Here is a 72,089-nt window from a genome sequence, read left to right as displayed (position 1 = left end):
GCACAGCGTAATACCTGTCCGCCGTAGTTGGCGGAGTGAGATGTCCGTCCGCCTGAAGTGGGCAGAGCGTAATACCTGTCCGCCGTAGGTGGCAGAGTGAGATGTTGGTCCGCCTGAACTGGGGCAGAGCATAATACATGTCCGCCGTAGTTGGCAGAGTGAGATGTCGGTCCGCCTGAAGTGGGCAGAGCGTAATACCTGTCCGCCGTAGGTGGCGGAGTGAGATGTCGGTCTGCCTGAAGTGGGCAGAGCGTGACAGTTGTCCGCCGGGCGGAGCATGATAGCTGTACGCCAGAGATAGCGAATTGAGATTGTAGTTCGTCGGTACCAGTATATCTTGCGCAAAGGCATGTTGAAGCACGTTGCAAACAAAGAACAAAGCTTATCCGTCGAGCGCGGGTTGAAGCTTTTCCGCCTGGAAGTGGTGCGGGTTGCATCGGATTGTCCCTACGCCCTGGCAGGGATGCAAGGGATCTGTGGCCTTTTCCCCAACCTGCAAAAGTCTCAATTTCTCTTCGTTTTTGTTTTTTACCTTTACTAAAAGCAAAGGAGTTAAGAGAGCTCTCTATATATGGTATTCTATGCTTTACAACATGCATCTAAAGTTAGTTCATAAATGCTATTTCAAATATACTGGAGGAAAAAATCCATCTATTATGCTGATCTTTAAATTATATCATCGACCTTAAAACTGAGGTGATAATAATTTGTTGCTTGCCATTAAATTTTATCATCAATTAAAATAATTTAGCAAAGAAAATTGTGTACCAGGCGAGCACAAATAAACCCCCTTCCAGCCTAGTTGGTTCCCAAGTGGTTGTATTGGCCGGTTCCTCCTTGGAGGTCACCGGTTCGACTCCCGGTTGCGGCGTATTGGGGGGGGGGGTCGTCCCAATGATGGATCGTTTCCTACCGAGGCATGGTTCGATCCGGAGAGCAACCCGGTTTTACCCAGCTGTTACCCCGGCGAGTCTCTCGTGTGGACGCAGTATGGTTTCCGGGTGAAGGTCAGTCAGAGCGGCAGCCGGGGCCCGATAGAACATCGCGTCTGAGAATGCTGGGCTGACGGGTAACCGTCCTTGACGGGCACCCGATGGCCAATGGTCCATGTACATATTGAAAGTCACCCTTCAAAAAAAAGGCGAGCACAAATTGTACAAATTTGAAAAGACCTTTTTCTCCCATATTGTTTATCAAACCTGGGAAGATATCTGGTTGTTGGAGATAGGAACCACATACAGGTCCCTCAAAGAAAAAGCTTTCGAATTGTAGGAACCACGGGTCCTTTTATCTACAAATCTTCTTTTTTGAGCCCCCTTTAAACAAATCGCTGGAGTGGGATTCTGAAAAAACATGTGTAAAGAACAAGATCTAGAGCCCGAGTAGAGAGAGACGAGGCGTGGTCCGTTGCCGGTCCCACGGATGGCGCCAATGTAAAAGAGTGAACCCGAGTGGGTCGGTACTTCATAGTGTTGAACGGCCATACCACATCTTCTCCACTTCATCCTAGACCTGTGAACAAGAAGAGAGAAACGAGGGCAATGTAGAGATGGTCGGTAGAGGAAGAATCCCCTATTTCCAGCTACAAAAGTGTGTTGCCCTATATCTCATGCCCTCCTGATAAGGAGGTAGAGACCTTCTTATATAGGAGATATGGGAAAACCCTAACCTTAATGGGCCAGACCCAATTAGGGGTTGTCTCTACAAGCCCACAGCCTAGTGTAGTATAAACTACAACGCACTGGGCTTCACAGGTTAGTACGCAATAATAATATGTAATTACTATAAAAGTGATAAATAGCAGGAAAGTCCGACCGCCCGGGTCGGGTCCAGTACCATACCTCGTCAGCTACCAAAAATATCTTCAGGTATTTCATATAAATAGTTCTATTAGAGTAACCAAATAACATTTAACCACACTAACAAACTTTCAAGGTTTGCATTTCTCTTGAGAGATGCAAGTTTAACTCCCACTTGGTGTAGAATGAGGAATTGGTGGGCAATGATAGGAGACCCAGGGAAACCTGGGTTCGATTATTCAGCCAAACAGGTTTTACCGGTAATTTCACAATCGTGCCTACGAGCGGGTGGGTTACCGGGTTTTCCCTGGAATTAGTGGTGGACTCGGGTTACTCTCGGAGTACTCCGTTTGGTTCAGTGGGTGCCCCGAGAGTGCTCGGAATTGATTCTGTTGGCCGTTAAAAAAATAGTAAAGTATGTGTGGCCGTGTGGGTGTGTGTGTTATATATATAGGAACAGGATAAGGAGAGAACCCCTCAAAGTGTGAGAACGGTGAGAACGATTCTCAGCCACAAGATCTTAGTGGTTTGTGGCTGAGATTGATACGGTGGCATTTTTGTAAATAATAGAGGCCTTGGAACTTCAAGGACGGGTAAAATAGGAAGATCCAAACAAAGGTGCATATGCCATTCACATGCCATTTTCCCCATCATATTTAAATGACAATAACTTTTTTATACGTGATTATTTTTCAAAAAAAAACAAAATTACACCATAAAACTCAACGTTTTTTTATCTTTCCAACGAGTATACTATTGATAAACTTTTCGAAAAAAAATTCATTGGGTTTTATGGCGTTTTTCCGAACTAGTTGTTTTATGGCGTTTTAGACTAGGTATTTTCATGGTGTTTTTCTGAACTAGGTGTTTTTATGGCGTTTTAACTAGTTATTTTCATGGCCTTTTTCTGAACTGAGTGTTTTATGGCGTTTTCAACTGAGTTTTTCATGGCGTTTTTCTGAACTAGGTGTTTTATGGCGTTTTTACAGTATCAATTATGATTTTTATGAGCTCAAAAGATATTAATTAGGCGGTTAGACACAAAAAAATGGTTTTTTTGAGCTATATGGCTCAAAAATGGTTTTTTCGTGCTGTTGTAAATTATAGCTCAAAAAATAGTTTTTATTGGCGTGGCGTTTTAACTGGGAGCTTATGGCGTTTTTTGAGCTATATGGCTCAAAAAATGGTTTTTTTGAGCTATATGGCTCAAAAAATGGTTTTTTTGAGCTGTTGTAAATTATAGCTCAAAAAATATGGCGTTTTAATGAGCTAGCTCAAAAAAATGTTTTTTTTTAGCTGTTGTAAATTATAGCTAAAAAATAGCGTTTTTTGGCGTTGCGTTTTAACTGGGAACTTATGGCGTTTTTTTGAGCTATATGGCTCAAGAAAATGGTTTTTTGAGCTGTTGTAAATTATAGCTCGAAAAAATAGCTTTTTTTTGTTATGGCGTTTTAATGGGAGCTATATGGCTAAAAAAAATGGTTTTTTTTGAGCTGTTGTAAATTATAGCTCAAAAAAATACCTTTTTTTTGGCAGCGTTGAGCTATGTGGCTCAAAAAAATGGTTTTTTTGAGCTGTTGTAAATTATAGCTAAAAAAAATAGTTTTTTTGTTATGGTGTTTTATTTGAACACCCAGTTCACGTGAGTGGGTTTTTTTGACAATATTACCCCTTAGTGTAATTTAACATCAATACATGTCACCACCAAAATTGTTCTAACCGTTCTCACACTTTTCACCGTTCTCTCTAAATCCTGACCCTATATATATATATATATATAGGAAGTGTAAGACATAAATCCCCTAATCATACAATACGTACGCGATCATAATAGCCCTACACGTGTCCCTGATTCAGTTTTCCTACATAAGGGTATATGACAATCCATTCAGTCGCAGAGGGCAAATTAGACAATTCCTTCAATAAGCAGATCACGAGTTCGTTATACCACTATCCTGGTAATTATGAATTGTATCAGTTTAATCGATTGTTGTTTTCAATGGATCCACAGAGCAACACCGAACGAAACACAGATGTTGATTTTAAATACGTTGAATTCGTCAGTTCACATTCCAATAGAAATTAATTTCGCATGTTACATGATAATATTTAATTTGCATCTTACATGATAATATTTAATTCGCATGCATTTACTTTTACAAGGAATAATTCACATGATAATGTCACATGATAATAATTTATTCGCATGCTATTTTTTTTTTCAATGATAATATCAGATAATAAATCCTTAGTGGAATTCGCATGTTACAACAGTTACTATTTTGAAATTCGCATGTTATTAATATATTTTTATAAGGAATTTGCATGTGCCAGTTAAATCGCATGCATATTACAAAAGTTATTATGTGGGAATTCGCATGTGATTATTATTTGTTTTTCTATGGATTTTGCATGTGAATAAGTCTCCAGGTTTTTCGCATATGATTATTATGTGGGAATTCGCATGCATGTTAGAATAGATGTTATTAAAGAATTCGCATGCTATTATTACTAAATCGCATGTTATCTATTATTTTTTTTTTCAAGGTAACAAACCGCATGTGTGTTGTAGTTTATTAGTTAGTTGTCACAGTTATAAAATCGCATGTGTATATTACTATTTAAAGTGCAATCGCATGTATTGACAAGAACAATCATATCAAAATTTTTCTTAGTCTAGTAAACATTGCAGTCGATTGGAGATCTAATACCTCCCAAAGCTGCTGTAGTTGTCATAATCGTCGGATGAACAATCGATTGGATGAACAATCGCACCGGCGAACGTCGATTTGCAGAAGAGTCAGTTGAAGAAGAAGAAGGTACCAAACGAAATTACCAGGATTTTGATAGAGGAATTGTCAATTTTATCCTTCGCGGTTGGTTTTATGTATATTAATTTGATTAATTAAATTATATAAATTAATTTCGCAGTGTTCAATATATAGAAGATCGGACGGCTGGGCTTATCGCGTACATAATGTAGGATAAGGGGTATTGTACGTTAACCGACGGCTGGGCTCATGCGAGAACCACCTTATTGCGAGAACCGCGAGAACCAATGTGAACACAACCTAAAATAGCTAAAAAAAACCTAAAAAAATCCTAAAAAAACCTAACCCCCACCCCCCACCCCCCAAAAACCTAAACCCCCCCACCCCCAAAACCTAAACCCCCCACCCCCAAAACCTAACCCCCCAAGCTAAATGCTAAAAACTAAAACCCCCAAAAAACCTAACCCCCCCCCCCCCAAAAAAACCTAAACCCCCCTCCCCCACCCCCCAAAAACCTAAACCCCCCACCCCCCAAGCTAAAATGCTAAAAACTAAACCCCCAAAAAACCTAAAAAATCTAAAAAAATAAAAAAAAAAATCTAAAATTTATTTTTTATTTTTTTACTATTTTTATGTTCAAATCGCTACTTTTAGTAGCCAAAAAAAATTATTTTTTTTTTAAAAAAAAAAACAAATTTTAATTTTTTTTTTTGTTTTGGATACTAAAAGTAGTGATTTTTATATAAAAAATAGTAAAAAAATAAAAAAAAATTTGGGTGTTTTTTAGATTTTTTTAGGTATTACTGTTTGTGTTCACACTGGTTCTCGCGGTTCTCGCAATAAAGGGTGGTTCCTAACGGATCTTTGTCCTATATATATATATATATATAAGGGAGAAGATCATGCGAGAACCACCTCTTAGGTTTTTTGGGAGTTTAGTTTTTAGCATTTTAGCTTGAGGGGGGGGGGTGGGGGGGTTTAGGTTATTTTTTTTTTTTGGGGGGGGGGGGTTAGCTTTTTTTTTAGGTTTTAGGTTTTAGCATTTTAGCTTGGGGGGGGGGTGGGGGGGGGGCGTTTAGATTTTTTTTTTTTGGGGGGGGGGTTAGGTTTTTTTAGCTATTTTAGGTTGTGTTCACATTGGTTCTCGCGGTTCTCACAATAAAGGTGGTTCTCGCATGAGCCCTATATATATATGTGTGTGTGTATGTTGACATAAAAGTATAAACATCATATGAACTCATCATAGACACAAAAGATAAGACATTTTACATGTATTTCTCAATAGCATAATTTCTTTTGTATCAAATAATGAACCATATGTGTAAATTCACAACATTATAATAACAATATGCTTTGAACATAAAATGATAAAAATAGTATCAATCAATTCCATAAAGGTAGACTTAACAAAAATGCAATCCTACGTTAATATGTTTTAAAACATTACCTTTGTCTTAAAATAAATAAGTAGCTATAGCAATACAAATCATTGAAGCCTTTCATCCAACAATTGGTGTGCATCTTCAGACGTGCCCAAACACTTAAAGAAACAAAATCAGTTAAAACACAGAATCAAAGGATCAAAGGGAAAACAAAGCATCAATGTTGTCCATACAACATATAATAAGGAAAAAGAGTTCACGTTGATCTCAAAAACAAGTTGTTAAACTCAGATGTAGTGGTAGACTGGTGGTTCGTTGTAGTAGCACTATGGGTTCTGGGTGAAGGGTCGGAACCATTGTCTGGTGGTGCGATGGTAATTCATGGTTGTTGGTCGGCAGTTTGGATTTCTCATGAAACCTATGTGTCATATATATACATATATAGGGGATGGTTCAAATGAAAACCACTTTTATTGTGAAAACTCGAAAACTAACTAAAAAAAGCCTAAAAAACACACAAAAAAAAATTTCTTTTTCAATTTTTTAATAAAAATCGCTGGTTTTTATATATAAAAAAAACCTTTTTTTTTCAAAAAAAAAAAAAAAAATTTGTGTAGTGCACATGTGTAATAATACACATGTGTAGTATTACACATGTGCACTACACAAAATTTTTTTTTTTTGAAATTTTTTTTATATAAAAAAACCTGCGAAATTTGGTTTGAAAAAAAAAATTGTATGTTTTTTTGGATTTTTTAATTAGTTTTCGAGTTTTCACAATAACTAGTGGTTTTCATTTGAACCTTCACCATAAAACATCACTTTCCACTTATACCCTTCTCCTAAAAAAAAACACGGGATACCTAATGCGTTTAGGGTTTCATTCATAATGCATCCTCATTGTCCGCCCCCATCTTCCTTCCCCCTTCTCTCCAGAAACCCTAAAATCGCAAGGCCGCCTCCCCGGTACAAACACACATTCTTATAAAATCAGAAAGATCTTCGGTGTAGTTGTAGTCGGTGGAAAAAAGATCCAGGCAGTTTTTTTTGCTGAATGTTTTCTTAGATCTTTTAGGGTTTTTTGTTGTTTTGTTGTAGATGATGATGGAGCGGTGGAGATACACGAGCCAGAAGGATGAAGCTTTGCAGATCTGAGTTTTTAGCTACATTCAAGAACGGTACAAAAACATTCTTGCCTCAAATTAGGATGATGAAGCTTCGGTGTAGTTGAAATCAGGTAGTTTTTTTCTATTTTCTACCGAAGGTTTTCTCAGATCTACCGGGCTACCCTTAATTATTGACATTTTTTGGTTGTTTTGTTGTAGATGAAGATGGCAAGCAAAACTTTGCGGATCTAAGACTTTTTCTTTCTTTAATAACTTTGCAGGAAACAAGCAGAGCTAGGGAAGATGACAAGCCCGTATCTGATAGGTTTGCTTCGGTATAGTTCCAATCGGTTGATGAAGATGGAAATCAGGTAGGTTTTTTCTATTTTCTGCTTCAGATCTACCTTGCTACCGATATTTTTTGACGTTTTTGGTTGTTTCGTTGTAGATGAAGATGGAGTGATGGAGATGACAAGCAAAACTTTGCAGATCTGAGTTTTATGGTTGTAAACCCTACATATTTTTTCGAATCTTCTAATTTGTTTTTGAAATTTTTGATTTTTTTCAGTTGTTTAGTGGATGATTGTGGCATTAGGTTCACTTGAGATGTGATTTCTTGTATGTTGAAGGCTATGATGATCCAGCTCTCCGTTTTAGCAGGTCTGTTAACTTCATATGCCCATCTTTATTTGTCATTAGTTTCGTTTTGAATTGATTAATTGTGATTTCAGGGTGCAAGTTAAGAAGCACGTGCAATGCTCTTGATGAAGGATAGAGTTAGGGCCACTATTATCGGAAAGTTTGTTAAACATGGAATGAATCGTTGTCCGATTGGGCTAAGGGTATATCAGAAAGTTTATGCTTATTTTTTCTATTTCGTAATATGAAGTTTGGATTTTTATTATTTGGTTTATGAATTTAGTAATTTTTGTTTTAATTTTTGTATATCGAACCGGACTCAATGGTACACCGTACAGCTTCCGGGTAGCCGTTTGAAGACGTCCTTAAACGCTAGAGATTTAGAGATTGAACTTGGGTTGCTACAAATGCAGCAAATGATTGATAATTTATCCACTAATCTTTACAACAACAGATTTGGGGAAATGAAGCCCACTAATCTGGATGATGTTTACGGTTCGCTCTCGGCAACAAATTCAGCAGAACTCTAACCCGCTTAGATCATGTTTCGGGTTTGATTCATCGGCTACAGTGGCACAAGCGGTGATGAACTCGAGGTCTGGTTTGTTCGCAAAACAACGTAGCCAGAGTTTCATTGACCATGGCGTCGGCAACCCGAGTCTCCGGTCAATGACTCAATCTTCCACTTATTCGGAATGGGGTTCGCCTGATGGGAAACTAGATTGGGTTTCAATAGTGAGGATTCTAACAAGCTTAGAAAGTCCGCATCTTTCGGGTTCAGAAGTGGGAGTTCGGGTTCGCCTATGAAGGCAAATCACAAGCCGGAAAGACGCCTTTGTTTGCAACAAGCAAGAATGTGAATACCTCCCAAATGTGTTGTATAAACTCGAAGCAGAATAGAAAGGCGCGTTTGCGTCAATTTGGGTGGATGATGACGGGTATGTTGCGGAGGGTCCGAATGTGAAGGTGGGTTTCGTGACGCGTGAGGAAGAGCTTATTTTTCCGTTCATTGACAAGATATTAAGCGGGTGTACTGCGAAACGGCTTCTTGAATTAGCTCCAAAGTTGGGTGAAAACAGGAGGTTGAAGAGTGTGACAGTTGGGAATATTACAGTTGAGGAAGCTAAACAAGCTGCTGAGATGATGTATATTGGAAGCACCCTTCCTGTATTACCAATTATTGAATGGGATGAAAAGCCGATTGGCGACGGTAAATAAGTTCATAACTCAACTGCTGTTTTTTAAATTATTTTTCTTTGCGAATATGAAGCGTTTTCTTGTGGTTAACGATGCTGGTTTCGTTTTACAGGGAAAGTTGAGGAATTGACAATGGCGTTATCGGACCTCGTTTGGGAAGATATGGTGGCTGGTACGGAGACACACAGGATCAAGGTCCCTTATGTATAAAAGAAACCCGAATGGCCGAATTTGTGGTCAAAGTTGGTGTTGTATTTTGAAATCAGAATCTGAATAGAAGTTAAGCTTTGTGTTTGCAAGTTCTCAAGTCATGTTGCACAGATCATAATCTATAACTTAAATAAAGTATAAATTGAAGATAAATTAAAAAAAATAAAAAACTTAATAATTGCCCCCAAGCAGGATTGAACTACAGACCTCCAGTTTACAGACCTCCACTTAATAATTGCCCCCATACACAGGCTGCTTCCTATCCAACCTTTGGGTTGCATATGTTTTTGCAACATGTCAAACCTTCCCACAATTTATTTTCTTCATTGACTAAGTGGCTTGATTGGGTTGTTCAAAATCGACCCAAAGACATGATTGCCAATGGATACGTGGCTTCCTATTGCATGGTTTATGTTACAGATCAAACCATCCCACATTTTTTTTATTGATCAAGTCATCTCAGCTAGAAGTTAGACTAAATGTGCTCATTTTTTGCAGATTCAACAACAAGAGTTTGGTTCTTTCAGTAGTTACTGCTAGCTTCATTCTAAACAAGAAGCCAATAAAGAACGGCCTCCAAAGCCAAAGCTCAGAAGCAAGGATTTGATTAAAAGGGGCTTCCATTCTTGTATGATTATTGTTTATGGGGGAATTCATATTTGTTGTTTGGCCATAAAAATTAAAAGCACATGCTTTTGTTCATCAAAACTGATTTTTGGTTTCTGTTTATTTTTGGTTCTTTTAGGTCATGTTGAGCCCAGATGCTTGGTATTGGTTTAACTTCTTAATTAAAATGCCTGGTTAGGCAACGGCTAGAGCCGAATCTTAGCGACCCAGAGCTAAATGCCTTGTTCTTATTCTTTTGATATTGAAATTGTTGGATTCGTGTAGTAAATTAACTGAAACTGAAGCGTTAAGAGTGAGAGTGTCACTGCGTCATTGTTCGTTCTATTCGGACATGTGTGTAAATACAAAAATGAATTTAATAATTTTATTGTAAATAGTTATGTTTTTATTTGTAAAATTACCAAAATACCCTTATGTTTATATGTAAAATTACCGAAATATCCCTATCTGTAATTGATTTTTAAATGAGTTAGAGTCGGGGAGCAAACTAGCAACAAAACCAAAACATTAGGAATAAAATAGCTATTTTTAGAGGATTGAGGCGAAACCATTAAAACAACCAAACCACAGGGATCAAAACGGAAGTTTACTCTTAATTTTACATAGTTTTCTTGAGTTTTATATACTTATGATTTAGCCCATTAAATTAATTTGGTCCATAGTCCACTTAACACTCCAATTCTCCAAGCCCAGTTCAATTAATTAGTTATGACGAACTATTTTTTTTTTTTTTTTGGTTGAAGTTTTTATTTTTTAGACTATTTTCGGGTTTTGTATGTTTTTATTTAAACTCTTGGTTTTAGGTCTTGCTATATGTTAAAAGAATGTATTGATTAAATTTGTAGTTGACTTGTTGTTGGTTGAAACATAAAGAGAAACCAACACTGGTCAAGAAAATATTTGGTTAATATGGTTTTAGCCGTAAATGAAAACAAGCATTTTTACTAAGGGTGGAGGGTATCATTCAATCACTTTAGGGTGTTTGAGTTACCGTCTAGACAATAATATCATGTCATGTCAAGTCCCCATTCCACTTCCGATTTTGCACTCAATCACTAGCAGTGATTCAAACACCTGAAGAGTGGTAAAAAAATAAAAAAAAAATATGATTGGTTGAAAGGGGTTGGGATCCACCATTCACCCTCTCTCTCCCACCTCTCCTCTTCTTCACCGAATCGGTGAATACTAACCAAAAAAGGCAATCACCGAACACCTTTTTGGGGCCTGCACCAATTCACCGAGGGGTGAAAAGAACTCACCGATGGAGTCCCCGATATCACTCCGACCACCCTTAGTTCGGTTTCGTTATTGTTAATGACCAATTAAAAATCATTATCAAATAAACCGAATCGAATAATCCGAATAAATAAAAAACCGAGCTGATGAACCCATAGTCTTACCCTTATAAATTACAAGTTGCTTTAATGATACAACAACATAGTACCTGATAAATCTCAAAACCGAACCGCCCCGTACATAGCCCTAATCTCACAAACCTAAAGGATATGTTTCCCGCCGCATCGCGCGGGTAAACGGCTAGTGTATATATATATATATATATATATATATATATATATATATATATATATATATATAGGGTAATGCTAGACAAAAAACCCTAAAATTCTTAGAAAACTCTGGAAACCCAAATGGGAACCCATTTTTACCCAACCTCCCGACATTTTTTTTTTTTTGAAAAAAATTACACATGTAATATACATGTTTTAGAGTGTTTTGGGCCAAAAAATAAACAAAAAAGTGCCGAAGGGATTTTTTTAAAAAAATAAACAAATTTCATTGCCTAACATGTGTTAGGCAAAAAAAGATATAAATTTGCTGAAATTTGCTGAAACTTTTTTTTTTTTTTTTTTAAATTACCCCTTGGGCGCTTTTTTGATTTTTTTGGCCCAAAAGTCTTAAAAACATGTATATTACATGTGTTATTTTTTTCAAAAAAAAAAATGTCGGGAGCTTGGGTTTTCTAGGGTTTTTTATATATATAGGGTTTTCTATATAACCCAACCCTATATATATATATATATATATATATATATATATATAAAGTGACTCGCACAATCATCGTCAAAACTACGTGCAAAAGAGATAAAGAACTATCGAGTAAATCGACCCGTGAGGATAACAATGAAATTGATTTGGATGGGAAAACAATTTTGATATGGAAGAGGAAAAGGGGGGAAATAGGTTAAGCGGTTTAATTTGGGGAAAATGGATTTTGGGAAGTGATACTTGGGCGGGAAGTAATTTTTGGTCGAAATAATTTTAGAGGTAATTTTGAAAAATATAAAACCACTCATATACTAATATAACTTAATCTATATATACAAATCACGCGGTTCCTTAGGAACAGTAAACAATCCCAGCCGTTCCTTTTTCCTTTTGGATTCAACGGTGAGACCTCTTTTCACGTTCCCTCATCCTTCTCTCGCCTTCTACTCTGCTTTTCTCCTCGGCGACCAGCAAATCAACCACCACCATCACTACTACTCTACACCTTAATCCAGCAATCACTCATATCTGCTTGCTTCACGCTTCAGTTTGTGCCTACTTCAGTTTCCATCCCCACCATCTGCATATCACTGACACTGAAGAATTGCAGAACCCTAAGGTATTGTTCGTTTAACAGAATGAAATGGAATCTTAAGGGAATTGGAATGTTGATTTCACTCCTTATTTTGTTGGTTTCAACAAGAAAATGGATTGGAATTAAACAACAACATAAGGAAGGGAATCTACATCGAAAAATATTAATATACGAAAAAGTTATGTCCATTTAAAAATCATGGGTAGTTAGTTTTTCATAAGGTGTTAAAGTGTAATTAATAATTAACTAATCAAAATTTTGTTAAAATTGAAGAATTAAAGTGTAATAAGTTTAGGGGCTAAAAAATAAACAAATTTTAAAACACCAAATTACCCTCATTTTAGGGGTTAATCTATAAATAAAGGGGAGAAAAGTTCTTATTTTTTTTGGGTATCTTAAAATACCGCTCCCTCATGCATTATAATATAGTATAGATATTGGACAACCAAAGTCGATATATTGTTTTCCATGGTCAAACTTGGTTAAAGAAACTTTATTTTGGTTGAGCAAAGTCACTACTGTCCAATCTAAATTATCATTGGTTAATCAAAGTTAAACTTGACCACTCACGATCAATTATATTCTGTAAGTGCTGCTCTTGCTAAACAAAGTCAAAAGTCAAAGAAGTCAAAGGTCACTTAGGAGTCCGAATTTGTTATGTTATAAAGGAGTCCAAATATGATATAAATTCGGACCTCATGGTTACTTTATGTTATCTGAATTTATTAGGGTTCTTATATACAGTGTCCGAATTTGTTAGGTTACAAATTCGGACTTGGCCTTGTAAATTCGAACTAGGTATCTTTTTCAGGACTTAGTGTTTGAGTTTGTTGCCCTAGCCTCTATATATGTGTGTATAGATTAGGTTACAAGAATGAACTCTAGCAAACTCCTGCAATCCTTCAACAGTGTGTGCACATTCTAGAGAGGGAGAGACTATGTGTTAGTGAGAGAAAGCTAGGTTTAGATCTTAGTGATCTAAACCAGCTTGTAGAAGATGATGTATACTATTTCGGTTTGTAAATCTAGGATGAATGATTCACTAATAAAAGGGTTTCATCTTCTACATCTTTATATCTTTCATGTTTTGATATTTGACGTCTTGAATCGAGAGTAGTGGATATTGTTCGTCATTGATCCAGGGGGTCCTGGGGACTTTGATGTGGTATCAGAGCATGGTTACCGATTCAGAATGGTCTAACTGCCTTCAAAATCACCATTGCTCTTGATTTGATGTTTTTTTCCACCAAACATCATCAAGACGTGAAGATTCTGCAGAAAACTTGAAGAAAATGAAGCTGTTCGTCATTTAAGATGTTTTTTCTTGTTTTCCAAGTTGCTGCAGCTCTGAGGTTAGATCTAAATATGAGATGTCTGAATTTATTTAATTGTTAGAAGTTCAGAATTTGCTCTTTTCTGTCCGAATTTGAAGCTTTCGAATTTATTAATCACCTTGTGTGAAGTCACACTAGAGAAATAGATTTGGAGGTTTGGTTATACGAATTTGGAAACTCTGGAATTGATTCTGAGTTAAGGTGTCCGAATTTGTTTTGGGTCCATGTCCGAATTTGTTTTGGATCCATGTCCGAATTTGTTCAAGGTATTTTTTCCGAATTTGTTGGAGATTCTAGTCTTGGTTTGCTTGTTTTACATCCTATCCGAATTTGTGCTTTTTATCTTATCTGAATTTGTCACCTTGTGGGTCTTTGTGATTTGAATGTCTTTTTTCCGAATTTATAGGTTAAACTCGGACAAATTCGGAATATGTACCATAATTTTGTTAAAATGATCACAAATTCGGAAAAATAACCTTAAATTCGAACTATATTCACTAAATTCGGAATAAAGAAGGTTAAATTCGGACTTAGAAGTAAAAAAAAAAAAAGTCATGGTTTGTTGATATGTCCGAATTTCTTAGGTAAATCCGGAATAATATGTTAAGTTCGGACTTTAAAAAAAAATTGTCTGAATTTGTTGAAAAATTCCGAATTTATGGGTTTGTCGGAAATTTTTAGTTATATTCGGTTTCTAGATTCTCGGTGTACTGATTTGGTCCGTATTAGAGTTTTCGAACAATTTGGGACTTTTAACGGGCATTCGAAGAGATACGAAGGTGAAGGGACTTGTACTTTGAAAGTTTACAAAAAAAGGGGAGTACAAATTTTCTGTAAGTGCAGCCCTTGATGGGTAATTGTGTTTTATCAGTTTTGATAAACAAAGTCAAAAAGAATTCAAAGGTCACTTAGGAGTCCGAATTTGTTATGTTGTAAAGGAGTATGAATATGATATAAATTCGGACCTCCTGGTTACTTTATGTTATCCGAATTTATTAGGGTTCCTTATATGTAGTGTCCGAATTTGTTAGGTTACAAATTCGGACTAGGCCTTGTAAATTCGAACTAGTATCTTTGTCAGTACTGTGTTCGAGTTTGTTGAGTTTGTTGCCCTAGCCTCTATATATGTGTGTATAGATTAGGTTACAAGAATGAACTCTCACAAACTCATGCAATCCTTCAACAGTGTGTTATGATGACTGTGTCGTAATGACTAATGAGTAGCGGTGTAAATGAAAACGAGTCGAGCCAAATCTGAGCTCGTATATGCTAAAGCTTAATTCGTTTAACTTTGAGAGAGTTTAGGCTCGAGCTCAGCTCATTTAAAGTTTTACTTTAAAACTGTGTCCGACCTTAGCTGGCAATGTTCGGGAGAGTAAATCTTGTTCAAATAAAATTAAATTGTGTAAAACATAGTCACTTTTAATTACATCAAAATCAGTGTTCTTTAAATGTAATCGGTTGGTTAAATATTTGATGCTGATAAAATTCCAAATACATACTAAAATTAAAAATCGGTTAAATATTTCATTTCAAAAAACAAGAATATCAGTTGCGTAGAGTGAAATATGTAATGTTGTTAGTTGTTGGCTACCTCAGTTCGAGGTGGCCCGTTGTTTCTTAATAAAGTATACTTTAAAAAAATACTATTTAATTATTTATTTTTTCTCTAAACACATTATTCCATATTTTAGAATCTTTATTCATTTTCCCGAAAATGTTAAAAATTCCTTTCCCGTCTCACAATTCCCATGTGCATTGTGCAAGCTTTCCTAGTTTTTCTACCTGATCCAATTTTTTCCCTCATAAATTTCATTTCGTTTCAAAATTTTCATTTCACACTATATTTCCGGCCTCCAAACCCCTCCATGAATATCATCTACTATATTCAGTTTTAGTTCTCTTTTATTCTGATCCCTTCCACTCTGTACTCTGGTGTCCAGGCCATTTTATGAACCATCGATAACCAAAATTCTGTAGTAGTTTCAACATTGAAATAATTTCATAGCAAAAAACGATCAATTATTATAGAATGGTTGAGGATACTAAAGTAGATAATGTGCTTTCAAATAAGTGTCATTACCCTTTTGCCACAACAATCATTTATCAAGTTAAATCACCAATTCTATAATACGTAAAATATTATTTTAAAAGCTCAAAACTACTTGATTTCAAACGAGTATGAACCGGTTATTAAATGACACGTTTGACCCAAACCAATATTAGCCATTAGCCCTAGCAGCTGCTGTTTCTGATCCCAAGGTGATTCCTGTATACAATATTTTTAACCAGATCAATAGCAACAAGGATATTCTTCTTAGTCTTGATCATGACTACCAACAACTTGTATTTTAGGAAAGTCCATCTCATTCTAGTTCATTTCCTACCTGAATTAAATATCCAGCTCACTCTTCATTTTATTACACAAGTTATAGTTCCAATCCCATATGAACACTTGACAAGTATTAACTTCTTTCAGCCTATTACATCTTCAGAAGCCACTCAAAACTCTATAGACAGAGAAAGATATACCATTGTTACAAGGAACTTTGTGTCTAGATGGCCGATGGTACACGATCGACCCAACAAATCAAGAACACATGAACACGGTTCAAAGGAAAATAAACTTTAAACATAAAACAAAACCCTAAAATACACAACTAGTGTATCTAGCAACAAACAACTAACAATCCAAAATAACATTGTTATCATTAACCAGCAATAGCAGACAAGGCATAACATCATAAGCATATTCTTAGATCGACAGAAAGGCACCAATTCAAAACCCTAATTAAACCAAAGCAATTACAGAGCCAAAAATATGTATACTATTGAAATTGATGTCACACAAGTAACCATGCAACTGATTTAGAAATGTTTTAGATGCAGCACATCGATTCATAGAATCATTCGCATCAAGCAATTTCAAAGGTAACAACTATATTTCCAAATCCATCGACTTTCATGAACGGTTAGATCCCATACTTGGTGAGCACATATACACAGTTGTATAATTTATCACTTTCCACTTCTATCTATAATTCATTATTCCGCGATACGTTAAGAATGAAGGTGCAACAAGCAATCTAAACAATGAAAACACACAATAAAATCAAATGCATAGTTTCTTCTAATTAACCCTTCTATCTTAACTCATCACAACATGCTTGTTTCTTCAGTAGTTCCATAACTATGAGTGCTACACTCGGTAATTATCACAATATCCATCACCAATACACATCAAATAGTTAGATAAAGAAATTGATACGTTTTCTCAAAGGAATTCATGAATGTGATACGTGGCCAAATCAGAAACAAATAATTAGCATCCGAAATTAGCCCACTAAGAGTTCTAAGGTTTCAAATATGAACATGTGATTCATTACGGACAAAAATTGCAATCTCATAAAATTGAAAAAACGCCAAAAAAACACATGAGTGGCTTAGAATACATACAACAAATTCTAATAAAAGGTTTTAAAAACTATTAAATTTCCTCCATTTTTTTAAATTATGACGTTGAATTATGATGTTCATATATTTTTGTAATAATAGGTTTTTTGCATTAATTATATATTCATTTTTCAAATCTGTTCTTTTCGGATTTAGTCTTTAAATATCTTGAACCACATGGTTTTTTCTCCGTCTTTATATATAGGCTATAGCCATTATCTATACAAAACCCAAAATATACTTTAAAACATGGAAGTTAAACAGGAGGTTGTTCGCCCCCAATCGACCTTTCATCCAAGTATCTGGGGAGATCAGTTTCTGGTCTATGAGGAGGAGGTATGACCCCTATAGCAAAATCTGTTAGATTATAAACTTAATTATGTATGTTTATTATGTATTTTAGGATGTTTTAGTTTATTAAGTAATTAATTATCGAACCGAGATGACGAATTGGTGGCACCGTTTCATATAGCGGTTATTCCCGCCAATTCCTACAACCGTCATCCTCATAGGTATATATATGTATTAACCGACAACATTCCTGGTTACTAAGACAATTTCATTTCCTTTTGAATTGTCCAAAACTGTTTCTCCTTTCGTTCCCATATTCCACTCTGTTTTGTGTGTGTAATCATAACACAATGAAAACCAATTCTTCGAACACCGGTAATGCTTCCGCTGATATGAAACCGGATGTCCAACATAGTGGTATCAGAGCCACGGTGGGAAATCGAAGAAAATCGGTAGATATTATACGATTCCGGGTGCAACCGGATGAAGAATTCCGGGCACAACAGGATGAAGAACAAAACAGAGGATACGGAGACGAAAGACGAAGGAGGATGCGATTGGAACAAGACGTTGTTCCAACAATGAATTACGTTTGCAAGAAGAACGGTGAAATAGCGAACGGAATCGATAAGGATTCCCAGAAGTTAAAATACGGACAAATAAGTGTCCCAAGTTTCAGCCATGAAAGGGTTGAAGACGGCTATGGTATGGGCCGTAGTATTCTCGATGACGAAGAAGATGAAGACTCGTATGTCTTCGTATGCGATATGCAAGATGATGTTCCGATGACAGGAACCGTCCATGAAGACAAGAATATTATGAAAAGAACCGTTCGCTCGAAGGAAGATGAAACAGGAATGAAAGACAAACAAAAACGTAATGCAGGGTATAAGATTATGTCGACCAACGACCGCTGGGCAGTAGTGGAAAACGATGTGGGTTATGAATATGATATTGGAGAACTGATGAGGACATTGTATGCCATGTATCTGGACATTTTAATCTATTATTACAAGTTCAGGGCTGTGCAAGGAAAAGCGATAGATAAGGAAATGGTGGAACAAGACAAAGGTTCATCGGATCTCTGCCATGAAGAAGGAAAAGGGACGGAGATATTCAAGATGAAGAGGCGATCCATCACTATGCTTTGTTTGCCAGTAATGACTGGGAAGGGATGAAGAAGATGCAGGCAAAACGACCCGGAGTGTCCTCATACATGCTTCTAAACATAATTAAGTTTAGGGGAGTATGTTAGATTATAAACTTAATTATGTATGTTTATTATGTATTTTAGGATGTTTTAGTTTATTACGTAATTAATTATCGAACCGAGATGACGAATTGGTGGCACCGTTGTTTCATATAGCGGTTATTCCCGCCAATTCCTACAACCGTCATCCTCATAGGTATATATATATGTATTAACCGACAACACTCCTGGTTACTAAGACAATTTCATTTCCTTTTGAATTGTCCAAAACTGTTTCTCCTTTCGTTCCCATATTCCACTCTGTTTTGTGTGTGTAATCATAACACAATGAAAACCAATTCTTCGAACACCGGTAATGCTTCCGCTGATATGAAACCGGATGTCCAACAAAATCGAGGCCAGTAGCTATAATTTTTCGAACTTTAGACAATTGTAGGGGTGTAAACGAGCCGGGCCAAGCCCGACTAGGCTCGTCATGTTTTTATGAAACTCGAGCTCGAGTTCGGCTCAGTTCGAGTCTACTTATTTGAGCTCGAGCTCGGCTCGCGAGTTAAATCCAAAGCTCAAGCTCGGATCGGCTTGGCTCGAGCTATTCTGAGAACAACCTCAAACAAGCTAAAAGCTCGGGTCAAGCTCTCTTCAATATCGCTTAAACGAGCCAAAGCCCGGCTTGAGCTCGGCTCGCCAATTTTATTGTCATTATTATTATATTATATATTAAAATAAATTTGTTTGGCCTCGTTTAGGCTTGCAACGAGCTTTGTGTTTTAGGCTCGAGCTCGGGCTCGATAACTAAATGAGCTCTATTAGAGGCTCGGGCTCAGGCTCAGGCTCAGGCTCAGGCTCGGGCTCTTTAAAGCTCGGCTCGTTCGAGCTTTTAACCGAGCGAATAACAAGTAGCTCTCGAGCCTCTGGCTTGTTTACACCACTAGACAACTGTATTTAATCAGTAGATTTCCATGTAAATTTTTTATAAGCAAGAGTAACTTGTCACTGAGCCTCTAGTTACTCTCAGGCTAGAAATTTTGAATATGCATATGCATATGAGTTACACATAAATACAATTGCATGCCCATGGCTGATGGCTGGTCATGGGAATAGTTTATTTCTCCAAGAGTTATTGTCGTGTTGACCTCCAGACCTATACATCACTCTGATGATCAAGATGGAATCCTAACTAACTGTTGTCAGTTTTAAGTTAAATTTATATTAATTAAGAAAAAGAAAAAAATAAATTTTACAACTTTCAGTATTCTTACAATTCAATATAATTATCCGGGAAAGTTCTTACAAGGCCAGTGATGTTCACAGGGGTAGATAAGATCGGGAATTAAGAGAATTATGAATGAATTCAGAGATTCTTTGGTATAAAATGAAAGATTACATGGAGTATTTATGCATAGTAAAAGGGTATCAAACCCTTTGGTGAACCGACTTGTTGGTTCATGTGAGTATGCTTATGATCTAACTTGTAAATTTCACCTTCTCTTTGATTTGCTGCCATTAATTTTAGCAAGAAGAGCAAGCTACAGTAGAGCAAACAATCCAAAGTTTGAAAGATGAAGTGAGGAAACAAATACTGGTAGCATTTGATGATCCCACTAAGCATAATGACTTGTTGAAACTTGTCAATGATATCCAACGCCTCGGCATTGCCTACTGTTTTGATCAAGAGCTCGAGAAAGCCTTGGGCCATATTTATATTATATATGGTGATGACTGGAATGGTGTTAGTGCTTTCCTTTGGTTTCGACTCCTCCGACAAGAAGGATTTTATGTTTCATGCGGTTAGTGAATATAGGTTCAATTTATTAATCACAACGTAAAAGAAGCTAACAATCTATATATGAATGAAATTAGATATTTTCAACAAATACAAGAACAAGGATGGAACTTTTAAGGAATCTTTAACTAATGATGTTGAAGGCCTGCTTGAGTTATATGAGGCGGCATATATGCGGGTGGCAGGCGAAGTTGTACTAGATGATGCTCTTGCTTTTACAAAAGGCCAGCTAGAGAAAATAACAAAGGATCCCCTCCGATGGAATTGTACCCAGATTCTTTCGAGGCACATAGAGGAAGCACTAGAGCGGCCTATATGGAAAAGGTTGCCAAGACTAGAGGCGTTGCGATATATACCTTTCTATGAACAACAAGATGCACATAATGAATCCTTGCTTAGACTTGCAAAGTTGGAATTCAACCGACTTCAATCTTTGCACAAAAGAGAGCTTAGCCAAGTCTCCAAGTGTGTTTATTTTCTCATTCAATTATTCCACTTATTACTACAGATTTGAAATGGTGTTTATTTTATGGTGTTGGTATTATAATTTTTGTAGGTGGTGGAAAGATCTGGAGCCTCAAAAGAATTTGCATTATGTAAGAGACAGATTGCCAGAACTCTACTTCTGGGCTGTGGGAGCCTACTTTGTGTTGGTATCAGAATCGTCGGACACCCAGGACCATTCGGAACGGACCGGGTTGTTATTATATTCACAATCACAATCAATCATATAACAACGATCGCATAACTTCATTGTAACAATAATGAACGAACAGTAATACGAATGATTTGAATGAAAAACTTACTGATCGAAAAACAAACAGAAATACTTGCAGCACTCGATAATAACATAAACTGACTTCGAATACCTTCAACAAATGTCTGTTACAACGCTACGAAATAGAACAATGATGCAGGGTTCTTATAGGTGTGAAACGGTGCCTCTATACGGTCGCGTCTTTTCCTTAAACGGTGTATCCTGAATAACCGTTGCAGCAGTTACAACAAAGAGACACACCGTTTCACCTTTGGGCTTTATAAACCCTTGACCCGTATCATAATTCTATCGGACTGGACTATAAACAAACTGACACGGACATTGTTCTTTGACCCATACTGGACTAAACATAACCTGGACAAACATGGCCTACGGCCCAACCGAAATAAACTAAACATAATAATAAAGTCTGACCCATTAACTAAAATAAACATAACGTAAACGCGGCCCATCAAGAAATACGTGCTTAATTTTCGATCTTCATTCTCCCCCTTAAGCACGAATCTTCTTGACCCGCAACAATCTTCACGCATCTTCGTCATCGGTGACCACGAATGTGATCACCAAGTCCGCATCATCCTCGGTCTTGACCTCCTTGACTTGAGCATTCTTCTTTCCATCTTTCTCTTTTGCTTTTGCATTCTTATCGCCCTTTTGCTTCATATATTCGAAGTACCATTCAAACAACTCGATATAGTGAACATACGAAACCTTCATCTCGAAGCCATCAACCTTCTCGTACCCATACTCGAGTGCAACTTCAGCCCACGAATCATCTTCTAATACCTTTTTAATTCCACCCTTGAGATTCACAATACGGTACAAAAGTAGCAAATTCACATCTCTTCCGTCTAGCAATTTCGGTGGCATCTCTCTTGACTTAACAATACCAAGAAAACTTGGTAAAAACCATATCAAAACATCATCAAAGTTGGCATCATAAAACTTGTCATAACCCGCCAATTCTTCGTGCATTAAAAGCAAATCCAACGGCTCTAAACAACTATCCATAATCAAGCCGTTCTCGATCACGTCATCTTCATCTTGGGAAAGGACCACCGCCCTTTCACGTAACTCTTGCCTAGATTGAAGAGGGTTATCTTTCATCCCCTCGTAGTAGATCATAAAGCAAACTTTATGCTTTTTCGAAAACACAACTTCATCCTTTTTTGTTCCCGATGTTCCTTCGCCGTTCGCCTTCTTTCTTTCTTCACGTTCCTTCTTAAACTCTCCTTCATAGTAATCTTCTATGTACTCTTTAAGTTTCTCCTTCTCCATCCGATAACCGTTATCGACATCAAATTGATCATAAAACCGATTCAAGTAATCCTCTTCTAAATCAACATTTGATTTATCTTCATACACATCAAAGTTCTTGACTTGTGCACCGAACATTCGCTTTAACATACATTTGTCACCCATAGTGACCATCTCGATCCCTTGGAACAAAAGTTGTTCCAAACTAAGAACATTTTTCTCCATCTTCGGTACATAACTTATACACGAGATTGTTTTATCTCTACCATCGACCGGTATTCTCACTTCACCAATGCCATGAACAAACGAAAAATTCTTCTTTTTCTCGTTCGTGATTACCCCGAAATGCCTCTTGAACCGTTTGAACAAACTACGGTTCCCGGTCATGTGTGTCTTGAAACTTGGATCAACGACCCACATTTCGCTAAACAAACCACCGCTCGTACCATCGACTAAGTAATCATCTTCTTCCGGTAACGGGCCTAAATTGATATATCTACTAGGGCAAATGGAGGCTATGTGCCCAAATTGCTTACAAATAAAACATGTCACCCCGGCCTTCCTCGGCCGTCCAACCGGTGCCTTCCCTTTCCGGTTAACTTTCTTTCCAACGCCTTTAGGAACCTTCTTCTTCGCATAATCCTTCCCGGATGACTTCACCGAACGTTTGGTTGGCTTCCCCTGCGCAACTCGTTTCCCACGGTTGCAGCCCCGGCCGCACTTTCCAACGTTCCCAACATCACTACTACTACCGATTTCTACCCCTTTTCCTTTACCGCGAAGACACGCGTTCCCATGACTACAACCCTTTCCGTGTCCGTGTGAACCTTCGGCTCTGATACCAATGTTGGTATCAGAATCGTCGGACACCCAGGACCATTCGGAACGGACCGGGTTGTTATTATATTCACAATCACAATCAATCATATAACAACGATCGCAGAACTTCATTGTAACAATAATGAACGAACAGTAATACGAATGATTTGAATGAAAAACTTACTGATCGAAAAACAAACAGAAATACTTGCAGCACTCGATAATAACATAAACTGACTTCGAATACCTTCAACAAATGTCTGTTACAACGCTACGAAATAGAACAATGATGCAGGGTTCTTATAGGTGTGAAACGGTGCCTCTATACGGTCGCGTCTTTTCCTTAAACGGTGTATCCTGAATAACCGTTGCAGCAGTTACAACAAAGAGACACACCGTTTCACCTTTGGGCTTTATAAACCCTTGACCCGTATCATAATTCTATCGGACTGGACTATAAACAAACTGACATGGACATTGTTCTTTGACCCATACTGGACTAAACATAACCTGGACAAACATGGCCTACGGCCCAACCGAAATAAACTAAACATAATAATAAAGTCTGACCCATTAACTAAAATAAACATAACGTAAACGCGGCCCATCAAGAAATACGTGCTTAACTTTCGATCTTCACTTTGAGCCTCAATATTCCCGTTCTAGAATTTTCTTAACAAAAGTGTTAACAATAGCAACAATTTTAGATGACACTTATGATTGCTACGGAACTTATGAGGAACTTGAGATTTTCAACGAAGCGATTCAAAGGTATGTAAATAAAATATGTACACCAATATGCACTTAACGTCTAACATGTCGAGTCAAACTTTCAATACCACGTTAGTTTATCAAAATCATAGTTTAAGTATACATTTACAATAGGTGGTCAGTTACCTGCATCGATGCACTTCCGGATTACATGAAGTTCGTATACAAAATATTCTTGGATTCATATGGTGAAATGGAGGAAATCATGGCAAGTGAAGGAAAATCATATCAAGTTGAATGTGCAAAAGATTTGGTTAGTTTGAGTCTCTATATGTTTGTAATATTCTTTTATACAGAGAAATAGTTGACTACACTGATTAATTAAATCAGTCACTCTCTTATGCAGATGAAAGAGTTGAGTAGACATTACATGATTGAAGCAAAATGGAAAAATGAAGGGTATGAACCAACATCAGAGGAGCATGAATCAGTTTCATTTGTATCTGCAGGCTACAAAATGCTTATTCCAACAAGTTTTGTGAGCATGGGTGAGAAAGTCATAGAAGAAGCATTCAAATGGGCCCTTAGCTTTCCCCCTCTTATAAAATCTGCATGTGTAATTGCTAGGATTATGGATGACATTGTGGTACGTAAAACTTTGATTTTTATTCTTAAGTAAATGTGATAAGATCAGTGGTAAATTCAAGAACAAAATTGTAGGAAGGGAAAGAAAAGGAGGTTGTGTCCACAGTGGAATGCTACATGAAGGAACATGATGTCAAGGAGGAGTACGTCTATAATTTGTTCAAGGAAAGAGTAGAAGATGCATGGAAATATATGAACCTAGAATTGCTTACACGTAAAGACATTCCTGTGGTCCTCAAAATGCGTGTGATCAACCTGGCACGCGTAATCGAATCACTATATAAATATGATGATTTCTTAAAGAACGTTGGTATAGAACTGCAAGATAATATCAAATGTTGTTTCATAAATGCAATAACCTTATAAATTTAGATTTTTCATAGTTTGTCATGTCTTTAGAGATCATGAAGATATTGGTTCGTCCTTGTGAAGATGGAAAAATATGAACTGAATAAGACCTCAAGTTGTATTTGTGTTAAGTATTAGTGTATTACTTGATGGTCAACTTATATTTAACTTATGGTTTGCATTTAGTCTAATTTTTGTATTTTAATTTAAGGTTTGTATTTAATCTTTGGTATGTACCTCCTGTCTTGCTTCCCGATTGGGCTTCGTTATTCTTGTATTTCGTTCTCATCAAACAAGTCAGGATCTTCGTTAATATTAATGATGGAACGCACATCCGAATCACCGGCATTATATTTATTTTACTCTAAAGTTTTGGACCATTTCACCGATGCAACCTCGTTCGGAACGGGCGTCCACTACCAACACTTTTTACAATATCCAAAGGCATGGCGTGGGGAAACTGTACTTTATATTCGATCGTGTATCTTGCATAACCCATCTTCAAAACTTTGGTGTAACTTGTCCCATTCAGTCGGTTGACGGAGGCGTTGTTGTAAATACCATTAAAATTTGACATCTTGTTATTCATATCTGTGACAACTGTGTTTTGTAATCAATGTTCAAATGTAAAACGATGTTAATTATTAATAAAACAATGTGCTTTGGTGTTATTATATGTGTTTTGGTGTTTTTATGTATGTATTTATGTTTGAAGTTTTTTTTTTCAATTTGATTCGATTCCGATTTTGTCACACCCCCAAAATCCACGTGCGGAGTATCACCGCTTGAGAGCGTGACATGACCAGGATCAAGCCACCAATCATATTGAACATGTAATAAATAGTAATAAATATCCATCAATACGAAAGGTGTTTATCAAACCAACATAATTTAAGTGTAGCGGAAGCATTAATGTGAAAACCCAATCATAAGTATTAATGTATGAAATAACATAAGTAATCACGATCCATTTGCCCACAACGACCTGCTCCTCCTTGTGCAAGCTCCGTAAGTACCTAAGTCCCTGCAAGGCATGCAGCAAATAATCAACAACTAGTTGAGCGAGTTCACAGAAAGTAAATGCGTAACAGTGGGTTCATGAGTATCAGGTGGCTCTACTGGGCCAACATATGTTTCTATAGGTGGGGGCTTCCCATGTTAAGAATCCACTAGACTACTCGTAACCGTATGTGTTCTTCACAACCGAGAACAGTAATACGTACAAGTTTACGCAGGATTTACGTAAGTATCCTTCACAACCGAGGATAGGGTACGTGGGGGTTTACGTAGGTTTTACGTAAGTGCCTGACACAACCGTGGCAGTAGTGAGTATCCGTTCACGCAGGCTTTACGTGAGTATCCTTCACAACCGAGGATAGCGAGTAACTTAGTTATACGTAGGTTTTACGTATGTGTCCTGCACAACCGGGGACGATGGTTTGGTAGTCTAGTAACAGTGTCCGTATGAATCTATTCAACCTTATCCTTATCAATCCCATTCCCAACACCCCGGGAATCCCATGCCTTGGTAGGAGTGTGAACTCACATTGGTTTGCTCGGCAGATACACAATATAAAGGTTCTTGAACTAAAGTGGTCAACCACGTCCTAACAGGGTTACCACACAAGTCAGGTTCGGTTCAATTAATGCACGTATACATTATAGCAAACACGTATGCACGTAAACAGTCAATACGTCATATGTACCACTTATGCGATTCGGATGGTTGGGCCATCAAGCTTGTGCGAGCCCAACCACCTTGTGCGATCTCATGACTGAGCCCAATCCATACCCGGTCCATCAAACAAACAAACAGTTTAACCTATACGGCCCAATAACTAACATACGTATGACATTGTGTGATCCAGCTGGTCTTGTACGATCCAGCTGGGTTGTGCGATCAGGAATGGGCTTGTGCGTCTGGATCTTTGGGTTGTCCGGCCCAACAGTTAAATAAACATATAACTTGTGTGTGGCCCAACACCTTGTGCGATCCACACTAGCTTGTGCGATCCACCAGGTGTTGTGCGATCAGTTTAAATACCCGGATCTTATGCGATCGGTTACAACAATTAACAGTTTCCAAGTATATCGAAATCAATCAACAATTAACCGGTTTCCATGATTATCATCAAATCAATTAACAGTTTCTCTTTCAAGCAATCATCGATCAAATGGGCAATAATCAACCGGTTTTCTCATGAACCCTAATCAAACATTCATGAGCACTAATCTATTCCATACCATCTAATTGAATCAACCCTAGAACTTTACACATAACATACGGGTTCAATTCATATCACAGCCGATTAACACAAGTAAACAGCCGATTACCAAGCATCAATCTATACAACCTAAATCAATACACGACATTTAAGCAAACCAAATAGCAAGAACATCAACAACGATCAAACATCATCAACACGCATGCTAGGCGTAGCAATATCAAATCGGTTTAGTTTAAACACTAGTAATACTCATCCGAATCATACATGGATCATACAATCAAAACATACTAACCGATTAATGGCAGCAAAGGTGATCCGAACAATAGTCTTCGGTTGCCTTATGTTGTTGCCGTCGAGTAGAGGGAGAGATAGGAAGTCTAGGGTTTGTGTGTGTGTGAGAATTGTAACAAGTGAAAGAACAAAACCCCTAGATGGATGCTTGTTTGCGTGCAAAACAAGTGGGCCGAACCCCATTCGGGTGCCCTATGGACCCGCGTACAAGGTGTAAAGCCCAAATGGCTTTGTGCGATCAAGTGTGGGTGTGTTGTTGTGCGACCGGGTTATAACCATACATACATACATTACATACACAAAGTATAACAATCATACTTTCAATTAATCGTTCAAGTTCATATAATCACATTTCGTGCACATACATCATAACATTCATTAACTCAAAGTGTCATATAGGCACGTAACATTACATCAAAGTAAGTCTAAAGTTCGAGTTGTCACATTATCCCCAAATAATTGGAAATTTCGTCCCGAAATTTGGTATGCACTCACTGAGGAAGCTAGGTAAACTGTATTGTTCACTGATTTTCCTGGGGTGTCACATCCTCCCCCCGTTGATCTGGAATTTCGTCCCGAAGTTTCGAAGTAGTAGCTTCAGCCTCAGTAGTGGTTGCATTGGTTTCAAATAACTGGGGATACTTTTCTGTCATCCTATCTTCGCGTTCCCAGGTGTACTCTGGGCCACGTTTGGAGTTCCAACGTACTCGAACAAGAGGGATTCTCTTGTTTTTGAGGACCTTCACATCCCGGTCCGTGATTTCTACTGGCTCCTCGACGAACTGCAACCGCTCGTCGATAGTGAGTTCCTTAAAAGGAATGATGAGGGTTTCATCTGATAGGCACTTCTTTAGGTTCGACACATGAAATACATTGTGAACTGCCCCGAGTTCAGCTGGTAGGTTCAACTTGTAGGCTACTTTGCCGATTTTCTCAATGATCTCGAATGGTCCGACATACCGCGGATTTAGTTTGCCCCGTTTGCCAAAACGAACCACACCCTTCCAGGGTGAGACTTTTAATAAAACCCGGTCCCCGACCTGAAACTCCAATGGCTTTCTACGCTTGTCCGCGTAGGCTTTCTGACGGTCGCGTGCTGTCGCCATGCGTTGTCGTATCTGTGTTATCTTTTCCGTGGCGTCCACTACAGTCTCTGGACCCGTAATCTGACTATCCCCCACCTCTGCCCAACAGAGAGGTGACCGGCATTTACGTCCGTACAATGCCTCGAATGGAGCGGCTTGAATGCTGGTGTGATAACTGTTATTATATGAGAATTCCACCAAAGGGAGGTGCTTTTCCCAGCCGTTGCCGAAATCGATAACGCATGCCCTAAGCATGTCTTCAAGTGTTTGAATCGTTCGCTCAGACTGCCCATCCGTCTGAGGATGATATGCTGTGCTCATGTCTAATCGTGAGCCGAAGGATTTATGCATCGCTTGCCAAAGTTCTGACGTGAATCGTGCATCGCGATCCGAAATGATGGAGGTGGGCACTCCGTGCCTCGAAACAACTTCTTTAAGATAAACGACTGCGAGAGTGGAGAACTTATCCGTTTCCTTTATAGCTAGGAAGTGTGCAGACTTGGTGAGTCGATCCACGATCACCCATATGGTATCATTCCCACGCTGGGATCTAGGTAGGCCTGTAACGAAATCCATGGAAATTTCTTCCCATTTCCATTGAGGTATCTTAGGCTGCTGAAGTAGACCCGCTGGTTTCTGGTATTCAACCTTGACTCTCACACAGGTCAAGCATTTTCCAACGTATGTAGCGATGTGGGCCTTCATGCTAGGCCACCAATAAGTAGTCCTGATATCGTGGTACATTTTATCCGACCCTGGGTGTACCGAGTAGCGAGACTTGTGTGCTTCGTCCATCACAAGTTCGCGTAGACCGCCATAAAGTGGGACCCAAATATGCCCCATTACATAGTAGGCGCCGTCTGCCTTCTGTTCCATTCGTTGTCGTGAGCCGCGTAAGGCTTCAGCTTTGACATTTTCGGGTTTCAATGCTTCTACCTGAGCATTTCGTATCTGTGTCGGAAGACTAGACTGAATCGTAAGCTGTAGCGCTCGCACGCACCGTGGTAAGGTGTCTTTCCGACTAAGGGCATCAGCCACAACGTTGGCTTTGCCTGGATGGTACTTGATAGCGCATTCGTAATCGTTCAATAATTCAACCCATCGCCGTTGACGCATGTTCAAATCCTTCTGCTTAAGGATATGCTCGAGACTCCTGTGATCGGTGTAAATCGTGCACCTGGTACCGTACAGGTAGTGTCGCCATATCTTAAGCGCGAAAACAACAGCTCCCAGCTCTAAATCGTGCGTCGTGTAGTTCCGTTCATGAATCTTAAGTTGGCGTGAAGCGTAAGCAATAACCTTGTCGCGCTGCATTAACACACATCCAAGTCCCCGAATGGATGCATCACAATAAACCACGAAGTCATCTGTGCCCTCTGGTAAAGAGAGGATAGGTGCACTGCAAAGTTTATCCTTTAGGTGCTGAAAAGCAGTTTCCTGGGGATCTCCCCAACGGTAGGTGACACCCTTCTGTGTCAGTAGTGTAAGCGGCTGAGCAATCTTTGAAAAGTCTTTAATAAACCGTCTGTAGTAACCCGCCAAACCCAAGAATTGGCGTATTTCCGTTGGCGTACGTGGTGCAGGCCAGTTTCTGATTGAGTCTACCTTGGATGGATCGACATGGATCCCATCCTTGTTTACTACGTGGCCTAAGAAGTGGACTTCACGAAGCCAGAAGTCGCATTTCGAAAACTTAGCGTACAGCTGTTTCTTCCGTAGGAGTTCCAAAATAAGGCGTAAGTGCTGCTCGTGCTCCTCCCGACTCTTGGAGTAGATCAGAATGTCGTCGATGAAGACAATGACGAACTTGTCAAGATAGGGTTTGCACACCCTGTTCATAAGGTCCATAAATACAGCAGGCGCGTTCGTTAACCCGAACGGCATGACGAGAAACTCGTAGTGGCTGTAGCGAGTTCTGAATGCTGTCTTGGAGACGTCCTCATCCCGGACTCTCAGCTGATGATAACCTGACCTCAGGTCTATCTTCGAATAGTAACACGACCCTTGCAACTGGTCGAATAAGTCATCGATGCGCGGAAGAGGATAACGGTTCTTCACCGTCACCTTGTTGAGTTCACGGTAGTCGATGCACATCCTGAACGTACCGTCCTTCTTTTTCACAAAAAGTACTGGAGCTCCCCATGGCGAAGAGCTTGGACGAATGAAGCCCTTTTCCAAGAGCTCTTGTAGCTGCTTTGACAATTCTTCCAATTCTGATGGAGCTAGACGATATGGTGCGCGAGCTATGGGTGCTGCTCCTGGAGCAAGCTCGATTTGAAATTCGACCTGACGGTGAGGCGGTAAGCCAGGTAAGTCTTCAGGAAACACCTGAGGGTAGTCGCGAACGATTGGAATATCCTCCAATTTCTTTTCCTTTGCTGATGCGTCTGTAACGAGTGCCATAATGACAGTGTGCCCCTTTCGTAAGCATTTCTGAGCCTTCAAGAAAGAGATGATGCCAACCACAGCACCACTCTTGTCGCCTTGAACTTCAAGAGGTTCTTGACCAGAACGAGGAATGTGAATTATCTTCTCACTGCATAAGATTTCTGCCTGGTGTTGGGATAGCCAATCCATCCCAATCACGACGTCGAAGCTACCCAATACTATGGGAATGAGATCGATAGAGAAGGCTTGACCAGCTAGGATAAGATTACAACCCTGAACTACGTGCGTGGCTTCTAGATTTTTACCGTTAGCTAACTCTACTACATGTTTGGTGGGTAAAAGTGTTGGTGCACGTTTTAGCAGTTGACATTATCACAGACATATAGCTTGTATCCGCACCCGAATCAAACAAAACAGTAACGTAAATATTGTCGAGGAGAAACTTACCCATAACTACGTTGGGATCGTTCACTGCGTCGCCTCGACCTAGTACGAATGCACGACCCCTTGCCTCGTTGCCGTTGTTGTTTCCCCCGTTGTTGTTGCCATTACCCTGATTGTTGTTATTGTTGTTGTTGTTCTGGTTCCTGTTTAACTGAGGGCAGTGCCTTTTGAAGTGACCTTCTGCCCCACACTGAAAACATACTTTGTTGCCCTGCTGCTGATTCTGCTGTGCTGGTGGCTGCTGCTGGTTCTGGTTCGCAGGACGTGGGCTTCTACAATCCTTAGCCTCATGACCCATCTTGAGGCATCTTTGACAGCGACCCTTGTTACACTGGCCACCGTGGTGTCTACCGCAGTTGTTGCACTTTGGGAGGTTCCCTCGATATCCGCCCTGCCTGTGATTACCCGAAGAATGCTGGCTGGGACTCTGATGACTGTCAGTCTTTCGCTGCTGGGCCTGAGACTGAACTGAAGCTGATCCCCTGCTGGAATCCCCATCCCATTTTCTCTTGCTGTCACTGGGAGTAGTAGGAGTAGCTGAAGTAGTAACGGTAGCAGCCGCGTTGATACGTTTAGGCAGTTTGTTCTGATCCACTGCCTGATCTGTGATGCGGTGAGCGAGGCGTTGAATATCCTGGATGTTATCAAGATTAGCCGAAGTAACATGGCTCTGGATCTCTGGCGCCAACCCTTTGAGATAAAACTCAATGCGCTTAATCGGAGGGTCCACCATAGTTGGACACAGTACGGCCAGTTCGTTTGACCTTTTGGTGTAAGCTTCAATCTCCGATCCAGTCATCTTCAGATGGTAAAACTCATCCTCCAGCTTATGGATGTCTTCCCGAGTACAATACTCCCTCTTGATCAGTTCCTTGAAATCATTCCAGGGTGTGGCGTTAGCAGCTGCCAACCCTAAGATCTGAACTTGGGCGTTCCACCAAGTTAGTGCTATTCCTTCTAGCGTGCCAGTGGCGTATTTCACCCTGCGAGCCTCAGGGCATTCACACATTTCAAAAACTGACTCGAGCTTCTCAAACCAGTGGAGGAGTCCAACTGCCCCCTCTGTGCCGCTGAAAGTACTTGGACGACAGTCCATGAAGTTCTTGAAAGTGCAGACAAGTTGTTGCGCTGGTTGACCTATTGTGTACGAATAGGGCAAAGTTTAAATACAAGGGCTAGTTTAGGAATGTAGGATCTAAAGATCCTAGTGTGTGCTATACTGCAGGATATACTACCTGCTTGAGCAGCTGCAAGTGCCGCAACAACTTGAGCTTGAACGAGAGCCTCTAGTTGGGCTTGAGTCATGTTGATTCGTCCAGACATGATCTTCATAGTAAAAGTAATGTAAGTGAGAGTGGTTCGCGAGTAGGGCGATGACAGAAAAGCGTAAGCACGTAGGTGTTCTCATGAATTAAAGTCATGTGTATCTAAGCGTAATGCGAGCAAAATTCTAAGCAGTTCCAGCAAACAGGCAATAAACATAAACCTTATTACCTAGGATGTCGAGTCTTGCACGTGGAGCGAAGCGTCGTTGTGGATCGTTGAGAGTACTGTTCTGGTTATAGTCTGGTTTTAACAAAACGTTTTCCCATATTAAAACCTAGTTCTCTATAACCAATGGCTCTGATACCAATCTGTCACACCCCCAAAATCCACGTGCGGAGTATCACCGCTAGAGAGCGTGACATGACCAGGATCAAGCCACCAATCATATTGAACATGTAATAAATAGTAATAAATCTCCATCAATACGAAAGGTGTTTATCAAACCAACATAATTTAAGTGTAGCAGAAGCATTAATGTGAAAACCCAATCATAAGTATTAATGTATGAAATAACATAAGTAATCACGATCCATTTGCCCACAACGACCTGCTCCTCCTTGTGCAAGCTCCGTAAGTACCTAAGGCCCTGCAAGGCATGCAGCAAATAATCAACAACTAGTTGAGCGAGTTCACAGAAAGTAAATGCGTAACAGTGGGTTCATGAGTATCAGGTGGCTCTACTGGGCCAACATATGTTTCTATAGGTGGGGGCTTCCCATGTTAAGAATCCACTAGACTACTCGTAACCATATGTGTTCTTCACAACCGAGAACAGTAATACGTACAAGTTTACGCAGGATTTACGTAAGTAACCTTCACAACCGAGGATAGGGTACGTGGGGGTTTACGTAGGTTTTACGTAAGTGCCTGACACAACCGAGGCAGTAGTGAGTATCCGTTCACGCAGGCTTTACGTGAGTATCCTTCACAACCGAGGATAGAGAGTAACTTAGTTATACGTAGGTTTTACGTATGTGTCCTGCACAACCGGGGACGATGGTTTGGTAGTCTAGTAATAGTGTCCGTATGAATCTATTCAACCTTATCCTTATCAATCCCATTCCCAACACCCCGAGAATCCCATGCCTTGGTAGGAGTGTGAACTCACCTTGGTTTGCTCGGCAGATACACAATATAAAGGTTCTTGAACTAAAGTGGTCAACCACGTCCTAAGAGGGTTACCACACAAGTCAGGTTCGGTTCAATTAATGCACGTATACATCATAGCAAACACGTATGCACGTAAACAGTCAACACGTCATATGTACCACTTGTGCGATTCGGATGGTTGGGCCATCAAGCTTGTGCGAGCCCAACCACCTTGTGCGATCTCATGACTGAGCCCAATCCATACCCGGTCCATCAAACAAACAAACAGTTTAACCTATACGGCCCAATAACTAACATACGTATGACATTGTGCGATCCAACTGGTCTTGTACGATCCAGCTGGGTTGTGCGATCAGGAATGGGCTTGTGCGTCTGGATCTTTGGGTTGTCCGGCCCAACAGTTAAATAAACATATAACTTGTGTGTGGCCCAACACCTTGTGCGATCCACACTAGCTTGTGCGATCCACCAGGTGTTGTGCGATCAGTTTAAATACCCGGATCTTATGCGATCGGTTACAACAATTAACAGTTTCGAAGTATATCGAAATCAATCAACAATTAACCGGTTTCCATGATTATCATCAAATCAATTAACAGTTTCTCTTTCAAACAATCATCGATCAAGTGGGCAATAATCAACCGGTTTTCTCATGAACCCTAATCAAACATTCATGAGCACTAATCTATTCCATACCATCTAATTGAATCAACCCTAGAACTTTACACATAACATACGGGTTCAATTCATATCACAGCCGATTAACACAAGTAAACAGCCGATTACCAAGCATCAATCTATACAACCTAAATCAATACACGACATTTAAGCAAACCAAATAGCAAGAACATCAACAACGATCAAACATCATCAACACGCATGCTAGGCGTAGCAATATCAAATCGGTTTAGTTTAAACACTAGTAATACTCATCCGAATCATACATGGATCATACAATCAAAACATACTAACCGATTAATGGCAGCAAAGGTGATCCGAACAATAGTCTTCGGTTGCCTTGTGTTGTTGCCGTCGAGTAGAGGGAGAGATAGGAAGTCTAGGGTTTGTGTGTGTGTGAGAATTGTAACAAGTGAAAGAACAAAACCCCTAGATGGATGCTTGTTTGCGTGCAAAACAAGTGGGCCGAACCCCATTCGGGTGCCCTATGGACCCGCGTACAAGGTGTAAAGCCCAAATGGCTTTGTGCGATCAAGTGTGGGTGTGTTGTTGTGCGACCGGGTTATAACCATACATACATACATTACATACACAAAGCATAACAATCATACTTTCAATTAATCGTTCAAGTTCATATAATCACGTTTCGTGCACATACATCATAACATTCATTAACTCAAAGTGTCATATAGGCACGTAACGTTACATCAAAGTAAGTCTAAAGTTCGAGTTGTCACAGATTTCAAGCTGTAAATCGCTTTATGCAAGGTTATACGCGCACTGATGCGTAAATATAACCAGTTTAATGCAACAAACACTCCGGAATAGTGAAATAGGCTTAACATACCTTAAATAACCTCCACATAACTTAGAAATAAGTTTTGGATGGTTTGGTGTGTTGAAATCAAGTTTGTTCGATCGTAGGGACTACTTGTGTCAAACTGCGAAACTATACCGATTTGTATAGTAACGAACATTCCGGAACTTGATCATAAGTTAAACATACCCTAAATATCCTTTACATGGCTTAGAAATAGGCTTTAAGGGGTTCGGTATGCTAAAACAAACTTTATTGATCAATAGGGACTAAAAGCGTCAAAAAGTGCACAAGTTTACATTTTCGCGCATATCTTACGTTCTGAATATATCTGGACATCCAAAAGTTTATGTAAGCATTAAAATATTTTATTTTAGTGTTTGGCATAATAAAAATCAATTCGTCGCTTAATTTGGATCGTTTTTGCGTTCGTTACGACTTCCGTCGTAATTAAGCGAATAACGCGACTGTACGACCAAACGAACCGACATCCGAGATACTTTTGAGCATGTTTTGAGTTCCCTATACTTTAACTTCATTTTAGAGCCTTGAAATGAGGCTAACAGGGCATAAACGTGCCAAAAATGAGCTGAAATGCAAGATTCTGAAGTGCAGGGACCAAACTGCAAATTCTAGAAACCTAGCCCACATGGGCTGCGTAAGACTGCTATATCTTTTACACGGGCTGCTTGAGATACCCAGATCAGCAAACTGTTTTTTTTTTAAAACAGCAGCTGGTTTGCAAGTTTTTGGACATGGTTTTAACCATACTATGGGCAAATTTTGATGGTATTTAGGTGCCCCTTGTATTCTAATACCGTGTGCCCACTTGTACGGCCTAGATCAAAGCTCGTTTCCCGATAAACCATCCTAACGGTTCAAGATTTCCTATAAATACCCACCCCCATTCACTTGCAAAACCCACATTGATCTGATTTTGGCCTTCTAAGTTGGAGTTTATACTTCATACCTGAAGGTAAATCGGATCAAAGCTTGCAGGGACCTTTTGCAAGTATTCTTTCATTCTTTTCATTCGTTTTTATCGTAAAAGTCAAACTACGTTTGACTTTCTACGTTGACCAGTTTATGGTCAACGCGATTCATAACGTGAGCATAATCACGATGGTTATAGTCCCCAGTGACTATACCTACTGATTACCACGTTATCTAGGCTCAGTGACGAGTCGTAGTTTCGGCCAGAATGCGTATTCTCGCGTATTTTCTAACCAAACTTCTTTACGGTATCAAAACCATTTGTTTTGATACCAAACCTGTTTTCTAACTTAACTAAACATGTTTTAGCATGTTTAGCTCGTCACTTTTAGATTAGTGCTTGTGTAGAGTCGTAAGTCAAGTGGACTAAACACCCTCTTAGACTTTCGAACACGACCCGTTTGGTCGATCAATAGGATCCGACCAAGCATGATTAGTGACCATAGTAGCATAGGGAATAACCTTCCGAGGTTATACCTTATGGTCACCTAGTTTAGGTAGTTGTATGATAGGTAGTTTATATGCCTTAGGTAAATTACCAAAATGCCCTTTTCATGCATAATTGGTAATTAAGCATATGTAACCTAAACTTTTGTCACGTAACTGATTATACAACATCATTAAACATGTATGGGCATATAATACTTGTCATAGGACTAGTTAGACGTCTCGAACGTGCATTTGCGCGCACGACGCGTTAAAGTAGTGTAAGCTACCTTAATGGGTCGCGATGGGTCGAAAGAACTTAGGTTATGTTTCAATTTAGGATGTAGGCTTTGTTAAACCATATCACATGAGTTCCAACACTCATTTGGTTTACAAGACCTCATTCTAACCGATCTTCCGATTTAGGCGTCTATTGTTTGACTAGTGATTCGATTACTAGGTGCTACTTGATTTCTCTGGTTTATTTGAGTTTGTTGAAGTTCTTTTGATTGAGGATACTTTGCACTACAAGTGAGTACATAGTTCCCCTATTTTACTGTTTTCAATTGTTTTGGGGTGATTCATATATACAAAATGATTTCAAGGTTTATACGATGATTTCAAAAACGATTAAAATGGTTTATACTAAACTAATAACGATTTCAATAAAGTGAACAAACTTGTTGGTTGTAGTTACATAACGAATGACATTCATTAGCACTGATCAAGCCGACCAGTATTAGGTTATGGTACCATAGGATCTGAGAAATCCCGTTATCTTACTGCACCCATGGTTATGTGTGGGGGTTGTGGGTAACGACTAAATCTGTGATTGTTAACTTACACTTTGGTAGTTTGTTAATGCGAGAAGCGAGATAGTCGAGTCACGAAGGTTTGAATGTTGTTAGCAAATCAACCATAAATAAGTTTTCACAATTAAAACGAGGATGATTTTTAAACGATTTAAACGAATTAACGATTTTGAAACGATTTGAACAAGTTAAACGAGTTGAATAAACGATTGGTTTTTGATTAGTGTTTAGATAACGGGACGAGTGTAATGTGGTGAAAGCATGGTGGATAGGCCGCTGGTACTTCCTATATATAAGTGTTTTCAACATATTACATACCGTGGCATTATTTAGTTCACTTGGGTAAACGATTTTGAAACAATGTCACACAACAATGTTTTTTTTTTCTAAAAGATATAAACCATACGAGTTTTATTAACGAGTTTTTACGAGATGTTTTACAAATTGGTTTTCTAAAACAAATGTTTTTGTGTTAAGAATCATGGCTACGAGATTTTATTAACTATAACCAACTTGATTTGAGTTGGTTAGTTATGTTGCAATACACTTTTCAAAACGAGGTTTGTATTTTGACTCTTGTTGTCTAATAAAGTACTGCAACATGTAAACGAAGCCATGATTCCGATACTCTTATAAAACCTATGTACTCGCCAGCATTTCTTTGCTGACTTTATTTCTACATATGTTTCATGTGTTGTTGCTTGATTGATTCTACGAAGCATGCGTCACATAGGATCTGGACAAGGCCTTAGTGACATAATAACAGTGATAGAAAATATGTAACTTGTTTGTTATGTGTTAAGACAATGTTAATGTTTAATATTATCAATAAACGAAACTTTTTTTATCCATGGTTGTGAAACGATAATTCTGTTACAACACTCCCCGACGTTTCCGCCACGATTTGTTGTTTTACGTGGTCGGGGTATGACAGAAGAGTTGGTATCAGAGCTAATGGTTATAGGGAATTAGGTTATTAGTAATGCTTTGACCGAGACTATAACTTCTAGGACCCCAACGCAAGTTTACTTGTGTTTAGATTTTTCAACAATACCGTCACCAATCCTTAGGTGGTAACCACAACGAGAACACAATTTTCGAATCCGCTTTGAAAACTAATCATCTATTCTAGGATGATTGATTACTAGGTTTTGAACCCTCTGTTATAAGGTTTTGAACCCTTAAGTTCTCAAAATCTCATCAAAGTTTGGGTCTAAATAGTGTGAACGCGTGCAAACTGGAAGAGTGAGTGCCTGTACTCTGAGTTTTCTATCTAAGGTTAGAGTGTTCGTACAAATCCACATAATCGGACCAGTCACTCTTAGCTGGGAACTCTTGGGGTGAGTGTTCACTTATAGGCGAGCATGTCTTCGCGATACATTATTTTGATCTATTTACTTTGATTAGTCGCCGCGAGTAGTTTGTTTGTTCGAGGTAACGAACGAATGATCGCCTCTCTTGTGTTTTGTCGATACCCCTTTTGTTTTTCAACCTCACTCATTTCTCCTGTTTCCTTGTTAGACGATGCCTCCTTGACATGAAGCACAAACTTTTACTGCTGAAGAAGTCGCAACCCTTGTCTCTCACCAAATGGCTGCTGTGCTTCCAGGCGTTGTGACCCAAATCCACGAGTTATACAACAACAACAACAATAATAACAATGCACCGTGTAATTTCAAGAATTTCAACTCTGCAAAGCCGCTTAAGTTTTCTGGGTCACAAAGAGCAACTGCGCTCCTGCAGTGGTTCGAGAGTATCGAGAGCACATTCAGACATGTGCAGTGTCCGAATGCGCGTAAGGTTGAATTTGCATCGAGCGTGTTTGAGAAGCGAGCTGTTAGTCGGTGGAACGGTATTATGCGCGATAGGGGTGCCGAAGTGGCATTGGCACAAACATGGGAAGAGCTTCGAGCTCTCATGATGAAAGAGTTTTGTCCCCGTCAACAAATTCGAGCTTTGGAACGAGACTTTGACGATTTAAAGCAAGATGGGGGTGAACACCGTGCGTATATGGATCGTTTTAAGGAAGTCAGTCTATTGTGTCCCACTATGGTTACCCCACTGGATAAAGAAATCGAGAGATATATCGATGGTTTACCCGATTCCATTCAGGATATTGTGACCGGTGTTAATCCTACTACCGTTCGTCACGCGATCGAGTTGTCGGCTACCCTGATTGAGTCTCAAGTCAGGAAGGGTAAACTCACCCGCAAGGGTGATAAAAAGAAGTCGACCAATTCTGACAAGGAAAGGGTAAGGGTAAAAAAGGTGAGTCGTCAAAGAAGTCGAAAAAGCGAAAGGGTGCTCAGAATTTGCTGTTACAGCACAGACTGCTCAGAACCCGCAGAACCCACCGACTCAACCTCCTGCAAAGAAAGTGTATGCTGGTACCGCACCTCATTGTGCTCGCTGCAACGGTCATCATGTTGCACAACAAGCTTGTAAGCAATGCACAACGTGTGGTAAACTTGGGCATTTGGCCAATATTTGTCGTCTGGGACAGAATTAGGTTGCCCAGGTTCAAGCTCCGGTTCAGGGGAATGCTGCAAGATTCCCACCGGGTTCATGTTTCAATTGTGGAGAGTTTGGTCACTTCGCAACAACTGTCCGAGGTTAGTGAATGCAAACGCGAATGCTAATGTGAACCCGAATGCGAACGTCAACGCCAATGTGAATCCCGCTCGTGGACGAGCGTATAATCTGAATGCAAACGAAGCGAGGGCTGACACCGAGGTTGTCAATGGTACGTTTCTTGTTAACAATCGACCTGCATCTATTCTTTTTGATTCTGGTGCCGATAGAAGTTTTGTTTCATTGTCATTTGAGCCTTTGCTTGCGATACCTAGAACTAAACTCAGGAAACCCTTATCTGTCGAAGTCGCTACTGGTAAACCTCTTGTTCTCAATTCTGTTATTCATGATTGTCAGTTGAACTGTGATAACCATCTTTTTCCTATTGACCTCACACCGATGCAACTTGGGAGCTTCGATATTATCATTGGAATGGATTGGCTAACCAAACACCATGCTAAGGTGGTTTGTTTCGATAAAATTGTTCGTATTCCTTTGTCTTCTGGTGAAGTTTTAGAAGTTCGTGGCGAGAAACCTTCAGGTGGATTGAAGCTTATGTCGTGTATGGAAGCCCAAAGGTATTTACGAAAAGGATATGTTGCTTTTCTAGCACATGTCACCGAGGAGAAAAGCAAGAGCAAGAGTATTCAAGATATTCCGATTGTTCGGGATTATCCAGAGGTGTTTCCTGATGAACTGCTTGGTTTGCCTTCAGTTGGTCAAGTCGAGTTTCATATTGACCTTGTACCGAATGCCAACCCGATTGCGAAAGCACCTTATCGTCTTGCACCGTCGGAGATGCAAGAGTTATCGAAACAGCTTCAAGAGTTATCTGATAAAGGATTCATCCGTCCGAGCTTTTCACCTTGGGGAGCTCCAGTCCTCTTTGTGAAAAAGAAAGATGGATCTTTTCGAATGTGTATCGATTATCGTGAGCTTAACAAGCTCACAATCAAGAATCGATATCCCCTACCTCGAATTGATGATCTCTTCGACCAGCTGCAAGGTGTTTCATGCTTTTCCAAGATCGATCTGCATTCTGGGTATCATCAGTTTCGTGTTCTCGAAGAAGATATTCCCAAAACTGCTTTCCGCACAAGATATGGGCATTACGAGTTCACAGTCATGCCTTTAGGTTTGACGAATACTCCAGCTATCTTCATGGACTTAATGAATAGGGTCTGCAAACCTTATTTAGACAAGTTCATTATTGTGTTCATCGACGATATTCTCATTTATTCGAAGTCTCGAGCCGAGCACTAGCAACACCGTCGCTTAACATTGGAACTCCTGAAGAAGGAACAAGTTTTTGCTAAATTCTCCAAGTGTGAATTCTGGCTTAAAGAAGTTCAGTTTCTGGGTCATATAGTCAACGAGCAGGGTATTCATGTGGATCCATCCAAGATTGCTGCTATTAAGGAGTAGAATACACCGACGACGCCTACAGAGATTCGATCTTTTCTTGGTCTTGCTGGTTATTATCGTCGATTCATTTCAAATTTCTCGAAGATTGCAGTTCCACTCACTGCTTTGACTCAGAAGAATAAGCCTTTTGAGTGGGGACCCAAGCAAGAAGAAGCGTTTCAAATGCTGAAGCAGAAGTTATGTGATGCTCCTGTTCTATCTCTGCCCGAGGGAAGCGACGATTTCGTTGTCTACTGTGATGCGTCGAATCTAGGACTTGGTTGCGTTCTTAGGTAACGAGGTAAAGTCATAGCTTATGCGTCTAGACAGCTAAAAGTTCATGAGAAGAACTATACGACTCATGATCTTGAGTTAGGAGCTGTGGTTTTCGCGCTTAAAATCTGGAGACACTACCGCTATGGAAAGAAGTGTGTGGTTTTTACAGACCACAAAAGTCTCAAGCATATTCTTAATCAGAAAGAGCTGAACATGAGGCAACGACGTTGGGTTAAGCTCTTAAGTGATTACGATTGCGAGATTCGTTACAATCCTGGTAAGGCGAATGTCATAGCCGATGCGCTTAGTCGAAAAGAGCGAGTCAAGCTTCATTCTGTTCAAACGCTATCTGATCTTCAAACTCGTGTTCTTCAAGCTCAACAATTTTGTGTTTCACGAAATTTGATTGGTACTGAATTACCACGTCAACTTGAGCTTAAGCTCGAAGCAAAGGACGATGGGTTGCTCCATTTCAAGGATCGTTTATGGATTCCGAAACAAGATGATCTTCGCACCTTGGTAATGGACGAATCTCATAAATCTCGATATTCTATCCATCCTGGTGCTGATAAAATGTACAAGGATCTTCGTACTCAGTGTTGGTGGCCTGGTATGAAAAAGGATGTTGCCTTGTATGTATCGAAATTCCTAACTTTTCTCAAGGTCAAGGCTGAACATCAACGACCTTCTGGTTTGCTTGTATAACCAGAGATACCGGTTTGGAAGTGGGAGAACATTGCGATGGATCTCATCACTAAATTGTCGCGTACGTCTAAAGGTCATGATGCTATTTGGGTTGTTATCAATCGATTAACGAAATCAGCTCATTTTATTCCAATTCGCGAGGACCTATCTGCTGATAAACTTGCAAAGATTTATGTTGATGAGATTGTATCACGACATGGTGTTCCTTTGAATATCATTTCCGATCGTGATGCTCGGTTTGCATCTCATTTCTGGAAGACCATGCAATCTACTTTGGGAACCCAACTGAATCTAAGCACTGCTTATCATCCCCAAACAGATGGTCAATCTGAGTGAACGATTCAAACTTTGGAGGATATGCTTAGAGCATGCGTGATAGACTTTGGTGGTAATTGGGATTCTCATCTTCCATTGATCGAGTTCTCTTACAACAATAGCTATCATGCTAGTATTAATATGGCACCATTCGAAGCTCTCTACGGTCGAAAATGTCGTTCACCTGTCTGTTGGAATGAGATTGGTGAAGCTTCGCTTACTGGACCTGAGCTCATTCTGGAAACAACAGACAAAATCAAGAAAATCCGCGATAATCTTGTGACAGCTCGGAGCCGTCAAAAGAGTTATGCGGATATGCGACACAAGCCCTTAGAATTTCAAGTCGGAGACCGTGTCCTACTCAAGGTTTCACCTTGGAAGGGAGTGGTGAGATTTGGAAAGAAAGGAAAACTTGCACCTCGATATGTGGGACCATTTAAGATTGTGGAAGACTAGAGCTACCTCCAGAGCTTGGAAATATTCATCCGACTTTTCACATGTCCAAGTTGCGAAAGTGTTTCGCTGATGTTGATCTTCACATTCCTCTCGACGAGATCCGAATCAATGAAACGATGCACTTTGTCGAGAAACCCGTGGAGATCGTGGACCGTGCTTTCAAACAGTTGAAGGAAAAACAGATTCGATTGGTAAAAGTTCGATGGGAATCCAAACGTGGCCCAGAGTTTACTTGGGAACGTGAGGACCAAATGAAGGCGAAATATCCGCATTTGTTTTCACAATTTTCCTCCAAATAAAATTTCGGGACGAAATTTCCTGAAGTAGGGGAGACTGTGACAACTGTGTTCTGTAATCGATGTTCAAATGTAAAACGATGTTAATTATTAATAAAACAATGTGCTTAGGTGTTATTATATGTGTTTTGGTGTTATTATGTGTGTATTTAAGTTTGAAGATTTTTTTTCAATTTGATTCGATTCCGATTTCAAGATCTAAATCGCTTTCTAGAAGGTTATACGTGCACTGATGCGTAAATATAACCAGTTTAATGCAACAAACACTTCAGAATAGTGAAATAGGCTTAACATACCTTAAATAACCTCCACATAACTTAGAAATAAGTTTTGGATGGTTTGGTGTGTTGAAATCAAGTTTGTTCGATCGCAGGGACTATTTGTGTCAAACTGTGAAACTATACCGATTTGTATCGTAACGAACATTCCGGAACTTGATCATAGTTAAACATATCCTAAATATCCTTTACATAGCTTAGAAATAGGCTTTGAGGGGTTCGGTTTGCTAAAACAAACTTTATTGATCAATAGGGACTAAAAGCATCAAAAAGTGCACAGGTTTGCATTTTTGCGCATATCTTATGTTCTGAATATATCCGGACATCCAAAAATTTATGTAAGCAGTGTTTGGCATAATAAAAATCCATTCGTCGCTTAATTTGGACCGTTTTTGCGTTCGTTACGACTTCCGTCGTAATTAAGCGAATAGCGCGACTGTACGACCAAACGAACCGACATCCAAGATATTTTTGAACATGTTTTGAGTTCCCTATACTTTAACTTCATTTTAGAGCCTTGAAATGAGGTTAACAGGGCATAAACGTACCAAAAATGAGCCGAAATGCAAGATTCTGAAGTGCAGGGACCAACCTGCAAATTCTAGAAACCTTGCCCACACGGGCCGCGTAAGACTACTATGTCTTTTACGCGGGCCGCCTGAGATACCCAGATCAGCAAACTGTTTTTTTTTTAAACAGCAGCTGGTTTGCAGGTTTTTGGACATGGTTTTAACCATACTATGGGCAAATTTTAATGGTATTTAGGTGCCCCTTGTATTCTAATACCGTGTGCCCACTTATACGGCCTAGATCAATGCTCGTTTCCCGATAAACCATCCTAACGGTTCTAGATTTCCTATAAATACCCACCCCCATTCACTTGCAAAACCCACATTGATCTGATTTTGGTCTTCTAAGTTGGAGTTTATACTTCATACCTCAAGGTAAATCGGATCAAAGTTTGCGGGGACCTTTTGTAAGTATTCTTTCGTCCTTTTCATTCGTTTTTATCGTAAAAGTCAAACTGCGTTTGACTTTCTGTATTGACCAGTTTATGGTCAACGCGAAGTTCGTTCGAACTTCATAACGTGAGCGTAATCACGATGGTTATAGTCCCTAGTGACTATACCTACTGATTACCACGTTATCTAGGCTTAGTGACTAGTCGTAGTTTCGGTCAGAATTGCGTATTCTCGCGTATTTTGTAACCAAATTACTCTAAGGTATCAAAACCGTTTGTTTTGATACCAAACCTGTTTTCTAACTTAACTAAACATGTTTTAGCATGTTTATCTCGTCACTTTTAGATTAGTGCTTGTGTAGAGTCGTAAGTCAAGCGGACTAAACACCCGCTTAGACTTTCGAACACGACCCGTTTGGTCGATCATTAGGATCCGACCAAACATGATTAGTGACCATAGTAGCATAGGGAATAACCTTCCGAGGTTATACCTTATGGTCACCTAGTTTAGGTAGTTGTATGATAGGTAGTTTATATGCCTTAGGTAAATTACCAAAATGCCCTTTTCATGCATAATTGGTAATTAAGCATATGTAACCTAAACTTTTGTCACGTAACTGATTATACAACATCATTAAACATGTATGGGCATATAATACTTGTCATAGGACTAGTTAGACGTCTCGAACGCGTATTTGCGCGCACGACGCGTTAAAGTAGTGTAAGCTACCTTAATGGGTCGCGATGGGTCGAAAGAACTTAGGTTATGTTTCAATTTAGGATGTAGGCTTTGTTAAACCATATCACATGAGTTCCAACACTCATTTGGTTTACAAGACCTCATTCTATCCGATCTTCTGATTTAGGCGTCTATTGTTTGACTAGTGATTCGATTACTAGGTGCTACTTGATTTCTCTGGTTTACTTGAGTTTGTTGAAGTTCTTTTGATTGAGGATACTTTGCACTACAAGTGAGTACATAGTTCCCCTATTTTACTGTTTTCAATTGTTTTGGGGTGATTCATATGTACAAAATGTTTTCAAGGTTTAAACGATGATTTCAAAAACGATTAAGATGGTTTATACTAAACTAATAACGATTTCAATAAAGTGAACAAACTTGTTGGTTGTGGTTACATAATGAATGACATTCATTAGCACTGATCAAGCCGACCAGTATTAGGTTATGGTACCATAGGATCTGACAAATCCCGTTATCTTACTGCACCCATGGTTATGTGTGGGGGTTGTGGGTAACAACTGAATCTGTGATTGTTAACTTACACTTTGGTGGTTTGTTAATGCGAGAAGCGAGATAGTCGAGTCACGAAGGTTTGAATGTTGTTAGCGAGACGACCATAAATAAGTTTTCACAATTAAAACGAGGATGATTTTTAAACGACTTAAACGAGTTAACGATTTTGAAACAATTTGAACAAGTTAAACGAGTTGAATAAACGATTGGTTTTTGGTTAGTGTTTAGATAACGGGACGGGTGTAATATGGTGAAAGCATGGTGGATACGCCGCTGGTACTTCCTATATATAAGTGTTTTCAACATATTACATACCGTGGTGTTATTTAGTTCACTTGGGTAAACGATTTTGAAACAATGTCACACAACGATGTTTTTTTCTAAAAGATATAAAACATACGAGTTTTATTAACGAGTTTTTATGAGATGTTTTACAAATTGGTTTTCTAAAACAAATGTTTTTGGGTTAAGAATCATGGCTACAAGATTTTATAAACTATAACCAACTTGATTTGAGTTGGTTAGTTATGTTGCAATACACTTTTCAAAACGAGGTTTGAATTTTGACTCTTGTAGTCTAATAAAGTACTGCAACATGTAAACAAAGCCATGATTCCAATACTCTTATAAAACCTATGTACTTGCAAGCATTTCTTTGCTGACTATTTTTACATATGTTTCAGGTGTTGTTGCTTGATTGATTCTAGGAAGCATGCGTCACATAAGATCTGGACAAGGCCTTAGTGACATAATAACAGTGATAGACAATATGTAACTTGTTTGTTATGTGTTAAGACAATGTTAATGTTTAATATTATCAATAAAACGAAACTTTTTGTATCCATGGTTGTGAAACGATAATTCTGTTACAACACTTCCCTTCACTTTGAATTAATCAAATCGACTTTTCAATATAGTTCACATTGTAATAACACATGAAATTTTTCTATAACGCGGTTCCAAAAATTTTAACCCATTTATGCATTACCTTCATTCATATAATTATAAATAATTAGTTAAAACATATTTCTATATAAAATACGTGTACACTTTATAATTAAAAATAACCTTTTCTCGGATCTTTAGAAATATTGCAAAACATCCGTGCTAAAGTGTCACGGCCCCCGACCCGGTTTGACCCATTTCCGGAGCTGCGGAACAGAACCCACGTGATATTTATTTAATTGAGTTTTGCAGCGGAAAATTTTTGAACCTCAGGATCGTTGTAAAGCTAAATTTTTCCCGATTATTTTTATTTCACAATTCGGGATAAAACCCCGATAATTTACAATACATAAGTTTAGTGATAACTTCTTATTTTAAAACATCTTTATTCATTTTATACTGAGCCACTATTTTAAGCTTGAAATGCTCCTCAGCACTTTTCCTGATTTACAGCAGATCACCTGAAACATTTTTGAAAAAGATTTTGTCAGCGGGGAAATACTGAGTGAATCATTCATTTTACTAAAAACGACACATTTGTTATAATTTACAGTATTAAGAGTTTTTACATATGTTTATTATCAACCAACATTTCAAGAATAGGTATTTGTCACAGACCAGCTCTGTGACTGTGGTCATATCACCATTGGCTGGCCCAATGAGTGACGTATGTCACAATTAGGCTCGCCCACCTAATGTGAAGGAAACAATGATAACAATACTGTGCACAATACCCCACATACCGGCTGTAATTTGGTGATTACATAAACTTAATCACTGTAAGTTATAATTCTGAAAATAATTTGGAGTATTGTAAACAATCACAAACTGTGATAAAAGAATTTATAAAAAGAGAATAACTCACATTGCAGATTTAGTGTTGATAGAATTTAGATTTAATCCCTGTTAACCTAATTTCACAATAAAGCACACAAAACAGGATTAGTGATCAATACAACGATTATGATAATTCCCCGAGATCAATTTTGACAATGAATGTCCAAGTGCAATACTTCGGCTCATTTATCAGAATGACAAACGATAAAGTATAGTACTTCAACTCGTATATCGAATTATCGACAACGACAAAGTACAATGCTTCGGCTCATTATCGAATTATCGACAACGATAAAGCATAGCCCAATGTGGGCGGCACTTAGACATTCTTTGGGTATATTGATCCCGGAAACTGAATCGTAATAGCGATCGACTAATTACCCTGTTTTGCGGCAGCACCTCGATAATAGTGTGTGTGTGAACGATTTCTATTGTAACTTAGTGTATAATTCGAAGTTTAACGTCGAATCTTCAGCAGAATTCAAGTGCCACTGCCCCCTATTTATACCTGGATTTTGGTCTCCCTCGCGCCACGCGAAAGAGATAGGTGTACCCGTCGCGTGGCGCGACGGGTCTAGTTTTTAGACTAGGTTGTTTCGTGTCCCGTAGCTTTGCTGAGTAATTTTAAACGAATTATTTTCACTTTTACAGCAAATTTGAAGGATAAATATCTACTAGGGTTTAACCCCCCTGAGTTTTAGGGGTCTTGATCCTGATTCCGATTGTTATGAAAATTTTAGGGTTAATGCAGAATTACTTGGGTATCTCAATTAGGGTTTTCTTAATAGCTAATTATCATTCTAATTATTAATTTTAATGAGAGTTGTTACATCCTCCCTACCTTAGAAAAAAATCTCGTCCTCGAGATTCACTGAAATAGATGAGGATATTTGCGCTTCATTTCTGACTCTAATTCCCAAGTATATTCTGGTCCTCTCTTGGAATTCCATTTGACTTTTACCAATACGAGTCGTTTGTGTTTGAGAAACTTGATTTTCCTGTCTTCTATTTGTAAAGGTTTTTCTATGAATTTTAGCTTCTCATTTACCTCTATGTCTTGAAGAGGTACTACCAGAGATTCATCTGATAAACATTTCTTGAGATTGGATACATGAAATACATCATGCACTCCAGCTAGTTCTTCTGGTAGCTGTAAGCGATAAGCAACTGGCCCGATTCGTTGAATTACTTGAAATGGTCCAACATATCGGGGACTCAGTTTCCCTTTCTTACCGAATCTTACAACACCTTTCCAAGGAGATACTTTTAAAAGTACGTTGTCTCCTGTTTGGAATTCAAGGGGTTTGCGACGATTGTCTGCATAACTCTTCTGGCGATCTCTGGCTGTTTTCAATCTTTCTTTGATTTGGGTTATCTTGTCTGTGGTTTCTTGTACGATTTCTGGACCTGATAATTGACTTTCTCCTATTTCTGCCCAACACACAGGTGTTCTGCATTTGCGTCCATATAGTGCTTCGAATGGTGCGGCTTCAATACTTGAATGATAACTATTGTTATAGGAGAATTCAATTAATGGTAAATGGTTATCCCAATTATCTCCAAAGTCAATTACACATGCTCTGAGCATGTCTTCCAGAGTTTGGATTGTCCTTTCACTTTGTCCGTCGGTCTGTGGATGGTATGCAGTACTGAGATTAAGTCGGGTTCCCATTGATTCTTGAAAACTGGTCCAAAATCGGGAAGTGAAACGACTATCTCTATCCGATACAATGGAGAGCGGGACTCCATGTAAGGATACTATTTTATCCACATACAGCTTGGCTAATCTTTCCATGCTAAAGGTTTCTTTTATTGGTAGAAAATGAGCTGATTTGGTTAATCGGTCCACGATTACCCAAATAGCATCATTACTTTTTCTGGTTTTGGGCAACTTAGTAACAAAGTCCATTGTTATCAGTTCCCATTTCCATACAGGCATTTCTAATTGTTGCAGTAAGCCTGAGGGTTTCTGATGTTCTGCTTTAACTTGTGAACAAGTAAAACACTTAGATACATATTCAGCTATGTCCTTTTTCATTCCTATCCACCAGAAATGTTTCCTTAAATCTTGGTACATCTTATTATTTCCTGGGTGTACAGTATACCTAGATTTATGAGCTTCTTCTAAGATTTTCGATCTTAAATTTCCTTGTTTAGGTACCCAAATTCTGCTTTGATGAAATTTCCAAATTCCATCATTTCCTTGTTTTAATTCTTTTAGGTAACCTTTCATTCCTTCGGCATTGTCCTTGATTGCCGTTTTCTGGATTTCTTTCACTTGTTCCCGTAAATCTACTTGTAGATTTATTCTAAGAGCACGGACTCGCTTTTGTTTTTCACGGAACTTACGACTTAAGGCATCTGCTACTACATTGGCCTTTCCTTCGTGATATTGAATATCACAGTCGTAATCACTCAGGACTTCCATCCATCTCCTTTGTCTCATGTTTAACTCTTTTTGCCCGAATATATACCTTAAACTCTTATGATCTGTATAAACAGTAAATTTACTTCCGTACAGATAATGTCTCCAAATCTTAAGGGCAAAAATTATGGCTCCTAGTTCTAAATCATGAGTCGTATAGTTTTCTTCGTGCTTTTTCAACTGTCTGGAGGCATACGCAATTACCTTCTTGCGTTGCATCAACACACATCCGTATCCTAATTTTGAAGCATCACAGTATACTTCAAAATCTTCTATTTCTTCTGGTAAGGCTAGGATTGGTGCATTGGTTAATTTCTGCTTTAAGATTCTAAAGGCTTCTTCTTGCTTTGGACCCCACTCAAACTTAGTGGCTTTACAGGTTAGCTTAGTTAATGGTACAGCTATTTTGGAAAAATCTTTAATAAACCGTCTATAATAACCGGCTAAACCTATAAAACTTCTAATTTCCATTGCAGTTTGTGGATCCTTCCAATTAATAATTGCTTCGATCTTAGCAGGATCTACGCGAATACCTTCGTGATTCACCATATGGCCTAAGAATTGCACTTCTTGTAACCAAAATTCACATTTTGAGAATTTAGCATACAATTTTTCTTTTCTTAACAAAGTTAAGAGTGCATGCAAATGCTGACAATGCTCGGCTCGACTTTTGGAGTAAATAAGTATATCGTCGATGAATACGATCACAAATTTATCCAAATATGGTTTACAGATTCTGTTCATCATGTCCATAAATGCAGCTGGGGCATTGGTTAATCCGAAGGGCATGACTGTAAACTCATAATGACCATACCTAGTTCTGAAAGCAGTTTTAGGTATGTCTTCCTCTTGAACTTTCAATTGATGGTATCCGGACCTTAAGTCTATCTTAGAGAAATACTTAGCTCCTTGCAATTGATCGAAAAGATCATCAATCCTAGGTAATGGGTATCGATTCTTAATTGTGACTTTATTCAATTCTCTATAATCAATACACATTCTCATTGATCCATCTTTCTTTTTTACAAACAACACTGGTGCACCCCAAGGGGATGAACTAGGTTGTATAAATCCTTTGCTTAGTAATTCATCTAATTGCCTTTTTAATTCTAGCATTTCGGTAGGAGCTAATCGATAAGGTGCCTTGGCTATCGGTGTAGTTCCTGGAATTAGATGAATTCTAAATTCTACTTCTCTGTCTGGTGGTAACCCGGGTAAATCTTCTGGAAATACCTCTGGGTATTCTGAGACTACAGGAATTTCCTTGAGTTCTTTGCCTTTAGTACAAATGATTACGGAAATCATATATACTATTCCTTGGTTTCGTTCATAATTAGCAACTTTCATTACTGATATGAACTTTAATGGCTTCCTAGATTTATCTCCTGAGATCTTAATTACCTCTCCAGTAGGTGTTTGAATTTCTATAGAATTTCTATCACATATGATTTGAGCATGGTTGGCTATTAACCAATCCATTCCTAATACCACATCAAACTCAGCTAATTTCATAGGCAATAGGTTTGCAATAAACTTATGACCTGAAAGTTCTATTTTTACTTTTTGCAAAACCTGATTAATTTTGACTGAATTCCCATCTGCAGTTTCGACTGTAAAAATCTGCCTAACGGTAGTTATTGGTAACTTAAGAGCTTGACAAAATGAAGTATTTATAAAACTTTGGTTCGCACCAGAGTCAAATAATACTTTTGCATAAACGTTGTGAACTAAAAACGTACCGGCGATCACATCCGGAATGAGTTCTGCTTCTTGAGTAGTCAGCTGAAATGCTCTAACATTCTTCTTAGTAGTTCCTTCAGCTGCCTTGGGTTTGTTGTCTGCTGGGTTGATTAACTTAGGACACTCTGGTTTGATATGTCCAGTTTCTCCACAATTGTAACAAATTATGGATTTCTTTCTGCAGTTTTCTTCCCGATGTCCGGTTGTTTTGCAAAAATTGCAAATTCTATTACATTTTCCAAAATGTCTCTTTTTGCAAATTTTGCAGAATGGCACAGTTGAAGATTGCCCTATTCCCCTTTTCTTGAAATTACTACTATTACCCATTCTGAATCCTTGGGTAATTTTCTGAGCTAGTTCCTTTTTCCTATCTTCGTCTCGTGTGCGTATCAGCTCATCAGTTAGGGTATTAGCTAATTCTACGGCATCGTCAATAGTGCGAGGTCTCGCAGCCTTAACGATATTGCGAATTTCACTAATTAATCCCCAAATATATCGAGAAATGAGTACTGGTTCTGGCGAAGCCAGATTAGGTACCACTCTCGCATATTCGAAGAATGTCGAAGTATAACCACGACAATCTACCCTGGTCATTCGATGATTGAGGAACTTATTTGCCATTTGTTCTTTCTCATATTCAGGACAGAATTTTCTTTCGACAAGACTTTTAAATTCGTCCCAAGTTATAGCATATGCTACCCGTCTGCCTTTTGCCTGTAGCACTGTGTTCCACCATTCTAGTGCTCCTTCCTTAAACAGGTTTGAGGCATACATGACTTGATCTTCGTCAGCACATTTACTTATTGCAATTACTGCTTCGGTTTTCTCTAACCATCGCAGTGTTGCAGTTGCTCCTTCGTTGCCTGCAAATTCAGCGGGTTTACAAGCAAGAAATTCTTTGAAAGTGCAACCAGGCGTTGCAGACTTTCGCTTCTTAGGGCGCTGGGTGTGCTGAGATTCATTGTCATGATTTATATGATCATTGCCCCCGTTGATGCTATTACTGAAATTATCTTCAGTAGTATGTTTGCTAGGTACAATATGTTGCGGATTACTTGGATTTTTCATAGCAGCAACGAACATTGGAATTGCATTGGCTATTCCTTGGGCAACCATATTTTCAATATCTTGTTTAGTCATATATTGATCTTCTGGTTGTTGCTCCGAGTGATTAACTTCATTTACTGGTTCGTTATCGTTATTTGCCATCTGATGATAAGTTATTATGAACAATTAGCAATTAACAATAAATCATTTAAACAAATTATAACACATAAAGCCAAAATTATCGATTTCTCGATTGCATTTCATATCAGTATAGTATGCATCAATACACACCGATATTTTACAATGTTTTATTTGTTATGTTACAACTGGTTTCACTATTTACTTTTACTATTATACAAGAATAATTCCACCACCCTCCTATTCGTCATTTCAGAAACGGAATTCCCTCTCGTCGTATTTCCAGGCAATCTGTCCCCCTATTTCCCTAATTCTATTCCCTGCATCCATTAACTCTTCACCAAAGTGGCGAAGTTCAGCCAGGTTTTCATTGCTCATCGGTGGATTAGGTAGGGGTTCTGGGTCGAATTGTGGAAGAAACGAGTAAGGACTATTGACAATGTTTTGGAATTGCCAATCGTTAGTCCACCATTCTTCTGGTTCTATAGGTTGGTCATGGACTATTGGTTCAGTGATTGTTGGTATAAGGTTCATCGGTATTGGGTTTTCAACAGGATAGGTAAAGATACCTGAGTTGATAGGTTGCATAGTTTCACATTTTTCTAGTAAAATATCTATTTGATCCTGAAAAGTAACTCTCCTGGTTTGATTAGAACTCTCTCCGACTTCTATCTGAGTTGGGTTAGAATCTTTTCCTATTTCTATTGCTGTTTCCTGAGAGTACTGTTCGAACTGCTCCTCCATTTGCCTAACCTCATTAACTTCAGTTTCCTGTTCTTGTGGATTAGGGTTTTCCTGAATTATAATTGCTTTTCCTTTGTCTAAGGGTTTACTAGTTTTAGGGGTTTTTGTAACTGTCCTTCTCTTACGTATACGGCTTCCCCATACATAATTTTTCTTTGGCCTTCTTTTTGGTTTGGTTACTGGTGGAGTAGGGAGTTCTATAGATTCATCCACATCAGCAACATATCCCGTAAATTCATGAGAAACTTCAATATTTACTGGGTACAGATTGAGGTTCTGAAAAGCTTCAGAGATCTCGTTCATGCTGTGTAGCATATATGCAAAATGCACAAAATATCAAGTTAAAACTTTGGAACAAAGTTTACCAAATAAACACAGAGGTTTTATTGCATACTTATTTGTACAAAATACAGGAAACACTCAGTTTTATTTATCTACTTACTGAGAATTACTAGTACTGTATTCAAAATACTTTTTAAAGATTCGCATTTTCTGCTACAGTAGCTAACATATATAAATTAGCCCATTTTTCATCAAGTTTATCTTCCCAAGGGGATTTCTTAAGTAATTCCAGGGTTTCCTTTTTAATTTTCCTTTCCCTGATTTGCTCCTTACTTTTCTTAATAATCATACTCCTTTTTCTAGGAGAAAGCGGATTTTCGTAATTCGCTTTTTGCACAAATATTCCTTCCTCAGGAATTGTAGGGAGCTTTGAAATTTTAGTTTTAGAAGAACTACCCTCTTCGTAAATTGATCTATTTAATTTAAGATAGATATCTTGCAACTTCTGTTTATCCATACTGTAACTAACAAATAATCAGTTAGAAGCATATAAACACATAATCACATATAGTAATCAGGAAAAATTAAGTATCGTTTAAATACTTAATTAGCTTAACTTAGTGGCTCTGATACCACCTTAATTTCTGTCACGGCCCCCGACCCGGTTTGACCCGTTTCCGGAGCTGCGGAACAGAACCCACGTGATATTTATTTAATTGAGTTTTGCAGCGGAAAATTTTTGAACCTCAGGATCGTTGTAAAGCTAAATTTTTCCCGATTATTTTTATTTCACAATTCGGGATAAAACCCCGATAATTTACAATACATAAGTTTAGTGATAACTTCTTATTTTAAAACATCTTTATTCATTTTATACTGAGCCACTATTTTAAGCTTGAAATGCTCCTCAGCACTTTTCCTGATTTACAGCAGATCACCTGAAACATTTTTGAAAAAGATTTTGTCAGCGGGGAAATACTGAGTGAATCATTCATTTTACTAAAAACGACACATTTGTTATAATTTACAGTATTAAGAGTTTTTACATATGTTTATTATCAACCAACATTTCAAGAATAGGTATTTGTCACAGACCAGCTCTGTGACTGTGGTCATATCACCATTGGCTGGCCCAATGAGTGACGTATGTCACAATTAGGCTCGCCCACCTAATGTGAAGGAAACAATGATAACAATACTGTGCACAATACCCCACATACCGGCTGTAATTTGGTGATTACATAAACTTAATCACTGTAAGTTATAATTCTGAAAATAATTTGGAGTATTATAAACAATCACAAACTGTGATAAAAGAATTTATAAAAAGAGAATAACTCACATTGCAGATTTAGTGTTGATAGAATTTAGATTTAATCCCTGTTAACCTAATTTCACAATAAAGCACACAAAACAGGATTAGTGATCAATACAACGATTATGATAATTCCCCGAGATCAATTTTGACAATGAATGTCCAAGTGCAATACTTCGGCTCATTTATCAGAATGACAAACGATAAAGTATAGTACTTCAACTCGTATATCGAATTATCGACAACGACAAAGTACAATGCTTCGGCTCATTATCGAATTATCGACAACGATAAAGCATAGCCCAATGTGGGCGGCACTTAGACATTCTTTGGGTATATTGATCCCGGAAACTGAATCGTAATAGCGATCGACTAATTACCCTGTTTTGCGGCAGCACCTCGATAATAGTGTGTGTGTGAACGATTTCTATTGTAACTTAGTGTATAATTCGAAGTTTAACGTCGAATCTTCAGCAGAATTCAAGTGCCACTGCCCCCTATTTATACCTGGATTTTGGTCTCCCTCGCGCCACGCGAAAGAGATAGGTGTACCCGTCGCGTGGCGCGACGGGTCTAGTTTTTAGACTAGGTTGTTTCGTGTCCCGTAGCTTTGCTGAGTAATTTTAAACGAATTATTTTCACTTTTACAGCAAATTTGAAGGATAAATATCTACTAGGGTTTAACCCCCCTGAGTTTTAGGGGTCCTGATCCTGATTCCGATTGTTATGAAAATTTTAGGGTTAATGCAGAATTACTTGGGTATCTCAATTAGGGTTTTCTTAATAGCTAATTATCATTCTAATTATTAATTTTAATGAGAGTTGTTACATAAAGCCTCATCCTCAAGCATAGTCCACAATATACTTTTCACTTTGACGAAATCATCTTTGTTCCTCTTTCTCCTTGATGGCTCAGGTTATGTTTCGGGAACAACATCATCATCAACATGCTGTGATTGGGCACCGGATTGTAATCCAACTAAGTTTGGCTACGGTTGTGTGTTGGGAATCGTAACTTGTTGTTACATGTTAAGGCTTAAGTAAAATGTGGTGAATGAATATTATGCAGCAACAAATATGTTTGGATCGAAATATTGGCCCGGTTAGCTCAAATGATTGTTGGAGTTAGCTCGGTTCCTTAGGTTGTTTTGATCCATTCTAGAAGAGAGTTTGGTGTAGCATAGAGATTAAAAAGATTTACGTGGTGTAAAAAATATGGAGTATAAGGTTATTCATACAGCGTCAAAAAATAAAACTATTTTTTACATCATCAACGGTCTGCACCAACGGTCAAATATCTAATTCTAACGTCCAAAAAATGTAGCGACGCAACTGAAGGAGACCATGGGGATACATGTGATAAGTGGGAGCTAAGGGGCAGTGCGGTGTTCCTAGCGACCCCGTTCGATAACATTGGCTTTCCAGGGCTCTTCTCGGATGTATACAATATAGCCTAAGTGCTTATCTCTACAATGGAGTTATGTTGTCTTTTGTTAACCCTAAATCCCTAATAGTTGTTATGAGCCTATCAATAACATCACACTAGATTCTTGGTTGGTTGTTAACCCAAATAGTCCTTTTTCGTTTATAACTACAAATGCAAAGTACAAAAACAAAATACAAAAAAATATATATATGAATTTTTTCCCAAGCTAGTGTTGGTGGAAAAACTATTTACCAAAATGGTGTTCTTTGAGAACTATTTACCAAAATACTGTTTCTTGTTTATTTTGTATTTCCCTTTTTCTTTTTTAATCAGTATATTAAACTTGTTTTTATATATTTTCATTAGATTAGTCAAGTATCTATTTTTTTATTCTTGGATGATTTATATTTTTTTTTTCAAGAAATCCAATATTTATTTATTAATTTTTTATTTCAATTTTCCTACCAACTCTTTATATTTTTTAGCAATAATTCTTTGTAAATAGTAAAAACTCCCATTATATATCATTTTGCTGATATTTGAATAATAAATTAAACTGAAAAATGCTTATAAGTAATCCTATATGCATCGTGTGTATGTATATGTTGCATGTAACTATGTATTCATACGTCATAATATATATAATGTAAACTTACAAAATAAATATGTAACCACAAATTTGTTATCTTTGTTTAAACTTTTCTTTACACCAAATTGATTCTAAAAAAGAAAATTCACAACAACTTAATTAGTAATTAGCACACTATCGTTTTAGCACTTTTAGTTTTATTAATATTGTTTTTTTTTATTAATATCAACTGTTTTTATGTGAACTTCCTAGTTTAAATCGCTACTCATTTATTTTAGGAGCTTGTTTTTGACATCAATACTATTCTTTCAAGTTGGTGTACACATATAAATTTGAATTTAAAGCATAAACGGATCTAAAACAGTGACCTGCATGTTTTGTCACACCCTGCTAGTAGCGGAAGCGTATTGTGTGTGACGTAAGAAAGGTAATCATTGCATCCAAATGAGTAAACATAATAAACCACAACGATGCCATGGATATATTGTTTTCAAACAAAGTTTTCAAGTTTCCAACATAGTTTTCTAGTTTCCATAACATTTACAAACATTAACGAAAACATAGTTATATTTCACAATACAAAAGATAGTTTTTGACATAAAACATAGTGAGTTTTGTCCCCTATATACCCATAGGAAGTTGGGATATAAAAGACAAACCCTCCAAAAGTGGCTATCGTTATCATAGACTTTTCCGTTCCCCGTAGTGTATCACCGGCTCAAGACTTGTTTCCTGAAATACATGTAGTTTTAAAAAGTCAACAAAAGTTGAGCGAGTTCATGCAGTTATTGTTATCAAATGAAATCTTTGTATTCTTGTAATGAAATCCCGGATGTTAATAGCATTTATGGAGTTTAAGGATCCATCAGTGGGTAGCGAGCCCCCTGACATTATGTACCATAAGTACGTAACCAACCTGAGACAACTTTGACATTTTTGGGATCACAAAAGCATTCCTATGGAACCAACCAGGAGTGGAGCGTGTCTCAAGCTCTATAGATCTACACCTTTTGCACATTGGTCACTAAGTGATTAATGGTTACTATCTCATCATCCTACTTACGTACATTGATCGTGTTATCATCTAAACCCATAGCTAACATACCCATAGTTTTAACATGTATTTCCCTCGATTGTTTTAAAAACAAAATATTGAAATCATTGAAAGGAGGGATATGAACTCACAAATTTGCGTTCCATATTATGTAATACCATTGGTGAGCGTTCGTATGCGTGAATAACCTACATGTGCACTAACTTGATTAGACACTAGGTCTTATCGGACCTCGTACAAGTTGTTCATCTTGAATTCTTTATTATGTTATCGCTTGTCATCTTTGAACAACTTCGTATTTTTAGAGCGTTGGTAGTTTACTCGCTCGATTGTTATATATATTGAATTCGTAAGTGTATACATGTATTCTATGTGTATTAAATTATGTGTGAACGGGCTTCGCCCTTCACATGTCCTCGTGCCGCGTACGCATATCATTGAGCCTTTGCTCATGTCATTGGGCCGAGCCCATATCATCTATGTTATTTGGCCTAACCCATGTTTTAATGTTATTGGGCCGAGCCCATGTCTTTTATGTCATTGGGCCGAGCCCGTGTTTTCTTGTCAGAGGGCATTGGCCCATGTACTTTAGTAATTTGGCCCATATATCTTCATGAGTCCATTTTTCATAGTCGTGCATTTTTGTATTTTTCAACTTTCTGAATTTTGTTATCGGTAGTATATATACTAATTCGGTGTCTAAAAATATATATACATATTTCTTGTGTCACTGAAACGCCCAAGTGTCGTAGTAATCTTCTCGTGATGATGCTATGCCCCCTTTGTCATCAGTGACGATATATATTCGTTTATTTACTAAAATAGATTATGTATCTTACTTGTCGACTTGAATTATACATTATTTCGTAAGAATATATTTTTGTGGACTCGCCCGTTGTCCGATTTGTTCACTCGTCCGTGTATTCGTTCAAGGATATGTTATAGATACGATCTATGTATATCCATCTTTGTAGCATTTCTTTGGTATCTAGTGGACTTTGGTGTATATGTATACATGTGTTATTTTCTACATGTTTTCTTTCAAGTGTCTTCATGATATGTATTTGTGTATTTTCACTTGTATATTGTATTTTGTGTTTTGACATGTATTACTCTAATATTAATACATACAAATAATATACAAGTATCATACACCAAAGAGTACTTTTAAATATATAATTTTACCAAAAATTATATTTGCACATGTTTATATTTTTCATCCATTTATACTTGTAAAAATATATATATGAATTTATAAAATCTCTTGGATGATTAGAGCTTTACCCTTTGTATCAAGACTTCCTTAATGAAGATTAAGACCACTAATCGCGTTTAACATTGTTAATCACCCTTTAACCCCATTTTTAATCGCGATTAGATTTTTAGAAAAATTCGCCATAGTTTCCCCTAAAACTATGGCGTTTTCCACGTTATAAAAACGTATTTAAACCATAATCAATTTTCCAAATCACCAGAATTCATCAAGCCTTCCAAAAATCATTTTTCAAGCATTAATCACAAAATTTTACCTTCAAATTCTTATGAGCATATTACTTGCACAAATCTATCCAAGACTTTAAAATAACCATCTTTCAAGTTCATGTTTATATAAACTTGATTCTAATTATTTTTCGTTCTTAAAAATTCCCATATTTTTGTAAAAATTCTTAAGACTCTTTTATGCTTCACTTTGTAAAGTAAAATTTTCCATAAGCTTGCTTTATGTGGAAATCAAATTCATTAGAGTTTTTAAGACTTTGTCACATGGTTATTTTTGGTTTAAAATTTACTTAATCATGTTTGCATACACATGCTTATAATATTTGAAGTTGATGATCTTGTGTGATTTAAACATTTATATGATTTAACCACATTTTTAAGTTTAACATGACTAGATTAACACTAATCTAAAATACTACATGAAACTAATCACAAGATCATCATAAATATAAACTTTAAACCACTAATCTCAACAAAAGTAACATAATCATCAAGATTACATCAACTAACTATACTAATCTACAAAAATAATCATATAAACAATCATGATTAGTAGATTATTAAGTTTAGGATTAGGGTTTGTGGTTATGTTTTTCTTGATTTTTAAGATGATCAACTTGTACATCTAGTAAATACCAGAAATAAGAAGCTTAAATATGATGGTTTTAGAGCTTACAACTTTGCACAAGCCAAATGAAAAGATTAAGAAGAGATTTAAGCTCCAACCAAGCTCCTAATGATCCTCCATGCTTATCCCATGCTTTAATGACATTAAAGTTCCTTGAAAGTGAGTAATTTATGGGATTTAATGGTGATTTATGGTGGGTTTATTTTGGGTTCTTCTTGGCCGAGAATAAGAAGGCTTCAAGAGGTGCTTTGTGTTTCGAAAATTGTTGTGATATTGATAAAAATTAATGGTGTTAGAATTATTATAACTTTAAATGTCTTTCAAGACCATGCTTTCCATACTTTACACCATACATATAATATTTACATTTTCAACACAATTATTTAGTGGATGGGACTTACTTTGACCAAACTACATGGAGGGGGGGTAATATGTAACTTTTTTTTATAAAAAGTCTTAAAAATCTAGATATTTTGGTGATTAATCAACGTATGGTGATTAGGGGTTAATTGCACCGTTAAGGGGTAATTAGGGATTCAGAATGTTAAATGACCTTAACTAGTTTACTAAACTAGTAGAAATTGCATTCCGATGCTTTAGATGTCTTCTGTTTGGTCATCGGTGAGTTTATGACACTTTTGTGTCGTACCGACAAGACTTTGTCGCAACTTGTTATTCCACCGTCAAGCGAAGCATGAGGTGATTCCGAGTCCCAAAATAGGCTTAACTAGTTCGCTAGTTTCTTTGTTTGGTTGTTTCGTGGCGAAAATACCGCTTACTAGCTTTTTGGGTCGCTAACGAACAAGTTATGTGTATAGCGATATAGTTGATGTGCTGAAAATGGGTTAGTTAAAACTAACTAAATTACCCTAATTCTAGACTCTCTAAGTTTTAAATTTATAAAATTAAGACTCGACCTAAACCCTAAACCACACAACCGGCAAGTGAACCGATCGATGTAGTAAAGCTAAAGTAAGTCCGAGTATCGAACCCACGAGACTCTACTGATTACGCTACGACTTTATCTAGACTTAAACTGACACGACACAACTAAATTGTTTATTGATTTGGGGGGGGGGTTCTAAATATCCTAAAATTATAATTAAAATTAAACTAAATTAACTAGACGAACAGACGGACAAGGCACGAACTCACACGAAGGCTGAACTCAATGATGATGAAGGAACTACCTAGACTGGAATCCTGATTGCTTTTAGTTCCGATTATAATTGGAAGATGTCTGCTATGGAACCGGGATCTTGGGATTCTCACCCCTCGGGAAATCTAAGGACCCCTAATCCTTCTCAAGAGCACGCTAAGATCCCCTAAAGGTTGTTAATTTACCGGTTATTAGACTCTTTTACAAGACATCTAATGGATTTATAAAAGTATCCTACAAGGCTCACTCCCTTACGAGACCTAAACCTAGGATAGGTTTGTTTTCTCAGCTAGACTTGCTAGACAGCAGCCAAAAGGTTAACTTCCTAAGAAGGACCCACCTTGCGGTTTAATCACTTAGACCTAGCAATAATCTCGCACCTTACAGCTATTGACGATTAGTAGAACACTTGATTTTATAAAATTACCAATTCTTACTTCTAAGGTTTATCGGCCGATTTAACCCTAAAGATTCTAGATTTATTACGTGATATAGACAGTCACCAAAACCTAAAACCTAGCATGACTCTATTATGTGATAAAGACCGTCACCAAGATTCATGCGAAGCAATAATTAATAGTTAAACAATACCAAGCATGCAAACACATCTAACTGATAGAACAAACCATTTACAATTTATAAACTAATCCATAGCATTCAAAAATCCATACTATAATCAAAACGTAAGCAATCATTCATCCATGTCTAGGTAGTAAATGAATCTAGCCGCTAAACATGTTCAAAAACATAATCAAAGTCATTAAATATTCTGAATTCATAGCGTAACAAAGTTTAACAAACGAAAACGACAAGATAAGGATGATGAAACCCGAATCTTCACTCCCGAATGCTCCAAGATGTTACCCGAATGATTCCTAGCAACCGAAAGCTTCAATCCTCTTCAAATAGCAGCCAACAGTCGCCCAAGATGTCCCAAGTTCGTAGATGATCGGCTGTAAACGTATGAGGATCAATATATAACCTAAAACCCTAAAATTCCATGCAATTCGCGATTCTTTGCCGACATAAGGTCTTCACGCGGCCCGCTTGAAAGAACTTGATGAGTTAACGCGGGCCGCCTTGGTGCTTAATACCGAAAACCATTTCTCATTCTCGCGCGGCCCGCTTTGAAGGTGACCTTAAGTTCAGGCGGGCCGCCTGAACTTAAATAATTAAGATTCTCTTTGTTAAGTTGATGCGGGGAGCCTTGATATGTTTATAAGTCTAAGCGGGCCGCCTGGAAGCTCCAGAACTGCATTTTTCGCTTTGTTTCAGCTCCCGACTCCTCGGTTTCCGTTCCAATACTTCCCTTCTTCATATTTTACTCGTTTTTCGCCCTTTTCAGCTCCACGTGCCTGAAATGTCACACCCCTATTTCCACGTGTCTCACCGGTGGGCCCGGTGGGGGATTACCGTGACGATGTTGGCAACAAAATAGTCAAACCACACAATTATATAATGCACAGCGGAAGCATAAGATAAATATATATAAACTTCAACCTCTAGTTGTAATATCAAATGTATTACAGGGGTTGAATATATCCACAGTGGATCGTAAATAAACATAAAGTATTTGTTCCATCAGATACTGCAATCAAGCTTGCGAGACTTATCACGACGCTAGGGAGCTAGTACCAGCCAATTTTCGTTTAGGTACCTGCACTTAATCTTTTTGGGGAAAATACGTCAGTTTACACTGGTAAATACATTCAACTGACACATTTGAAAATGTTTATTAAAATTGATTTGAATGCACAAGGCACAAACTCTTTTATAACTTGGGAAAATTATAATAAAATCTTGTGAACGTTTTACATGTTCTTTTATGCGTTCAGTAGCCCGGGTCGTGCCGGGTTAAAGATTTATAGACACACCACGTTTGCGTAAAACCGTAGTATAAAAACCAACGGCTACGTCTTTTAATTTTAATGTCGACACTTTATACCGGGTGTACGCCTACACCGGGATGTCGATGGTCGTGGCCATTTCGTAAAATGATGCCAAGGATATCCGGGACAACGGTCATTAAACCCCCCAAAGGCTTATAAGCAACAAAACTGTTTAAATGAGCCGATCATATTATTTAATTAACCACCTAAGCGATGGAAGAATATAATGCTCAATCAAGCGGTATTAATATACCGTAACCCAAACCCATATAGGGGAAATAAGTTAAAGTATTTACCTTTGCAAGTATATTTCCTTAATTTGGATTAAATCACCGATAGCTTTTACTGGGGCTCCTAATCTGGAACGAAGGTTTTAATTAACCTCTTAGAATCCTAACGGGTCGTTATAATGGCCGTAGCCTAGACCGGTTGGTTCCGATATATATAGATATGGTTTAATCGCGTGAAAAGGCGAAAACCGAGAATGGAGTGTGATTCTAACCCAACAAGTTCAGAGACTTGTTTTATATGGGTTAATGGTTCACACTCTGGATTTTGGGGTTCAAATAATATAATTTGACCCGTATCGGCTAATTTATGAAAACTAGTTTCACAAGCCGAACCGTGCGCGCAATAGGCGAAACGGTTAGCCATGAGAGTCGTACGCTTATTTCCTAAGTCAATATGCCTTAAATGGGTTGTGGTATCAGTAGGATACCTTCCGTGACGCCCGTAACGAGTTTAAGTTAATATTATGCCCCGTAGGGGCTTTTCGGTCATTTTAAAGACTTTAAAAGGGCTTTTCGAGTTCTACAGGAAATCTGAGTTTCCCGAACAGCTTATAAAGTTTAAAATACTTTATTTATTATTTAAAACCAGTAGCAACTGGAATCGGGTCAAAAGACCTTGTAGAACTCATGTTTTGGCCGAAAAGGGCATATTCGGTATTTACCGAACCGTAGCCATAACCGCAGGTTATGAGCAAGGTAAAAATTATTAAAAATATTTAAAATTCCCAAAATATTAATTTATAACAGTGGGTAAAAGATTTGGTGACGAAATCTTGGTTTAGATAGGCGTTATGCTATTTGCGCCGTTAATTACTAAAGTTTATTTAAATTACGCTAATTAGCATAACTCTCATTCTAGACCTTGGATTGACGTGAAATTTTAAGGACATGCTTATAATTTAATAAGCAAGGTTTTGGTCCGTTCACGTGTCCGAAATACTCGTTTTAATTTTTAAAAGGCCGTTACGGTCAACTTTTAGGCGAATGACGGAATTGCGCAAAAGACTCGGATAACTCATGAACCGACCACAGAGGTTTATACCAACATGTGACCTGGTCCTAAGAGAGTCCTAAGGTATATCCATACCTCACTAAAACGGGTCAGAACTGAAGTCAAAGCAAAAGTCAAACTTTTGCGACATTCGGCTCCGAACCGGGTCAATATAGCAAATGATCGATTCAAACGAGCGCAAACAAGTTTATATACTTAGTATTATATTTTATAAGTGTCAAAACAGGTTTCATAACATATACATTACAGATTATGCATAAATCGCTAAAATAGCTTTCTGTTGACTTTTTAACCGCACGTTTGACTCGATATTTGACATAGTTAGAGTGGTGATCAGGGGGAACCTTTTTAGAGGTTTATTACCCACATAAATACCAACTCATAACCACTTTTGATTCGTCATAAGACTGAACCATTTGCAAGATATTGTAATGACAACCGTTAGTTACGACGGTTGTGTTTTTAGGCTATAACTATGGAAATGTGAAACCACAAGGGTTAGATCACTTACAGAAGTTTAAGGCAAGACTTAAGAACACAGAGGAACACTTTAGAGCTCTTGGAATGATCAGATAAATGAGTTTTGAGGTGTGTTCTAAGTTGTGAACAAGTATGCCTATTTATAGTGCAAACCAAGCTCCAAGATCATCACACATTGGTCTATAAGTGACCATGGATGATGGGCAGGTGGCCTAGAGTGTTATGGGTCGAGTAGGGGGCACCCATGCCTCATTGATTGGTGTTTGGTCGTTCAAATGGTCCAAAGGTCAAGTAGTTACAATGTTTCTGCATCTGGGCGTCCCACGCGGCCCGCATGGGAGTTCCATGCCATTTTAATGCGGGTCGCCTAGGATTTGAATATCAGACGCGTAATACAGGAGGCTCACGGCCCGCCTCAACTTAACCATAACCTTCACGCGGGTCGCGAGAGGTTAAGATTTCAGAAATTTTAAATCTTTTGTCATGATTGCGAAATCCTGGTAATTAATAACGAAATCTTTCGTAATGATTTACCTGACCTTTCGGGTTTGAAGGGGTAACTTTGCGGTTTGGCCCTCGGTTATTTATCGATAGGGGCCTCGTGTTATTTACCCGCATTATTAAGTCCCCGGTTAGTTTATTAATTATTTGGAAAGCCTTAATTTCCACTGTTGACGCTTTTAACCCTTCTCATACGAATTTGAGTATAACTCTTTCGTTTTAAGACGGAACTTCGCGGAATTTATACAGTATATTCTAGTGAGCGTATAATACTGTTACGAAGCCTTGGGAACGTTAAAGGGTCACTCAGAGGTATAATTAAACATGTTGACACAGTTAACCCCTGTAGTTCGTAATCTCTCACTTTCTCCCGCGTTTCGCTTCCGTACAATTTATGATTTATTCGTTTGAAGGTACAAGCATTTATTTAGGGTTACTATACAGTATATTTACCCTTGTTGACATTTATAACCCTCGAATTTATATACTTTCAAGGTTTGTCAAAATTAGTCCTTTATTTATTATAGATGCCACGTGTAAACAAATGACACGTGTTAACACATCATTGGACACAAAAATTCGAGGTGTTACATCCTCACCCCCTTAAAATAAATCTCGACCCGAGATTTACTCAAATAAATAGGGGTACTTTTCTTTCATTGTAGCTTCGACTTCCCACGTATATTCAGGACCTCTACGAGCATCCCATTTGACTTTTACAATCGGTACGTGCTTTCTGCGAAGCTTCTTCACCTGTCGATCTTCAATCGACAAAGGTTTTTCTATAAATTTTAAGCTCTCATCTATATGCACATCTGTGTGTGGAATCACCAATGATTCATCGGCGAAGCACTTTTTGAGATTGCAGATGTGGAACACATTGTGAATTCCATTGAGCTCTTCAGGCAAGTTCAACTTATAGGCAACTGATCCGACCCGTTTCAATGACCTCAAAAGGTCCTATGTATCTCGGACTCAGTTTGCCTTTCTTGCCGAAACGCATCACCCCCTTCCAGGGTGATACCTTAAGCAACACTTTTTCACCTACTTCGAAGTGAAAATCCTTACGCTTTGGATCAGCGTAGCTCTTCTGCCTATCGCGGGCAGCCTTGAGACGTTCCCGGATCTGGACAATCTTGTCCGTTGTCTGGAAAACAATCTCTGGTCCTGAGAGTTGGACCTCCCCTACTTCCGCCCAACAAACAGGCGATCTGCATTTCCTACCATATAATGCCTCAAAAGGCGCAGCCTTTATGCTGGTGTGGTAGCTATTATTGTAGGAGAATTCGATCAGGGGTAGGTTTTTATCCCAGTTACCACCTAAATCGATCGCACATGCACGAAGCATATCTTCTAGCGTTTGGATAGTACGCTCACTTTGACCGTCCGTCTGTGGATGGTAAGCCGTACTAAAGTTTAAACGCGTGCCCAAAGATTGCTGGAAACTTTTCCAGAAATGAGACGTGTATCTAGTATCCCTGTCGGAGATAATAGACACAGGTATGCCGTGTAAGGCTACAATCTTATCAACATAAAGTTGGGCTAACATATCGGAGCTATACGTCTCCTTGATGGGTAGAAAATGAGTTGATTTAGTCAGCCTATCGACTATGACCCATATTGTATCGTTTCCTTTCCTGGTTTTGGGTAACTTGGTTATGAAGTCCATAGTTACGCATTCCCACTTCCACTCGGGAAGTTCAGGCTGTTGTAGCAAGCCAGACGGCTTTTGGTGCTCGGCTTTGACTTGAGCACAAGTCAAGCACTTTGCTACGTGGGCGGCTACAGAATTTTTCAAGCCTATCCACCAATAATTCGCCTTTAAGTCTTGGTACATCTTGTCAGCACCAGGATGGACTGAGTATTTGGAACTATGGGCTTCCTGGAGAACAACATCTCGTAGTCCTCCATAAATCGGAACCCATATACGTCCGTTCAGCCTAAGAATTCCATCCTTGCTAAGAGTCAACTGCTCCTCAGTTACTCCCAGCTTTTCATTAGGATAATTAGCTTCCAACACAGCCTCACGCTGCGCAGCTAATATCCTTTCCATCAAATTATTCTTAACCTCAATGCTTTTGGCATTGATTCGAATGGGTTTTACCCTTTCCTTCCTGCTCAAGGCATCGGCGACCACATTGGCCTTGCCGGGATGGTACCTGATTTCACAGTCATAATCATTCAGGGTCTCCATCCAACGGCGCTGTCTCATGTTTAACTCTTTCTGGTTGAACAGGTGCTGGAGGCTTTTGTGATCTGAATAAATCACAAATTTAATACCATAAAGGTAGTGCCTCCACAGCTTTAGTGCAAATACAACGGCACCCAACTCCAAGTCGTGGGTGGTGTAATTCTTTTCATGCACCTTTAATTACCTTGAAGCATAGGCAATCACCTTGCCCTTCTGCATAAGCACACACCCCATGCCTGTGTGTGATGCGTCGCAGTAAACTACGAATTCATCTGTACCTTCCGGTAGTGTCAACACAGGTGCGTTGCTTAGCTTTTGCTTCAGTATTTCGAAGGACTCTTGCTGCTTTGGGCCCCAAATGTACTTTTCTTTCTTCTTGGTCAAGGAAGTCAAGGGCGCAGCAATCCTTGAAAAATTTTCAATAAACCTCCGGTAGTATCCTGCTAACCCCAGGAAACTACGGATTTCGGTAGGCGTCTTTGGCTCTTGCCAGTTCATGACTGCCTCTACCTTAGCGGGATCCACTTGGATACCACGCTCACTCACAACGTGACCTAAAAATTGAACCTCTCGTAACCAGAATTCACATTTCGAGAATTTGGCGTAGAGTTTCTCACGCTGTAGTAATTCGAGAATGCAACGAAGGTGCTTCTCGTGGTCTGCTTGGTTCTTGGAATATATAAGGATATCGTCGATGAAGACTATGACAAATTTGTCCAAATACGGCTTGCAGACGCGATTCATGAGATCCATGAATGCTGCCGGTGCATTTGTGAGCCCAAAAGGCATCACTAGGAACTCGTAATGACCATAGCGAGTCCTAAATGCTGTCTTATGTACATCTTCATCTCTGACCCTTAGCTGATGATAACCCGATCTCAAGTCGATCTTGGAGAAGTAGCTCCCTCCTTGCAGCTGATCGAATAGATCATCGATCCTTGGTAAAGGATATCTATTCTTTATGGTAACTTTATTTAGCTCTCTATAGTCGATGCACAACCGCATCGATCCGTCCTTCTTCTTTACAAATAGGACAGGAGCTCCCCAGGGAGATGAACTAGGTCTGATAAAACCTTTCGCCAGCAGTTCATCCAACTGGGTCCTCAGTTCTTTCATTTCCGTTGGCGCTAGCCTGTAAGGTGCTCTTGCTATCGGAGCCGCTCCAGGAATGATGTCTATTCTGAACTCCACTTGTCTATCTGGTGGCAAACCAGGTAGTTCTTCAGGAAAAACCTCGGGGTATTCAGAAATGACAGGAAGATCCTCGATCTTCGGCTTTGGTTCTTCAATTATCACCTGAGCCATGTAAATTACACAGCCTCTGTTCAAACACCTTGAAGCTTTCAGCATAGATACGTCTTCGGGCAATCCGTAGTGTGTATCCCCTCGAATGGTAAGCGATTCACCACTCGGAGTCTTTAGCACTATATGCCTCTTGCCGCAAATGATTTGGGCCTGATTACGGGATAACCAGTCCATGCCTAGCACAATGTCAAAACCCGCTAATTTGAAAGGAAGTAGAGATAAAGGAAAAGAATGGTTCTTAATGGACATTTCACATCCTTCTAAAACAGTAGAGACGGTTTCTATCGTGCCGTCTGCTAACTCTACTTCGTATTTCATATCAAGGGTTTTGATAGGCATATTTAGTAGTTGGCAAAATTTCTGGTCTACAAAAGATTTGTCGGCGCCAGAATCGAATAGTACTCTTGCAAATATATTATTCACGAGAAAAGTACCTGTAAGCACGTTGTCGTTCTGGACCGCTTCCTTTGCATCCATGCGAAAAACTCTCGCATTTGACTTCTTAGTCTCTTCCGCCTTCTTGGCATACTTAGGGCAATTACTCTTTATGTGCCCCTTTTCGTTACAACCATAGCAGGTTGCATCCTTTATCTTTTTGCACTCCACGGTCTTATGATCCTTGGACTTGCATAGCCCACAGGATGGAGTCTTTTGTTGCGACTGTGAACCAGACGCAAACCTACACTTCCCGGAGTGAGGTTTCTTGCAGACCTTGCAGTGAGGTCTTCCATCAGCTTGCCCCTCCTTCTTTGCCTCCGACCCTCTCTTGCCCTCACCGTTTCCACGGTGCTTTTTCCCAGACTTTCGTGAGGTATCATCCTCACGTTTTCGCTTTTCAGCCTCCTTGCTCCTTTGTGCCCTCAGACGGACAGCATCAAGTGTAAGAGACAAGGAGACGTCAGTAACTGACCTGAAGGTCGTCGGCCTAGAGGCCTTCACACTGGCCTTGATCGTCGGCTCTAAGCCCCCAATGAAACGGGCAATCCTTCGAGGTTCTGGTGTCACAAGATATGGCACCAGGCGTGACATGGTGTTAAAGCTTGTCAGATATGCTTGACAATCCAGGTTTGTCATCACTAGTGAGACAAAATCCGCCTCAATCTTCTCAACCTCATGTTGAGGGCAGTAGTTTTCTTTTATGAGGGCAATAAACTCCCCCCATGACATTTTGTATAAGGCAGACTTACCTGAAGCCTGCACCAGAGCTCTCCACCACGCCAGGGCCTCGCCCTTGAATGACTGGGACACAAACTTTACCACGTCCCTCTCAGCGCACCCGCTGATGTCCACAATCGTGTCCATCTCGTCTAGCCAGGTGATACAGTCAACCGCACCTTTCTCCCCTGTAAATTCACGGGGCTTACATGATACAAAGTATTTGTAGGTGCAACCCTTAGCACTGGATGCATCAGTATATTCTCTATCGCGATGAACGCTGTGCTCAGTGGACGAGTGTTTGTCGTCATCTTACTTGGGTTCAGAGGGTGGTTTGGAGTGTGTCTTTGGTTTAGAGGGTGGTTTTGACACGGTTCTGCCTTGGGACTCAGTATATTGACGATCAATAGCTGCCTGAACAGCATTGTCAATCAGAGCCTTCAGTTGTGCGCCTGTCAGATGCACTGGCGTATTGTCATAGTCATCTTCATTTGTGTGGCTGTTCTCTCCATTGGGATCCGCCATTGTAACTTGAATCTGTTACAGAAGATAACAAAATTTTATTTAGGCGATTATTATATAATTGTCTTTTATGACAATTTGTCAACCATGGTACAAAGACCATATTTGGTTAACTTATTATTTCATTGTATATTAGGATTTGAATATATCCTATTTCAGCTATATAAATAGTATTGGCGGCATAAAGCCTAACCATGATGATGTCTTATAATATTAGCCAAGATTTCAGAGAATCAAAGGCATAGAGAATTGAACCGTAGTTCTTTATCTCTTTCCGACAGGGAGTCATAGACCACCACTGTCTTTTGTCGTTATAAGACAATTATTACGGCCCATAGGCACTACACCTCTAATGGATGTTTTAGTATGGTTGGCCCGTAGGCACTACATCTCTAATGGATGTTTTAATAATATTGGCCCGTAGGCACTACATCTCAAATGGATGTGTTTAATAAGGTTGGCCCGTAGGCACTACATCACTAATGGATGTTTTTATAAGGTTGGCCCGTAGGCACTACACCACTAACGGATGTTTTAATAATATTGGCCCATAGGCACTACATCACTAATGGATGTTTTAATAATACTGGCCCGTAGGCACTGCATCACTAATGGATGTCTTTATAATACTGGCCCGTAGGCACTACATCACTAATGGATGTTTTAATAATACTGGCCCGTAGGCACTGCATCACTAATAGATGTCTTTATAATACTGGCCCGTAGGCACTACATTACTAACGGATGTTTTAATAATATTGATCACCTTCATTGGTGATTTAACCCATGATTTATAAATCTTTTAGTTGGGTTTTGAAATCCTTAAAGGATTATTGTA

General features: G+C 38.7%; 2 protein-coding genes and 1 long non-coding RNA gene across 10 annotated transcripts; all 3 read left to right on the top strand.

Annotated features, from left to right (window-relative positions):
• Window positions 1-6,808: 6,808 nt before the first annotated feature.
• On the top strand, window positions 6,809-9,994 carry LOC110864616. Of its 8 annotated transcripts, XR_004859738.1 has the most exons (8): window positions 6,809-7,189; window positions 7,278-7,429; window positions 7,507-7,561; window positions 7,627-7,718; window positions 7,790-7,900; window positions 8,036-8,907; window positions 9,007-9,732; window positions 9,850-9,994. It is a non-coding gene; the product is annotated as an uncharacterized LOC110864616 (long non-coding RNA). The 8 variants fall into 8 exon arrangements; XR_004859733.1 differs by having other exon boundaries at window positions 7,507-7,718; XR_004859734.1 differs by lacking the exon at window positions 9,850-9,994 and having other exon boundaries at window positions 7,507-7,718; window positions 9,007-9,089; window positions 9,603-9,833.
• Window positions 9,995-17,273: 7,279 nt separating this feature from the next.
• LOC110864605 ((-)-germacrene D synthase) lies at window positions 17,274-25,153 on the top strand. Its single transcript, XM_035974210.1, has 7 exons — window positions 17,274-17,456; window positions 20,135-20,408; window positions 20,482-20,869; window positions 20,961-24,029; window positions 24,144-24,282; window positions 24,376-24,615; window positions 24,690-25,153. The coding sequence occupies exons 1-4, from the start codon at window positions 17,370-17,372 to the stop codon at window positions 21,136-21,138; spliced, it is 927 nt and encodes a 308-aa protein (XP_035830103.1). The 5' UTR covers window positions 17,274-17,369; the 3' UTR covers window positions 21,139-24,029; window positions 24,144-24,282; window positions 24,376-24,615; window positions 24,690-25,153.
• Window positions 23,545-24,980, top strand: LOC118489896 (beta-caryophyllene synthase-like). The gene is made up of 5 exons (XM_035987297.1): window positions 23,545-23,554; window positions 23,966-24,029; window positions 24,144-24,282; window positions 24,376-24,615; window positions 24,690-24,980. The coding sequence occupies exons 1-5, from the start codon at window positions 23,545-23,547 to the stop codon at window positions 24,978-24,980; spliced, it is 744 nt and encodes a 247-aa protein (XP_035843190.1).
• Window positions 25,154-72,089: the final 46,936 nt, after the last annotated feature.

The sequence above is a fragment of the Helianthus annuus genome, chromosome 1 (assembly GCF_002127325.2).
Source record: "Helianthus annuus cultivar XRQ/B chromosome 1, HanXRQr2.0-SUNRISE, whole genome shotgun sequence".
NCBI classification, from domain to species: domain Eukaryota; kingdom Viridiplantae; phylum Streptophyta; class Magnoliopsida; order Asterales; family Asteraceae; genus Helianthus; species Helianthus annuus.
The sequence above is the reverse complement of the archived record's forward strand: the minus strand, read 5'-3'. Positions and strand labels throughout refer to the sequence as shown.

What these genes read in the sequence shown, in the direction of transcription:
- LOC118489896 (XM_035987297.1), top strand. An exon ending in TTCAACGAAGCGATTCAAAG is followed by an intron (nt 24,030 to 24,143) that starts GTATGTAAATAA and finishes CATTTACAATAG; the next exon opens with GTGGTCAGTTACCTGCATCG. An exon ending in GGATTATGGATGACATTGTG is followed by an intron (nt 24,616 to 24,689) that starts GTACGTAAAACT and finishes ACAAAATTGTAG; the next exon opens with GAAGGGAAAGAAAAGGAGGT.
- LOC110864605 (XM_035974210.1), top strand. Translation starts at nt 17,370, where the DNA reads ATGGAAGTTAAACAGGAGGTTGTTCGCCCCCAATCGACCTTTCATCCA. An exon ending in TTCTGGTCTATGAGGAGGAG is followed by an intron (nt 17,457 to 20,134) that starts GTATGACCCCTA and finishes CATTAATTTTAG; the next exon opens with CAAGAAGAGCAAGCTACAGT. An exon ending in AGGATTTTATGTTTCATGCG is followed by an intron (nt 20,409 to 20,481) that starts GTTAGTGAATAT and finishes GAATGAAATTAG; the next exon opens with ATATTTTCAACAAATACAAG.